Raw genomic sequence first — 65,565 nt, 5'->3', positions numbered from 1 at the left:
GGTAGTTCATTAGGGTCATGTTGCAGAAGAAAATGTTCCATAGCTTCAATACCGCCCTCGTGTGGATTATTAGTGTATAATGACTCAACATCAAAAGTAACGAACAAGGTATTCTCAGGGAGAGGATCAAGAGATTCAATGATAGAGATCATACTGCTGGTGTCCTTTACAAAGGAGGGGAGCTGTTCTGCGAGTGGTCTAATAAAAAAGTCAACAAAAGTAGATAAAGGGGCCGTTACTGCATCAATGCCCGCTACAATAGGGCGCCCTGGAGGTTGTGTAACATTCTTGTGTAATTTTGGCAAAGTATAGAAAGTGGCAATTTTAGGGTGTTGAATAGCCAAAAAGTCATGTTCTTTTTTGGTTATCTGACCAGAACTTAAATACCCATCTAGGACAGTAAAGATAGTATTCTGAAATTGGGAAGTGGGATCACCTCTGAGTTTCTTGTAAAAGGTGTTGTCAAGCAGCTGTCTATGACACTCATGTACATAAGCTGTCCTGTCCATGAGTACAACCGACCCATCCTTATCAGCAGGACGAATAAGGACTGACGTATCGGATTGTAAATCAAGCAAAGCTTGTTTTTCATTCTTGGGTAAATTATGGAAAGATTTGGATCCCTGTTTATTCTTAAGGAGATGTCCAACATCATTTTCCACAAGTCTGCAATATGTCTCGATAGAGTGATTGCGATTGGCTGGAGGTATAAAAAAAAATTTGCTTCTAAAAGGAGTCGGAGTATGTGCAGGAGAGCAACCTACTGGTTCAATAGAAGTGTCAGAATTAGGGGAGCTAAAGTATTCCCTTAAACGAATGTTTCTCAAAAAACTTAAACATGTCTACCTTAACATCAAAATCGTTGCACTGGGTTGTAGGCACAAAATATAACCCTTTATTAAGTCAAGAGACATGGGCAGGGCTCAATATCTTGCTTGATAAATTAAAGACACTCAGTCCCGTGGGTTCTGGGACCGTGTGAACGGTCTCCTCTGCCTCTGATAGTCGTTTCTTCTTACCGGGTCGGGTGCGACATCTCGTCGATGCGCGTGCCTGCAGTCTCCTCCGCGCTTCCATCGGTCCAGTCTCTCGTTGAAGACCACAGCACACCACAAGCACTGGGGGTAGAACATAATCAATGGTGTTGCTGTGGACACTGGATAATCAGACGAACACACACCTGTTTGATACCTGTGATACTGTAGGACTACTTATGTTACCTCTCTCAGTCAATTCAGGTAACATTCAATAGCCTGTATTTTTGTTAACCATGGCAGCCAGCATTGCACGTAGAGATGTGCAGAAACATAATCATCCTCTGTGTCTGTGGATTCTTTCCCATTAATGTATTTTTCATGTCAGCCAGGACAATATTTTTAAAGAAACAATCTCTAGTTGAGTAAAACATTTACGTTTTGTTCTGGTCACAAAATAATCCAGAAAATTGCAGTAAACAGCACCACACTCATGTTATATTCTGGCCAGTTATATTCTGGCCAGACATATATATGGAAACACCACTTCATCTCTATTTGATCCAAATAAGTGGTTTTGTTAATTTCCCTGTCTGTTAAATAGCTACTACTTAGAAATATTATAACAGTAAATTAATAGATTACATTTTTTGACATTTTTTATTTTAGTGTCCATCTCTTAAGGGACATAGTCCCCATATCGCAGGGGCAGTTTTATTTTAACCATTGTCCTAGTGATGCGCACCTGTAGCATATTGGGCACCTCTGGGATCCTCAGGGCCACTCCTCCACATCCTCCTGAAATTTTGGAGGCACGGTCGGCAAAGATAACTGCCCTGGTGGGGTCTTACCTGTCTCCTGCCCACACCATCCAGAGGATATTCAGTCTTCCCATGTGGCCCTCCTGTGCCCTATACTCTTCTGAACTGGGCGTATGTCCTACCAGTTCCTTCGGTACTTCCGGCCCCTTACTTCCACTTCATATGAGGTGACAGGAGCACTCTGACAGTTTGGTGTTGTTATATTGACTTGTCCTGACGTGCACGCTTGTGTGCCTGAACATCCCTAATGACCTTTGGTGCTTGTTGTTGTTATGTTGTTTGCTATTCTAAAGTCAATACTGATACTGAAAGAAAACACTTAATTTTAAAGTTGTTCACCATTTATCATCTGACTGTGGATATATTATATTTGACTGTATCCTTTTTAGACTGTGGTTTTGTCTCTTTCTTGTAGACTCTGATGTTGGTTTAAACTCCTCCAACAACTCTTCAAAAGACATGAGGTTTCTCTCTCACTAATCAAACAGGTGAATATCTTTCTGTGTGTCTTTGAAACACCAACGTCAACTTTCTCACCAATCCCCTATTGACGTGAATTCATGTCATGATGTACTCAGGTTTGACTTACTAGTGGATATCTCAAGTCAGGATTTGTCCCAAGACTTTTCAGTGGAATATTGTCACGGCGGAAATGACTGGACCAAAGCGCAGGGTGGTGAGCGTACATTTCTTTTTATTTATGTAAATTTCACCAACAAAGCAACTACTGTGATGCTTAACTTGGGCAACAATGCCACTAACAAAGTCAACTACCCACAATAACAAAAGAGAAAAAGGCTACCTAAGTATATTTCCCAATCAGAGACAACAATAGACAGCTGTCCCTGATTGAGAACCATACCTGGCCAAAACATAGAAACAGAAAAACATAGAAATAAAGAAACTAGAATGCCTACCCTAGTCAAACCCTGGCCTAACCAAAATAGAGAATAAAAGCCTCTCTATGGCCAGGGAGTGACAAATATGCTTTATTTAAAAAAAAATGTTTATTGCTTTTGTACTATTTTCACAAGTATGTGGTGAATTTTGAAAACTCATAGTACAAAACTCCAAACTGGTAACACTTGTAATGCTGCCAGTCTCACATAAACCTTTCATTGTATAATGAGTACATTGGTTTAATCACCAAAACATAACGATATCTTTGCAATTTAGTTATTTTAACAACCAGTTAATCCAATGGCAAAAAAATATAAGATACATGTTCCAAAATGACCTTTTAAATGTGGTATGCTACAGTACTGTAAATTACAGTACATTACACAGTTTCACATTAGGCAACACACTTGCCTACCCATAAAAATTGACTGAACATCACATTTCAATCATTTCTATCCCATGTGTGATCAAAGGTATGATCATTGAAGACATCATTCAAAATGTAATTAAATGAAAGAAATGAAAGAAACAATGTTTAGCAGGCACTTATTTGCATCAAGCCTTTCTTGAGCATTTGGCCACAGGTTCACATTGAAATCGTAGTAAATATCTTCGTTGTTGATGCATCTGGGCAATCACCTTTTGGCATGGCGAATCCAAGTATGATATAGGTCTGGACTGAAATCAATGCATGCCTCATCCATGGCCTGAAGGAGGGCGGTACGCTCATGGGAATGGCAGTCATACACCTTCCACTTGTATTGTGATGGTCTTGAGAGATTCTGTAAGAGCATGGCTCTAGCAACACTAGAGCTGTAGGTTCGATTCTCACTGGGGTCACATACCAAAATGTGTGGGCTATTGTTATTTTTGAAAAAAGTATCTGCTACATAAATGGCATTATATTACAAAATTACAGTACTGTATTGGCCAATGCAAATTTAGTCACATACCCCAAAAATGTTTTTGCTTTGTCATTATGGGGTACTGTGTGCAGGTTGATGAGGGGGAAAAAAACAATTTCATCCATTTTAGAATAAGGCTGTAATGTAACAAAATGTGGAAAAAGTCAAGGGGTCTGAATACTTTCCAAATTCACTGTATGTTATGTGATAAAGTAAATACACCCCCTGGAAATTTGATTTTGTTTTTTTTACATATTTGGACAGATTCATTTGTAATCTTGACTTCAACACTATTGACAGATAAATTAACATTGTTTAAAAAATGGCACTGAAAGATTATACTTTGCAATCATTTATACATACAAAATCAACAGAAATGCAATTTGATAGTGTCAAAAAAACAAGTACACCCCTAGCTGCAATAGCTGGTGTTGCCCCTTTCGGCTGAAATAACTTAACATTAGCCTTTTACATCTAGCTACATTATCAGGGCACAAGGCGAGACCCAAATGAAGACACGGGAAGCAGATGGTTTGAGTCTTGATATTTATTAAACTATCTTAAAAGGGTAGGAAAGAGAATGGTCGTGGACAGGCAAAAGGTCAAAACCAGTTCAGAGTCCAGGAGGTACAGAGTGGCAGGGAGGCTCGGGGTCAGGGCAGGCAGAATGGTCAGGCAGGCGGGTACAGAGTCCAGAAAACAGGCAGGTCAAAACCGGGAGGACTAGTAAAGGAGATTAGAAGCAGTAGTACGGGAAACGCGCTGGTTGACTTAAAAAGCAAACAAGACAAACTGGCACAGAGAGACAGGAAACACAGGGATATATACACAAGGGATAATAAGCGACACCTGGAGGGGCTGGAGACAATCACTAGGACAGATGAAACAGATCAGCGTGTGACATACATGTTGAACTTCCATCCTCTCAGGCCAGGAGCACAACAGTGTATAAATGAATGGTTGGATTAGAATCGTCATTATAGTCATTGGCCAGTACGGAGAATTAAGTAAAATCAAAAGTTCAAATCCCTATCTCCACCTGTTGCTAATTTAGGAAAGGGCCAATTTTAGCTAGCTGACTAGCTAGCCACCTGAGGACAACAACATAACAAGATGCAACAATTCAAGTTTTTCTGTCAATGACATATGCTCTAAATGGGATTTGATAGGAGTGACGCCAAATCCATGCTGGCTTCCCTTGACACTTTTGTTGTTGTCCCAGGACCATTCACTGTAGAGCTCAATGCTGATTGGCAAATGTTTTATACTTATTTCATCAAGGGAGGCGAGATGCTAGCTGGCTTCTCTTACCTTCAAGGCTACGGGCGGCAACAATGTCATACTTGTTTGAACCAAACAGCATCAGATAGATGGCCTACACGTAGAGAAACAGAGGGACGCTATTTTGCTCGCTCGGATGCTTTCTCCTGTGAGATAAATTTAGCTTCTTGCGAATTTAAGGAAAATTATGAAACACAAGAGAGACGAAAGATATATATTTTTAATTTTCTTGGTAAAAAACGTTGGGTAAATTGGCTTCCCTTGGCATCTATAAATATACGCCCCTGTTCCCATGTATGTTTATGCAGTCTCTTTCTGACAGTTGACTCATGCACTTCGACATTGATTGTGGCCAGAAAGGCCTGTATGATCCCTTGATGTTACCCTGGGTTTCTTAGAGACTTCTATGAGTATCTTACGGTCAGCTCTTGGGCGGAATTTGGTGGGACAACCTGTCCTAGGTAGATTGCCAGTGGTCTGGAATTTTCTCCATTTGTAGATGATCTGTCGGACAGTGGAATGGATTTGTAACCCCTCTCAGACTCACAGGCATCAATAATCCTTCTTCTGAGGGCCTCGGATAGGTCTTTTGAGGTTGTCATGATGTGTTACCACACACCCATATGGTTAAGACCAAACCAGACCAAGTTTCTAATCTTTATGGAAGGCTGGATCCCTCCCCCCAAGTTACTCTCTAATAATTTTCGAGTTGATTTTCTAGTTCCCCCCCCCCCCTAAGAACGGATTTCCATAGAATTTCTCAAATGTTCATTAAATTAAAATCTAACCGGTCATGTCGTCCGGCACCACATTTTCCTGAAGGACACTCTGAAGTGGCATATTGTTTTTATAAAGATTTTAGAATATTCACATGAAAATCTGTCACCAACTGGATGAAAACCTAGCTATAGACACCCAAAAGACTCTAGCAAGTGCGCTAGTCCAGTGTTACTTTGATTATGTCACGTTCTGACCTTAGTTCCTTTGTTTTTGTCTTTGTTTGAGTATGGTCAGGGCGCCAGTTGGGATGGGCAGTTTATGTTCCTTTTTCTATGTTTTGGGATTTCTGTGTTTGGCCTGGTATGGTTCTCTATCAGAGGCCGCTGTCTATCATTGTCCCTGATTGAGAACCATACTTAGGTAGCCTGTTTTCACCTTTTAGTTGTGGGTGATTGTTTTCTGTTGAGTGTTTGTATCTGCACCAGACAGAAATGTTTCGGTTTCGTTCACGTTGTTGTTTTTGTTCAGTGTTCTATTTCTTGATTAAAAATATGGACACTTACCACGCTGCGTATTGGTCCTCACCTTCTTCCATCCACGACGACCGTTACAGATTATGCCTGCACATCATGGTTCACCAGCAGTCCCACACATCTAAAGAATAAACTACCATCCTAACAAGCTCGTAAAAATTGCACTTAAACTCCCCCCTCATATTCATCTGGAGGTTGAACATTGTTTTGTCTCTATCTCTATAAAGGTACTTTATCTATGTAAATGTATATTTATTTATGTGAAAAATAGGGCTAACAATGGAAATAAGTACCCAACTTTATTGTGCAATCCCGGTCACTTAAAAAAAATATTTGTGTATATACAAAATTATTCAAAATAGCTACATTGTATAGTTATTTTTTTTAAACAAATTGCAACTGCAGTATTAAACTATAAACTTTGTGAGAAAACCATAAAATTGTTCCTCAGCTAGAAATGTTACACCCTCTCATGCAGCCATCTTGAGCGCCCGTCGGTGGCGGTAATGCACCTAATTTGTGAAAGTTGCCAATCGCAATATAAAGTCAAGAGAAGAAAAATCCTGGAAGGAGGAGAGATGACTAGAAACGGTTGACCGTTTTATGTGTGGATTAATTGTCGGAGTAGAGGACCTTGTGCATTTCTGGTAAAATAACAGCCACATGTTTATATCCCAGGACAAATTAGCTGGCAACAGCAAGCTAGCTAAATAGGACAAATTAGCTATTAAGTGCAAGCTAGCTAAATTGCCATAAATGTTTAATGTTTTTTGACCTGTCCTCAAATTAATGTAATTGGTTCAGAGTTTGTTTTGATTTTAACCTGCGTGTCGTGATCGCGTGTGGTGTGGGGGGACAAAATAAATGTATGCACAATGGAGCATGCGCGCAACTGGTTTTGGTTCCGTGTTAGATTAACACGAATTTAAGCTTTTAACGGATATAAGACACTTGTGTGTACCTACATATTTAATATACATAATTGTTATGATTATTTATTTGAATTGCCTGCCCTCCAATTTCACCGGAAATTGTAGCCCTAAGAAGTTGTCATTCTTTGCTTGAAACCTCAAAATCTTTCCATAAATTATCTCTACGATTCCCACTAATACTAACTAATTGGCTGACAGGGACAACATTTTTGAAAACCAGTTACAGTAAAATAACATCTTGTCTCTATGCAATATTGACCCATTATTCCATATAAAACATTTATGAGGTGAAAAGTTGTGTTTATACAGCAAAGCCCACCATATTAAAGCCTGCTTGTGAAAAGCTGCCAATTTCACTACAATTTCATTGTAGTTTCCCCTCACCTCTTTTCCAAATTAAAAAAAGTATCTACTGTTCTTTTCTACCCTTTTCAAGCCATTGTTTTCTGGATCTTGTGAAGGCTCCTCTAACCCTTTCCTCATAAAATGTATCTAGTTGATCTTGTAAATCATTCAATTTAGCTATCTCATTAAGATAAAGATGCTCCATCTCTGTGATATCCGCAATTTTCTTGGAGAGCTACCTCACATATCCTTCTTAAAGCAAGCCGTATCCCATAAGTAATATAGGCTGAGCGATTTTACATTTCAGCAGTTCCCAGTATTTACCATATTCTGCATTAGAGGTAGCTAAATTTCAGTAAACAGAAATTAGATTCTTAATCACATTTTTTAAATCATCATGCAATAACAATGAGTTATTTAATTCCACCAGCTCTCCCCTATGGGACTCACAATCAAGGCCGGATGTGATACAGCCTGGACTAGAACAGTATCCATATACATTAGTCTGCAATGTGTATGCCGAGGAACTTAAAACTTTCCACCTTCTCCACTACTGTCCCTTCGATGTGGATAGGGGGGGTGCTCCCTCTGCAGTTTGGACATTTTCACTTAGGGGTGTACTCACTTTTGTTGCCAGCGGTTTAGACATTAATGGCTGTGTGTTGAGTTATTTTGAGGGGACAGCAAATGTACACTGTTATACAAGCTGTACACTCACTACTTTACATTGTAGCAAAGTGTCATTTCTTCAGTGTTGTCACATGAAAATATATTCTCAAATATTTACAAAAATGTGAGGGGTGTACTCACTTTTGTGATATACTGTATATAAGGCATTTCTGTTTTTGATTTTTTTTATACATTTGCAAAAAAGTCTAAACTTTTTTTCGCTTTGAGTATTTTGATGAGGATTTTTTATTTATTTAATCAATTTTCGATGAAGGCAACATGTAACAAAATGTGGAAAAAGTCAAGGGGTCTGAATACTTTCCGAACACACATATTTGCTGTCCATTTCTTAAATTGAACTAGGCAGTTAAGAACAAATTCTTATTTACAATGACAGCCTAGGAACAGTAGGTGAACTGCCTTGTTCAGGGGCAGAACAACATATTTTTACCTTGCCAGCTCAGGGATTTGATCTCGCAATCTTTACAGTTATGAGCCCAACGTTCTAACCACTAGGCTACTTGCCACCCCAACTTGCCCTGGAATATTGTTGATTGCATAATTTCAGTCAAATCAAATTAAAACCATACTGTTTAATCAATAACACATATGCTATGACAAACTATATATATATATAGCCTAGTCAATGACAAATACCAAAGAAAAGGCTTACGTTGGTCAATTGTAGGCCTCCTATATCGGTAACTGAATGCACTCAACCCTGTAGGGACATACACTATCTAGTAGTGTTGCAATGACTAACACGTCCAAATTAGTTAGAATATCTCAACCCCCAGCTCCAGGCCCAATCAAAATGTATACCATTTATCCTTCCTTTAGTTTCAACCTCCGCTGCTTGGTTCCACCCATATTTTACTGACGCTTGGGCTGTCTAAATTCTCATTGGCTCAACAACGTTATTTTCAGGTCAGTTGATCAGGATACCCCAGACGGAAACATCGGTAATTGACAGACCAACGTCAAAATGAGGGGGTTTATGCTTATGTTCATGGGAATATGCCACATTTATGAAGCATTTGCTGGTAAGTGTAAAGTTTTGTTTTGTAGATTTAGGAAGATATATTTTTTTTCTTAGCTGGACTATTTAACGTTAGTTGTTATAAGGCCAAATAGGCCTATGCATTTACTTATTATCGTCAAATTCGGCTTATCTACTTTTACAAACTTTACAAGCTTTTTCTTCCGAATCAATGATGGATAAAACAATTATAATTTAAAGATGCACAATGCATAAATCGCTAACGTTACGCCATTTCCTGGTTTCAAAAATTCGAATAGTTCACCCAATTTTAGTTCGTGGCAAAACAAACAAGTAACGTTATAGTGTATAGAATCATTGTACCATCTAAACCGCTGTGAAATATATTTTCTATAATCAAAAAGAATGTACTTTGATCTGTTTGAAACTGGTGTACAACCAAAACCGAAAGTAAATGACGCAGAAACTAATATTGAAGCCGCAAAGCATAGAAATAGCGCACATGGAACATATCTACTGTTTCTTAGGGGGTTTTCACACCAGTATTTGGTGCGATTATTTTCCGAATTCTGGTGCGTTTAACAATTTAGTTCGGTTCTTTTGGACTGTTGTGAACACTCCGCGCTCGAGTGCTCACCAAACACCGTTTCGTGGTTCGCTCCAAAAGGGTGGTGTTTGTCATTTCCCAAGTGTGTCATGGGCGTTTTATTACTAATGTGAACACCGCTCGGCAGAGGTCCGGACCAATCACAGGAAATAAACTACACATGGGCAGTTGAATGAGGATAAACGCCTCTGAAATATTTACAGACAGTTATTTAAAAGAGCAGCTAGAGAATTGTTTTACCTTTTTATTTAACTAGGCAAGTCAGTTAAGAGAGATCTTATTTACAATGACAGTTTACAGTGCAGTGGGTTGACTGCCTTGTTCAGGGGCAGAATGACCGTTTTATTTTTTACCTTGTCAGCTCTGGGATTCAAACAAACAACCTTTCGGTCACTGACCAAAGTGCTATTTTACATGTGAAAAATGAATGCCATTTTCTATAGGCCTATTGTTTACCTTTTTTTGTTGGTGACACTTTGATAGCTTAATTGTTTGGTTGTGTTTAATTCAGGTGTTTTAGTGTCATGTAATATTTATATCTAATGTTGGAACAACCAATTAGACAACTTGCTGTGTTAACTATCCCATTAAGGCCTTTGTCCTAGGCAGTAATGTAACATTTTCCATGCTCTTATGAATAAAGTTCTCAACAAATTATCAATTGGTTATCATATGAATGTATGATAATCATTGGAGTTTTTTTGGACAAAAATGTCCTCCAGGGTATATGGACGTCATTGTACAATTTCATGGTCATGGCTAGAAGGGATCCAGCTTTGATCAAATTTACATCATATTTGACATTTAGTAGCAGATGAGTATTTAGGCAGCAGGTTAATAGAACTAGGTTAAGGATAGGATAAGGGTAAGTCTTAGCTAAAATGCAAAAAAAAAAACTTTTGATATTAAATTGACTAAAGCTGGATTCCTACTAAAGCTGGATCCCTTTTTGCCTGGGCTCATTTACATAGGCCTAGACTACATGGTCACATTCAAGACAATGTCGTTTTTGTTGTCAGTAGAGTCGGCCTCGGCTACCATCGTATTAAAGAATATTCTGCTAATGTCTCCAGTAATATAAAGTGTAGTAGAATTGCAGGAAATGTTTATCAAAGGACTGAGGTAAAGACAGTTTCAAGTAGGATATTTTACAGATATTCACGCTTTCAAACCTCAATAGCTTTCAAACTACTTGAGCCACAGACTCCAAATCAGTGTCATGTTGGAAAAATTGTGCACAACATTGCACAAGTTTTATTTTCACGATTTGGACAATAATTTGCTCTCCAAAGCTAATAAACATGTGGAAATGTGAAGCAGCATTTTGTATTCCTAGTTGAGTTAGTTAGGGAGCATAAACAAAGAACAAACTTTTTACATTTGAATTTCAATAACTCCTTGGTCATGTAACCTCCTGACTTCAAACAAGGTTCAGAATGTCCACTCAGTGGCTCTGCACATTGCACACCCTTTAGATTGTCCATTATCATCTCACATGTTTTTATATGAATTTTTCAAACTTTCTCATTTCAATAGCTCCTTGGTCATGTTACCTACTGGACTCAAACAAGATATATTGTGCATGCCTAGTAATGATCACTACTTTACATGTTGCGTTTCAATGTAGTTTGTATTCTGAGTAAATGATCCCTTTGGTATTTAAGATGGTATCATTTTCTTTAAAAAAAAATAATAATAAATAATATTTAACCTTTTATTTAACTAGGCAAATCGGTTAAGAACAAATTCTTATTTTACAATGACAGCCTACCCCAGCCAAACTGTCCACTAACCCGGACGACGCTGGGCAACTAGTGCAACTATGGGACTCTTGAACACAGCCGGTTGTGATACAGCCCGGAGCCCAAGTGGTATAGTGTGTGTGTGTTATTTATGCTAAGAATCCAATTTGGTGTTTGCAAATGGCTTTGAATTACTCTACAGTACATCAAATTAATTGCAGCTTTCTAGCTTTTCAGTGGCATGTTGAAAGATTCATACAGTAGTTGAGCATCTCAACTTATTTATATTTATTTTTATTTATACTTCTCTGTACAAAATATAATTGGTTAATTGGTTTGACTTGATTTGGGGCAACGGCCATTCAGGGGAATGGATATTTACAAAATGTTCAGGTAGAAATGCATTGTGTAGATCAAATATGACTGTCAGATTGGAATAGTATAGAATTAATTAGAGGTTGATTAATTCGGGCCAATTTCAAGTTTTCATAACAATCGGTAATCTGCATTTTTGGACACCGATCATGGCCGATTACATTGCACTCCACAGGGAGACTGCGTGGCAGGCTGACTACCTGTTATGCCAGTGCAGCAAGGAGCCAAGGTAAGGTGCTAGCTAGCATTAAACCTATCTTATAAAAAAACAATCAATCTTAACATAATCACTAGTTAACTACACATGGTTGACGGTATTACTAGTTTATTTAGCTTCTCCTGCATTGCATATAATCAGTGCGATTCCTGTTAATTTATCATGGAATCATAGCCTACTTCGCCAAACAGGTTATTTAACAAGCACATTTGTGAAAAAAGCACTGTTGTTGCACCAATGTCAACCTAACCATAAACATCAACGCCTTGCTTAAAATCAATACACAAGTATATATTTTTAAACCTGCATATTTAGTTAATTTTGTCTGATAACATGAATTTCTTTTAACTTGGGAAATTGTGTCACTTCCCTTGCGTTCTGTGCAACAGTGTCAGGGTATATGCAGCAGTTTGGGCTGCCTGGCTCGTTGCGAACTGTGTGGAGACTATTTCTTCCTAACAAAGACAGCCAACTTCGCCAAACGGGATGATTTAACAAAAGCGCATTTGTGAAAAAAGCACAATCGTACATAACCATAAATGCCTTTCTTAAAATCAATACACAGAAGTATATCTATGTTTTTAAACCTGGGAACAGTGGTTTAACTGCCTGTTCAGGGACAGAACGACAGATTTGTACCTTGTCAGCTCGGGGGTTTGAACTCGCAACCTTCCGGTTACTAGTCCAACACTCTAACCACTAGGCTACCCTGCCGCCCCGTTGAAGGTAGTGCAATGTAACAGCAATATTTAGACTTATGGATGCTACCTGTTTGATAAAATACAGAACGGTTCCGTATTTCACTGAAAGAATAAATGTTTTGTTTTCGAAATGATAGTTTCCGGATTTGCCCATATTAATGACCTAAGGCTCGTATTTCAGTGTGTTTATTATAATTAAGTCTATGATTTGGTAGAAGTCTGCCTGAGCAATGGTAGGCAGCAGCAGGCTCGTAAGCATTCATTCAAACAGCACTTTACTGTGTTTGCCAGCAACTCTTTGCAATGCTTCAAGCATTGCGCTGTTTGACTTCAAGCCTATCAACTCAAGAGATTAGGCTGGCAATACTAAAGTACCTATTAGAACATCCAATAGTCCAAAGGATATTTTCCACCATAATTTGCAAATAAATTCATTAAAAATCCTACAATGTGATTTTCTGGATTTTCTTTTTTTCTCATTTTGTCTGTCATAGTTGATGTGTACCTATGATGAAAATTACAGGCCTCATCTTTTTAAGTGGGAGAATTTGCACAATTGGTGGCTGACAATTATTTTTTTTTTGCCCCACTGTGTGTGTGTGTGTGTGTGTGTGTATATATATATATTATAATATAAAAATTGGCCGATTTTAATCGGTATCATCTTTTTTTGGTTCTCCAATAATCGGTATTGGCATTGAAAAATCATAATCGGTCAACCTCAAGAATGAATAGACCACACAATCTCCCATCTTCAACATGCATTTCCAGCTACAGCCCTGTCATTAGTTGAAGAGATTCCCTAAAAACTCAGCACTTTGACACAGCTATGACTTTTTCATAGTGTAACGGATGTGAAACGCCTAGCTTAGTTAGCGGTGGTACGCGCTAAATAGCGTTTCAATCGGTGACGTCACTTGCTCTGAGACCTTCAAGTAGTAGTTCCCCTTGCTCTGCATGGCCGCGGCTTTTGTGGAGCGATGGGTAACGAGGCTTCGAGGGTGACTTGTGGATGTGTGCAGAAGGTCCCTGGTTCGCGAGGGGACGGTCTAAAGTTATACTGTTACAATAGCATGTTAGGATAATTAATATAGCAGGTTAGAACCTGATTGGCAGGGAGCTCGGCCCCAGCGATGTACTGATGACCAGCCTTTCAAAGCAATTCATGATTACAGATGTGAGTGCTACGGGACGATAGTCATTTAGGCAGGTTGGGAACAAAAGCAATGGTCAGCTTAAGACATGTTGTGATTACAGACTGGGACATGCAGAGGTTGAAAATGTCAGTGAAGACACTTGCCAGCTGGCCTGCGCATGCTCTGAGAATGTACCTTTGTATTCCGTCTGGCCTAGCGGCCTTGCAAGTGTAAACCTGTTTAAAAGTCTTACTCACATCGGCCTATAGCTTTCTCAGTAACAACACTGTGGCGCTACTGACATTCATAAAAGAGGCTAAAAGTCTATTCTGCCACCTTTGAGAAACAGAATTGACCATTTGCCTTCCTCTCTGAATATGATGTCAGCAACACCCCAGAGGACTGTGAACAATGACAGGTTTTGCACATGGACTCTGCAGTGTTATTCCTACAAGAATCAAGAAAATAGGTTCTCCATGCCTGATACACAAAATGTGTAATAACGAAAAATGTGAAACTAAAAAGTGAATATAGAGAAAATGTAAACCTCTGTCTGGTCTACATGACTTTGAAAAACAATTATCTGTTCAGAATTCAACATTAACATGTACTTTTTCCCCTTAGTGACTCACTCCCTGAAGCATTTCTACACTGCATCTTCTGAATTTCATAACTTCCCAGAGTTTATGGTTGTGGGGAAGGTGGATGATGTTCAGATGGTTCACTATGACAGCAACTTCCAGAAAGCGGTGCCCGAACAGGACTGGGTGAAGCAGACCGACGCAGAGTTCTGGGAGAAGGAGAAAGAGAATTTCTTTTATTCCCAGCAGTCATTCAAAGCTGAAATCGCTACTCTAAAGCAGCATTTTAACCAAAGTGGAGGTAAGTCCTTCATCTTTACCTCATCTGATCAGTTGTGTTTGTATAAACTCTCAAAATCCCTTATTCTAGGAGACAATAATTAATCAGGATTAGAGAAGTGATCAGTAAAGTTACAGATCTAGAATATCAGGGATGTACAGATCTGCTCCTCCTTCCTGTTTCTGTTTCCTTCACACACTTACCACACAGCATCATTAGCTGACTTCAGTATTAGAAAGCATCTAGCATGGACTCCTTTGTTTCTCAGCTTATGTTTACTGTATGTATGGTCCCACTCCCGGACACCAGCACAGCATTCATTTGAAAAACTACTGTGTGCTGCTTTAAGTGTGTGAAGGACAGATGACTATGACCAAATCACTACTGTAAAAGGAATCAAACTATAAGCATCTTTATGCATTGGTACGGTCAATCTCCAATTACCCGAATGGCAGGTTGGTGAATGTCAGATCTCTGCTTGAGATGCATGTGCTAGTTTAATTTGTCAGTCAATACCTCAGTCAGTCCTTCTAGTCTGCTCCCTGGGGCTTGCATGCTGTGTGTGTGTGTGTGTGCCCAGCTGTCCCCCACAGTAGAGCTGTAGTCTCCTCAGTCTCTCTGAGTGTCTCTCTTATCTGATGGGACAGTGAGAGAAGCAGAGGAGCAGAACATGATGATGGTGATGTTAGTGATGATGATGATGTGTTTGGCTTCTCTGCTCTGTACCAAAGCTGCATGAGCTGATCAGGCCTCTCAGGAGAACTCTCTACTAGAGGTCGACCGATTATGATTTTTCAACGCCGATACCAATACCGATTATTGGAGGACCAAAATCGCAGATACCGATTAATCGACCGATTTTTAAATATATATTTGTAATAATGACAATTACAACAATACTGAATGAAGTTATTTTAGGAATTATAGGACTATTTCCCTCTATACCATTTGTATTTCATTAACCTTTGACTATTAGATGTTCTTATAGGCACTTTAGTATTGCCAGTGTAACAGTATAGCTTCTGTCTCTCTCCTCGCTCCTCCCTGGGCTCGAACCAGCAACACAACGACAGCTGCCACCATCGAAGCAGCGTTACCCATGCAGAGCAAGGGGAACAACTACTAGAAGGCTCAGAGTGAGTGACGTTTGCAACGCTATTAGCGCGCGCTAACTAGCTAGCCATTTCACTTCGGTTACACCAGCCTCATCTCGGGAGTTGATAGGCTTGAAGTCATAAACAGTGCAATGCTTGACGCACAACGAAGAGCTGCTGGCAAAACGCACGAAAGTGTTATTTGAATGAATGTTTACACGCCTGCTTCTGCCTACCACCGCTCAGTCAGATACTTGTATGCTCAGTCAGATTATATGCAACGCAGGACACGCTAGATAATATCTAGTAATATCATCAACCAAGTGTAGTTAACTAGTGATTATGATTGATTGTTTTTATAAGATAAGTTTAATGTTAGCTAGCAACTTACCTTGGCTTCCTGCATTCGCGTAACAGGCAGTCTCCTTGTGGAGTGCAACGAGAGAGAGGCAGGTCGTTATTGCGTTGGACTAGTTAACTGTAAGGTTGCAAGATTGGATCCCCCGAGCTGTCAAGGTGAAAATCTGTCGTCCTGCCCCTGAACGAGGCAGCTAACCCACCGTTCCTAGGCCGTCATTGAAAATAAGAATGTGTTCTTAACTGACTTGCCTAGTTAAATAAAGGTGTATATAAAATAATCAGCAAATCGACAGCCAAAAATACCGATTTCCGATTATGAAAACTTGAAATCGGCCCTAATTTAATGGCCATTCCGATTTTAAATCGGTCGACCTCTACTCTCTACAGACACACACACTCACTCACCTGTCACCCTCATGATCTGGGGATCACACACAGCTCCAGTAGTCTTATGTTATTGAGAGATAATCTTCCTCATGTTAGTCTCCATCTCTCTCCTGTTGTTCCTGACTGAACAGAGGATCCTCTCTCACGTCCTCTATTTATCTCTGACATCATCACTAGAGGACAGTCTTCATTTGTCAACAGTGTTTTATTAATTTACACACCTCACTGAACTACAGTTCTACACAACATCCATTTGTTCGAATAACACTACTGTACTGAACACAATGTTTATCAACACAGTAGATAGAACCAAGCCAACATCAGCTGGTGTAGAATAGAGCCAGACTCTGAGTCTCCTCATCACCTCTCTGTCTCTGTGGTGAAGGTGTGACATCATCACACTATAGAGTCTGAGCTGATCTGTTTTATTCCTGTCTGGTTGAACAACTAATAAATGTTGATGGAGATCCCACAGGCAGACTGAACCTGGAGAACAGATTGCACAGTGTCTTTCTCTCTTTCAGGAGTCCACATTCTCCAGTACATGTATGGCTGCTCACGGGATTATGAGACTGAACAGACAGAGGGGTTTGGACAGCTGGGTTATAATGGGGAGAACTTCCTTGAGTACGACATGAAGACATTAACTTGGAAATCTCGTAAACAGCAAGCTAATTTCATGCAGGATGAGTGGAACAGTGACATCAGTAGACTGGGCTTCTGGAAGATCTACTTCTCCCAGACCTGCATTGATTGCCTGAAGAAGCAGGTGGAGAATGGGAAGACCACTCCGAAGAGGACAGGTAAACATTCAGAAATGTCACTTATTTTTTTTATGCAACACTTGACATCAATCTTTTGATTTGTGAATTAAGTCCAATACTACATAATTGTAGATGTGTCGCTTAGGAACATTGAGTGGTTATGGAACAACAGTGAAATATGTCTGGTTAATGATCCAGAATGCACCATATTGTTGTGACATTCATCTATACCACCAACATCCTTTATCTTTACTGATTCTGTGTTATCTACAGAAATCAACATTTATGGTATCATTTGGATAAATGTAGATGCTTTTAGTCTGCGCTCATTTCAAAATATCACCACTGAAATGTCTGAACTCTCTCATTCCCTCCAGTCCCTCCCTCAGTGTCTCTGCTCCAGAAGACCCCCTCCTCTCCAGTGACCTGCCACGCTACAGGTTTCTACCCCAGTGGAGTCATGGTGTTCTGGCAGAAAGACGGACAAGATCACCATGAAGATGTGGAGCATGGAGAGATTCTCTTCAACGATGATGAAACCTTCCAGAAAAGCATCCACCTCACAGTGACGCCTGAGGAGTGGAAGAACAACAAGTATCAGTGTGTGGTTCAGGTCACTGGTATCAAGGAGGACTTCATCAAGGTTCTGACTGAGTCTGAGATTCAGACCAACTGGGGTAAGAGGGAAAAAGATTCAAATATACACTATACATAACCCTCCTACTGAATGTGCCCACTAATCCTAATTTCTAAATTCACTCATCTGCTCAGTAGCACTAGTTTTCTGATTGCATGTTCTAATTCACCTCTTGAGTTATTTATATTTTTTACATGAATATGAATGCTGCTTGGATTTCATTTGAGATGGAAATGTGTTATCTATCTCTACAGTCTGAATGCTCTGTTCTGATGATTACAGATGACCCAAGATCCAACATTGGAGTGGTGGTGACTCTCCTCCTGGTTGTTGTTGTTGTTGTTGTTGGGGTCGTCATTTGGAAGAAGAAGAGTAAGAAAGGTGTGAGGAGAGAAATACCTTTCAATTTTCATATCATCTTAAATATTAAAAGCAATAGTATAGTAGTGATGGTCGAAGTACATTATTTTTGATTTTAATCTGTTTCATATCAATCTTGTCACGTACTGTAGGCTTTATGTCAAGTCTGCAGAAGAAATACAGGATTCAGGATACTGTCAAATATGTTCTCTTGTTGTATTCCAATGAAGCAAGTTATCAGAGTCAATAATAACATCATGTTTATCTCTGTTTCAGGGTTTGTTCCAGCCAGCAGTAAGTGTCTCAGTTCATATTGTTCACTATTCTGAAAATATCACATTTTTGTTTTGTGTTTGACTGTATCCATTTTAGAATGTGGTTGTCTCTTTTCCATGTAGATTGTGATGCTGGTTCAAACTTAATGTGAATTGATGTATCTGCTTAATTAATATGGAAGGTTTTATTTACTGTGAACCATGCATTAGGAACTTGGTAATTGACCTGGACTCATTATCTTGCAATCAGTCTCTTTCTAACATTGATGTTTTATTTCTGTTTTAGCTTCTGACTCTGACAACTCTGGGAAAGTTCTCCTGTAGGCTTGATAAACCTCTGCACTTCTGTAACATCAGAGTAAGTCACTTAAGGTGTCCTTATATTAATGACTAACTAGAGATCCAACCACTACCACACTGGAACATACTGCTACTGTTTGGAATGTGTTTGTGTGTGTAACCTCTCTCTTCTCATGTGTGTTAGGAGCTGAAGAGGACAGCAACGGAAATAACAAACTTCCCAAAAACGTAACACATCTGTATACTTACACACACACGTCAGTCTGTCGTGGAAATTTCCTCTATTTACCAAATCATGGGAGAAAACCACACACACAAGTCAGTTAGTTATCAAAGTCCATCTTTAATTATATGAGCTCTATAGCATTTTCTGTGACTCTCAACAGTTCAGTATCTCTACTCAAAAGTTGAGAGCCCACAAAATGGAAAATGGGATCCTTTATAGCGAAGATCCACCCCCTCCTTGGCGACAAGACAAAACACAGGTCTTAGGAACTTACACAAAGAAAGACTTTACTTCAGAGAAGAGTATCCCCAAAGAAGAGAGTTGGCTATAAATTATCGTTCAGTTTGGTCTCCTAAACAAAGCTCTTATCTCGTCCTTGGTACAAAATGGTACCAAGACATTACCCCCACCCTATGATATATATCAAATTGTCATTTAGATAGAACCAATTCTAAATACAACCAATCCTGGACAAACTCACAGAGGCACACAGACATTGTGGAGCAAAAGATATGTTTACACATGATGACACTTTGACCTCTCCCCTCTCTGCGGCCCATGCAACTTAGTCTTGACATAGAACAGATAACTGCAACCTCGCCACAGAATTTTACAAAAATACCATTCTTGATGAGAAGTAACTTACAAACATATGATGAATATAAAACATCTTACATATGTTAAAAACAAATTCTGATTATTCCACAACATTCCCCTCTCAAGGGACTCAGTCCCTTCTGAAAAATCAGAATATTAATTACATACACAATATTTAAAAATTCAAATCCCCTCAAATTCAAATACCTTAGCTTATATGTAAGCTTTCTCCCTTCTGGAACTAAGTTTACAACCTTTATTCTACAAGACAAACTTTCACATGTTTAATAACACAGAATAATCCATTTGAGGAAAATAAAAACATAACATATAAATGCTCTTTAAGTTACATGAGAACCAGTGTTTCAACACAGGCCTCCTCACAACAAATAGGACAGACATCCCTCTAAGTCCTCATGCTCAGAAATATACTCAGGAATAGAGAATAGGGCAGTGAAATTATTCATATTCCAAATCCTAAGTAACAACCCAACTATTTATCAAACCAATATTTTAGAATAGCATTCCTCAGTGATTCAAATGTGTCTTATCACTCAACAGTAAAAACCTCAATTTAACACACATCAATATTAGCAGATTTACATACAGTATAATTATCCCATAATTCTACTATTAACTTTTTAAATCATGATTATAATACAGATCAGTATCTCAATGCATTCTTAATCTAAATTACTACAATTTACATGGTGTAGACCTCTTCAATCAACCTGATACCACAAAAGTATAAACAATTTTAATGGCACAGTTGACCAAACCCCCCTTACACAGGCACGGCATCTTCTGGCATCTTCGTTTATCTTCAGATAGCTTTACAGTTCAAAGTGGATGGCCCATGATAATGTCCCAATTTCAATGTCTCATCTTGTCCATTCGTCAACCAATATACCAGCATCGTAATAAAATGTTAGAACAGATCTTCCTCCATGATCACTCCAAGTGGACTCATCACAGTATGAGAGAACCATGAAAGAAAAGCAGTTGATAGCTTAGATCTGATACTGTGCACCAATTTCTGGCTTGGTTCTTTTCTCTCGGTAGAAATGGTTTGGAAAGCCTCCTTCAACGCCTTTGTCACCCTTCTTCAGCCAGTTAGAGGGGGTTTTGAGGTACACACACTATTCGGTCCAAATTATCTCTCCCATGCATTAAGATACCGTCTGACGTCACTTTTCATGATAACCTCGAAAGAACAGATCAGAACAACAGTTTAGTTCAGTTCATTAAATTCATGATAAATGATTACTTTTACCAATTATTCTTAACACACATATCTAAACATATTTCACAGAGAATATTAAAACATTCTATTGAAACTATTCTTTCAAATTGGTTTATACTCCCCATCTCACTGTCAACTCCATCGTAGAGCCAAGGATCAAGAAATTAGACCTATACCTCAGGAATAGAACAAAACAAACACAACAATACAATACACTCCTTCACTTATCACTTAAGTTGTATAACTTCAATTCAAACCCTCAAAAAACTAAATCCTCCCCCATGTTTTACACACATCTCTCTGTATGAGAGTAATGTGAAACAAAACTGAAAACAAATGTAAAACAACATTTCAGCTCACCTAATCAAATTAAAATCACTAAACTGAGAAAAAAAACTCCACAAAGAAAAATTATTTAACCCCTATGGTCATAGGAAAATAGACTTAAAGCAGCATACCTTTAGTTAAAAGCAATGCCCTTCATTCACAGTGGTCCAAATTACAAATATGGCTAAAGAACATATTTACCAATTACACAAATTATTTTGAAAGCAGTATTACAAATGACCATACATTTATTATCCAAATGGCTTTTAATGCGGGTGATCAAACCACAACGGAAAGTCATCAGAAGGTCATACAAAACCCCTCAAAGCAGTGTTTTTCCACTATATTATAAAACAATTTGCAAACAATAATCAACTAGTTCCAACATTTTTGTATTTCCATGTTCCCAGAACCTTCCTTTATCAAAAGAATTTGCGTGTGTAATGAAAACTCAGAAAATAAAACTCATTAAAATCCCATGTGGAGAGTGCCCCTTGAAAATACCTTTAATACCCTTGCACTGAAACAAAAAAACTTCCTCCAGGCCCCCTCCAATGTGGTAGTTTATGACCTCATTTTCACTCACTCTCCCCAAGAGTATAGTCCCTGGAAACATTCCAGAGAGAGACAGTGAAATATCAATTTTCCCGGAGAAAACACAAAAACACTTAGTATTCATTACACTACATTGATTCAGAAACTCAAACGTGAACTATAAACCAAACCTAATGATAATTCCACTGTACCTCATCATTAATCATAGGTTTTAATCAAATCAATCAATGTATATGTATGATACAATGTTTAACTAAGTTAAATCAACTCCTAAAAAACTTTAATCGGCAATCTAATAATTTCAACCTGTTGATATAAATTTAGTAAAAACCAATCCTGATTTTTTTTCTTTTTTTAAACAAATCTAAAATCCTTCAAAAGTCGGTGCTGTCTCATCATCGTAAAAATAAACTTAATTATTTTTTCCCCCACTGATATCCACAAAGGTCAATACTGTCCAGCACATCCATTAATGATCTTCCTTTAGTCTGTACAGGGTCTGAAGTTCCAATGTATGCAGATGATACAGTGATAAATTCTTGCAAATAACAAACTACACAAGAACTCACTACTATAATGATTCAGATGACAAAATTGCCCAGAGACTCATGTTTACATCTCAATAAAATAAAACACAGACTGCATGTTCCTCAAAAACAACCACTTATGGAAAAAGCTCCTGGTGGTATCTGATTTTAAGTGCCAAGGCATCATACTTGATTCCAACCTCTCTTTTAAAAAGCAAATAATAAAGGAACTCAAATACCAATATTCAACCTAGCTAATTTCCCAAAACATATGAAATTGCTTTGACTATTGCGGTAACAACACCATAATTAAAATCTATGATACTCCCCCACTTAACATACTAGTTTAGTCTTCTTCCAACGGGCTCTCACACTACTCAATCCAGGAATCACCTTTAATGACCTGACATTGTTCCACATAATGGAAACATACTATAATGTTAGACTACATGAACTTTCCTGCTCAAATTAACTGGTGTTACTTAAACAGTCAAACCAAGAATCAATAACCATCAGACTCTATTATCACGATGTTTCATGATTCAGACATCCAGTCTCCCTTTCCTCATAGCCTAATACAGTCCAAATAAACGCCACAAATCTATGACGCCCACCTAGTGAATCAGCTGCTAGAAATACAGAAAAAAATGTACCTGAACAACGGTCAAAACAATTAGAGTAAGGTTATTGTATATTCAAACTAATAACACAAATGTAAGTTATTCTACAACAATCTACCTGCCTCCAGCAACTTTCCCTGACAATTAGTAGCCAACATAGCAACTAACTCTCTTCTATACTTTCATCTCAACTTTCCTATTTCTTTTTCTCATTGGGCAAAAATATATAACCCCTCTCATTTCAACGTTTTTCCCTACCTCTATGTAAGATTAAAAACCCCAACTTTATAACTTCCTCTTCTCTTTGCTCTTCACACTTATGAAATGTATCCTATTTCTTTAAAAATAACACACGCAGCGCCAAAATTATAACATGTGTCAGTCAATCTATAAGAATGAAAAACATTTTGCCATTCTCTCCCCGCTATTATTTAGAATTTCTTTAACTTAGGTAACTGTCTTCTCTATTGATACAGTAATTTAAATACGACCCCATTCTCAATACATTATTCCAGCAGATAATTTAGTGAACAGACATCGTCTTGCATCAGAATTCGCTTCGTTATTATTTTAAGTTGAATTAGTCTATCAATTTAACCTAAACAATCTATTGAAAACGTTCAATTTATCTCTTATACAAACACTAGCGACCATAACTTTCCAGGCAAAACATTCAAATAGATTATTTATAATCAAAAACTGGGAACGGAACTCGGGCCTCCCGCGTGGCAGGTGAGAATTCTACCACTGAACCACCAATGCTATTGTGAAAAACTAAGATTCTCCGCATATAAACCCAATTTTTAAGTAAAATCAAAACACATCACTATCGTTTTTACTAGGCAAGTCAGTTAAGAACAAATTCTTATTTTCAATGACGGCCTAGGAACAGTGGGTTAACTGCCTGTTCAGGGGCAGAACGACAGATTTTGTACCTTGTCAGCTCGGGGATTTGAACAAGTCCAATGCTCTAACCACTAGGCTACAGAAGAATAATAGCCCAATTTTAATAGTACAAACGTTACTCCGGCTATGATTCTCAAATTCCAAATGAATATATTAGCAATCAAAGAATAAAATCGACAGTTATTAATCACGCAATGATAATTAGTTTGATGGAAAACCTTAGGCTTTGTACGACATTATAAATTACATCGAGCATCCCTCGAATTCTCTTTAACTTTATGGAAAACAGTTTATTCAATAAATCCCGCAACTTCTCTCATACTGGGAAGAAAAAGTATAACATGTTCAGACCTTAAGGGCAGTTAAATTTCAAATGTTTCACCCAGATGGAGATAATCCAATATGCGTTTTATAGTTACATCGTTAGGGTAAAACAACCAAAAGTGGACACATTCTAATCAGTTTCTAGAGCTCAATTTCCCAGATTTTGTAGATTATTTTAATAGTGCTTAAAAACATCATCTTTATCAAATTATCCATTTAAGATATCAACTCAAAACCTACGTACGTCTACGAATGGGTGGTTTAAATTGTATCTAATCATTCTCAGCATTACTTTATCAAACCTCTAGTAATTGATTATACACACACATAATTCATCATAATTTCAAATAATTCACAGAATCCATATAAAATTTAAGAAATCTTAGGTACTCACACAGAACTTTCAGGATCATCCACACAGGATTGGTCATATGTTCACACAGAACTGGTCCGAAAAAACGGTTTGCCCACACAGTCAACCCTACCCCGCTCACACAGAACGGTCCGACAACTATTACCTAGTGATCCCATAACAAAATACTCACACAGAGTAAACCCAGGGCATACCTGGCTAGCACATTTAAAATAATTGGAATTCACCACATCTGAGGGTCACTTAGACAAATCACACAGACGCACAGAATGAGGTCCTTCTTCCAATAGGGCTTCACCAAGTGCCGTGTTTCACCTAGAACACACAGTCCCCCTTGGCCCCTCACCTTTTTCTTTAAAAAAAACTCAGTTCGAGATGTGGTATCCACTCGGCTCGCTTCCTCTTAGATCAAAGGTTGGTCCATCTGCTTCGTTCCTGAAGTGTGGTTCTCCCTGAGATCCCAAGTTTAGGGGATCCCTCGTGCACAAATTATTTACCTAGATCGTAGGAACGGTCACCGAGTGAAGATTCACATCCCCTCCTCGTCGCCAAATGTCGTGGAAATTTCTTCTATTTACCAAATCATGGGAGCAAACCACACACACAAGTCAATTAGTTATCAAAGTCCATCTTTAATTATATGAGCTCTATAGCATTTTCTGTGACTCTCAACAGTTCAGTATCTGTACTCAAAAGTTGAGAGCCCCCACACAATGGCAAATGGGATCCTTTATAGCAAAGATCCACCCCCTCCTAGACGACATGACAAAACACAGGTCTTAGGAACTTACACAAAGAAAGACTTTACTGCAGAGAGGAGTATCCCCAAAGAAGACAATTTATAGCCAACTCTATCGTTCAATTCCACAACAAGTCTCACACACATCTTTCTCACGCACAAGCACACACACACACTGTAAACACAGAATCCATATATAAAAAATATCTGCTGTCAGAAATATTCTTTGGTGATTTCCTTGAAACAGTTGTACTTTATTTTATTCCTTTTGCTTTTGAAAGGATGTGCTGTAATTTTGTTGTATACAATGTAATATTGCCATGGTTTGTCTTTTTAAAAGTTGTGCTATAATTTTGTTAAATTAGAAAATGAGTGTTCCACTGTGTGATAGACATATCTCAATCTTACAGGTATATTAGAATCAATGGATGTAACAATTTGAATGTATATTATTATTAAAATGAAACATCAATTTGCTAGATTTTTTTTCCGCTACCTGAAGCCACCAAAACAATCACATTTAAGAGATATTGCTGTAAACTGGGAAAACATTTTTAAATTTTGTTTGAATGTGTAGTGTAGCAGCACATGTTTTGGTGGTATAAGATACAGTAATTGTGTGATGTTATAACTTTGCTAACACTAACTTGTTTAATTGTATAACTATAATCCAGACCGGGCCTGTCCACATGTTCCATTTGTACATTTTTCTCTTTTCTCGAATGTGGCTTTATTTTTCTAGCTTTTTTTGATTTAATGATCCGTTTTTATTTATGATGGGGCATAAACACTTTTTCACTACACATTCTGTAGAACTAAGTTGGTGAATAAGTGAACATGTATTTTATTGGAAGTGTAAATGTGATCCATTTAACAGACGCATAATCAACCAGCCAAACAAGACCAATTAGAGACCAAATTCATGCATTCTGTAATAATGTTCTTACACTTCACAAAGACCACAAAATTGAAATGAAAGTGTCATACTGGGCCTTTTAATAATGTTTGCAGTAAGATATGTTCTAAACAGTAAAGGCCTTGAAGTGGAACAAAATAATTGTGTATATGGTATATGGGCTTAAGAAGAAGTTATATTTTGATGACCTGTATGAAAAATGATGGGGTGACAGGTAGCCTGGAGGTTAAGAGCGTTGGGCCAGTAACCAAAAGTTTAGTTGCTGGTTAGAATCCCACAGCCGACAAGGAGACAAAATCTGTCAACGTGCCCTGGAGCAAAGGCACAACCATAATTTCTCATGTAAATCGTTCTGGATAAAAGTCTCTATGTAAATGTTTTAATAAAATGATTCTTAGAAAGGGGGTCATCTCTACACTGTTTGAGTACCGGCACCTATTTCAGTCCAAGTCAAGCAATGGCTGTAAACAACAACGGGCATAAATAAATAGGTGCCGATACTAGTTTGGGTGCGGTACTGTTGACGTTTAGGTGTAGGAGTTGTAAAATTATTTTGTAACAATATGATAGGCTTTTGAATAAAGGTAATTCTAGACGTTTTGTTGTCCTGTAAGAAAGATGTTTGAATAAAATGCTTCTTAAAAAAGGGTGATTGTCTATTTAGTCCTGAACATGATCGTATGATAGACACTAGAATAAAAACATGTTCAGTATCTTTACTTGTATGGAGGTCCACAGCACTGCTGGTTTTCATTCTCTTCTAATCAGGGACTGATTCAGACCTGGAAAACCAGGTGAGTGAACTCTGGCCTATGAATCAATTATATTTATTGATCAACTGCCAGGGAAAACAGAGAAGCTGTAGTAGTACTTCTGCCCTCTAGGGCTAAAATGTATCATGTGGTGTTCACCAAGACCTGTTGCACAGAATCCTGCCTGGCAACAGATTATATCAATGTTGGTAGACTATTTTATGGAATGTAGTTTCTGTAAGGGATGTAATTCTCTTTTGAGAAAATTAACATAATATGTATGGAGAAATAGGCTTCTTCAGGTTTTATGGCAAATTCATTGCATTCATTTAAAACTTCCTCTGATATCACAAACATTTCGGTTGTAGAATTTAATTTGTACAGTGAACTCCTATACTGAGGTGGACATTTACAGAATTATGCCAACCAAAAGATACCTGGGCAAACACATCCGACTGGTTTGTGACATGTATTTCTATTTCAGGAAACAGTTTGTTGGAAGCAATTACGCTAGACAAAACGATAAGGACTCTGAATTTTACTTCTTCCAACTGTCGGTTATGTTATTCGACTGTTTAGTAGGCTAAAACATTTGACTAAAATGCTTCAAGTCACAAAGTTTTCAAGTGTATTTCACAAGTCTCAACAGACTTTACAGAGAAAATTCAAATCAAGGTTTGTAGTATTGTATTAAACAATCCTACAAACCTTTTCCAATGACTGGGACTGGTACATAACTGGTAGGTTATAATACTGTACATTTGAATAGGACTGGTACATAGCTGGTAGATTATCATACTGTACATTTAAATAGGACTGGTAACAGTTGCAGCAAGTTGTGACTGCATGTAAGACCTTCAGGTTAAACAATCCAGAGGATGCAGTTTGAAAACGGTCTTTATTTGGAGCAGTGCTGGGATCAGTTGATAGAGAACACAGTGTGTCTGTGTGGGTGTAGAAACTGATCTGGGATCAGAACATGCCCTTCCTATAGCGGTGGATCAGTTCGGATACGTCCTCCTTACACACCTTTATCCAGCCGTCCTCCTGCATGTGGTACACTGGACAAACACAGACACACATAAATTAATTTAAAAGGTATTGTTTACATTTTATTTTCCTATGGATTCAGCATATGACTACTTTTTAATATGGATAAATCCCTATGAGATTAGATTATAATTGCATATTTAGATCTAACCTCTTGAATGGAATTACAACAAACAAACAATATCTCAACATACAGCAAACTCAATCCTGCACCTATCTATGCTTCACATGGTCTCACATGAACTGACTTAGTCAATTCATGTCAAATGAATCGTTATAGAATGAGTATAGGTTCAGAACAAGGTCACTCACGGTTGACCACTCCTCCAGAGTAGGCGTCTCTGTGCGTGGCGTGGGTGATGCCACGGCGGCCCAGCTCGTACGCCTCCTCTACCGTCATGTCCTCGCGGTAGCCGCTGTCCATCACTCCGTACGCATAGCTGCTACCACAACCAGTAGAGAACATACGACCAGAGAGACGTGTGGCGTTATCATCCACGTAGTACAAACCAGGGCCCTGGACAGCAAGACACAAATAAATCAATACTCATCAACAGACATGTCAACTGGAGACACTCCAATGCTACTCAAACATCTTGGGTAGCATCTGGATGAAAAGGTAATCTATAAAATAAGGCTTTCAAATAAACACATGCACGCACAGGCACGCACATACCACAGGCACACACAAACACACTCCCACCCTGTACCTTGTTGTCCCAGCCAACGATCATGCTGCCCATGGAGAGGCCCATGCCTCTGTAACCCAGCATCATGTTACACAGCAGCTTGGAGGCTGCAGACACTGAGATCCTCTGCTTGTTCCTCAGTTTGTACAGCCTGAGACACAAAGAGATGGTCAGTCACTGTATGAGACAAGGCAGTCAGAGTGCTAAAACACTAGTTTACTTCCAGATACATTTTAACACCCCAGAGACATGAAGGCATTAATGTGGCTTGGAAGCATATCATTAACACCAATACAGGAGAGGGCTAGTCTAGATAAACATTATGGCCAACCCGTTAAGTAGATGGTCACTACAGAGTTACTGGTTGATATTGATATGGTTGTGCGGTGCTTACTTTATGTCCCATGCATTTGTTTTGAGTGTATGGAAATTACATTGATTGGTACATTTTCTCTTCAACCAACCCTCACTGGCCCTCCCCTTGTGCATAAGCCTAACAGAGAGGCATCAATGATTGTGATATTAACACCATGTAACCGTATAGCGGGACTCAATACAACAGAGACAAGCTCTAACAGACCTGCACTCCTTAGCCAGCAGTCTCTCCCAGTACTGGCAGTCAGCAGCACTACCAGACATGGTCCCCAGCAGGTAAGGGTTGATCTCTATCACCTTGTTAGCCTCCTTCGACGCTGCAGGGAAAGACAAATGCACGGGAAAGGGGTTAGAGAATGATTGCTTTATGTTTGGTTATAGATCTCCGAGATCCATTCTGCATCTGACGTGTCGGATGTGTCTACGACTGCTGCTGGAACACAAATCTAATGGACTCAAGTCTGATCACATCAACTTTCCAAGGTAAATCACATCAACATGGAGGATCTTACAATTACCACTTGTAGATGTTTTAGTACTCACAATACAGTAGGCAGTTATAGTAGTAACAGTAGAATGCTATTACTTGTTTCTTACTGTGTATAGGCACTGTATTCTCGGATGAACACAAGTGTATGAGAGAAACGAGAGACTAAAAACGAATCCCTATGGAATGTGATGTTTACCAATGTAGCTGCCGGCTGAGGCCCTGGAGTCCACAGCCACAATGACGCCATGGCGAAATTTGAAAGCCAGTGTAGTTGTTCCGTGGTTCAGATCAATGGACACACCACCTTCACGGCTGCATGACTTCAGGAACCCTGAAGGCTGGAGAGAAAGAGCGCAATATAGAGGGGGACTGAGAAATAGATTGATCCAATTGTTTAAAAAATGTGAGACAGCAGCTCTGGTCAACATTTTGTCAGGTGGTATACATACGTGCGCGCGTATGTATGTGCGTGCGTAAAAGTGTGCTTGAGGTGAAGTGTGAGTTTCCATTGAACCATGCTTTAGTAAGGTATAGTTCACTTCACATTGGACACATTAGATCATTTAGATCACCATATCATTGTCACAGAAGAAACAGAAACGAACTTCAGATTGAAAGACGCGTAAAATACTCACATCCACTCCAACTGGGACAGCAAATTCCTGATTCGGTCGGTCAACAAGATGCCCTACTCCTTTTCCAAGAATCTGCCCACGAAGTCCCGCGTGCGATTTATAACCACTTACCTCGAAAAGTGCCATAATGATTAAATCAAATATAAGAATGTACTGTATCTTAATAAAATGTGAAAGCGAAAATACAGCTTGACTTCGTCTGACGCGTCAAGGAAATATATTTCCGAATCCAAACGAAACCGAAAGGGTCTTTAATATACATTTTCATTCCTAATTGAAAAAGTAACCCAACTGTTGCTTATAATATGCGTACTCATTCCGAGTATTATTTGACAATAGCCTAACCACCCCTAATCATACGGATAAACAACTGTGAATAGTCTTAAGTTTTGACGTGATTTTTCACAACAATATACAAGTAAACTGATTGAAAACGTATCACACATTTGGCCAATCGCAGAGCATCATTTGTGGGTCGTCATCAGTAAATATGAAGACTTACCTGGTAGAGGTTTACCGTGCTGAAGGAATCACTCACAAAGAGTCACAGGGAGAGAACTACAATGAACAACAATATAAATACAACATGTAAAGTGCTCGTCCCATGTTTCATGAGCTGAAATTAAAGATACCAGAAATGTTCCACACGCACAAAAAAAGCTTATTATTTCTCTCAAATGTTATGCACAAATTTGTTTACATCCCTGTTAGTGAACATTTTATATTTTGTCAAGATAATCCATCCATCTGACAAGTGTGTGATATCAAGCTGATTAAACAGCATGATCATTACACAGGTAGACCTTGTGCTGAGGACAATAATAGTCCGTCTAAAATGTGCAGTTTTGTCACACAACACAATGCCACAGATGTCACTAGTTTTGAGGGAGCGTGCAATTGGCACTCTGACTGCAGGAAGGTCCACCTGAGCTGTTTCCCACCCATGGCTGCGCCCCTGCTCAGTCATGTGAAATCTATAGATTAGGGCCTAATGCATGTATTTCAATTGACTGATTTCCTTATATGAACTGTAACTCAGCAAAATAATTAAAATTGTTGCATGTTGCGTTTATATTTTTGTTCCGTATAAATGTTATGCTGTATTACATTTGAAATATCTAAATCCCCTGGATTGTAGTAGCAGGCATTTCTTCATTGGTGCACCATGGAAATATATATATATTTTTAACATTAATATTCTGTGAGCTGAAACTGCTATAAGGAAAGTGGAAAGCTAAAAGTGAGGAGGGAAAACTCAAACACGTATTCATGAAACATAATGTAGACTTTTTATTCAATCAATCACTTTCCAATATTTCACCCAGTGCCTATAGACACAGCTATAGCCTAGACCTGCTATACCTGTTCAAAATGTATTGGTGACCACAGTTCATTGAACTAAGATCTTTATGTGACAATGTTTTTTTATGGCTTTGCATTGTAGTGTCACCTACCAGTCACATCTTGTCATTATTAGGTGTATTGTATTCACTGATTTTATGTCTGAATATTGTGATAAGCCTCTGTGTGGCTGTAACTTTGTCGTTTCTAAGTGGTCAGGTTCAGGCGGTATCCATCCGCTGGACTGTCTCCTGCACTACCTCCAGCTCCAGAGGGACTATTTTCTCTGTCAAAATAGATGTTGTACCTGGGCGATACTTGTATCTTCTCTGCCTGAGTAAGAGAAAGAGAGATAGAGAGAAGATAAGATAGTAATTAATCACTGTTCTGTCAACAACAACAAAAAATTCTCAAATATGCTGTTTAGAATAATAGTTGAAGCAGAGTCTGAGGATGGTGACACCATTTACCTCTTGTCTTTGTACTCTGACTCCTGGTACGGCCTGATGTAGTCCACCCCCTGTTTAGTGATGACACAGATATCTATGTTGTTGCCTGAGCCCAGGTCACTCATGATGCCAGAGTGGATGGCATCCCGGACCAACTCCTTAGCCTCTTCTAACTAGAAGGGCATAGGGATGAGGAGTGAGTGAAGGGATTGGAATGGGGGAGATAGGTCTGTAATACATCCAGCTTAATGTAAACAAACCTGATGCCTTCTTTATGGTGAGTCCAATAACTTAACTCTTGAGACTTGAAGTCTATCGATGTGATGGCATATGAACTACATGTATGACAACCCCTAGCCCGCCTAAGGAAAAGTCACTCACCTCCATATTAGGTTTGAATCTATCCTCCAGAATCCCCAGAGCGGCCAAGTCACCAGACCCTACACAAAACACAAATAGGAATCAATTAAATGTCATTATTTATAGATGATTCATGACTAGTCGATTAATCAACTAATAATGGCCCACACAATAACAGTATATGGATGTATGCTTATGTATGCTTGACACAGTAGCACTCCCTCACCCATTGCAAGGTATGGCACATTGTCTACGCTCCCATAGGGCCCCACTGTGTAGAGGTGATTACCGGTGCAGTCCACCCCTCCGAGGATTAGACTGGCCCCTATCTGGCCCCGGTACCTAAACATACACATATGAGATACATTATGAACAAACAAGAATGACTATTTTGAATCAAACCAATCTGACATGTAAGGCGGTTACATTGGAGCGGCTATAGTGGTGGATGAGGCGAGTTATTTCAACAGAATGTGATGTTTAAAGGGGCCATCTGCATTTGCTACATCCATTTTTGGACTTTTACATCAATGATATGTACCTGTTGATTCTTGAAGAACATCACTTATAAATGCCTCATGAGCTTAGTTAAACTGTCGTACCCGTATCAGAACCCAAAATAGAATACTTTTTTACTCCAATGTTTATAAACAATGTAATTCTAAATAAGCAATGTATAGCCTCAAAACATGGGCCTAAATTCCACTAGTTCAGCTTTAACCCGCAATAACCGACAACTGCATAGCATATCATTGTTTTTGTTTAGGCGATGTCAGAGGTGTAACTGCATTGGAGCTGTCAAACCCAGAAGCGGCGCCGGGTGTTATACTGTACATATCAGACATTGCCATAGGATGTATTGGTAGAAATACCATGCAGTCGTGTTCGATCACTGGAATGTGTGATGTAATCTATTCTACACCTTGATTAGGCTGATAAAAATCCTTATTATTTTGTTTTTTGATTTTCAATTTGACCACACGAGCAGTTGCTCACCGATTTGACAGCTCCAACGCAGTTACACTTCTGACATCGCCTGAATAAAAACAATTATAAACTGGGTGGTTCGAGCCCTGAATGTCGATTGGCTGACAGCCGTGGTATATCGTATACCACGGGTATGACAAAACATTTTTTTTTACAGCTCTAATCATGTTGGTAACCAGTTTATAATAGCAATAAGGCACCTTGGAGGTTGGTGGTATATGGCCAATATACTGTACCACGGCTAAGGGCTGTATCCAGGCACTCCATGTTGTGTCGTACATAAGAACTTAAGAACAGCCCTTAGCCGGGGTATATTGGCCATATAACACACCCCCTCCCCGGGACTTATTCCTTAATTATATGCTATGTGATTGTTGGTTATCGTGGGTTAATGCTGATTGAATCTAGGACATGGTAGTAAAAATATATATAATTTTGATCTCATGGATGGTCAGTCCTAACATCCATAGCTCTGTCGATGAATTTGAGAGTGGTAACATTTCTCCAGCCCCATCCCCTAACTGTTTACCAAATCAGTGGCTGGGTGCCCGCTTTTTCGTATTTTGAACTGCAGATTGCAGTTGTTCTAATGCAGTGGTTCTTAACTCCGTTTCTTGAGTACCCCCAACAGTACACATTTCTGTTGTGGCTCCGGACAAACACACCTGATTCTACTAATCATCAACCCCTTGACAAGGTGTGAATGAGGTGTGTTTGTCTGGGGCTTCAACAAAAATGTGTACTGTTGGGGTTACACTAGAACTGGAGTTGGGAACCACTGTTGTAATGGAGAGTGTTAAAGATACACACACACACACACACACACACACACACACACACACACACACACACACACACCTGAATAGCATGTCCTGTAATATGTTTACTGCCATCACGACACGTGGGTTCCTGCCACTGTTCATAGAAAAGATGGTGAGGTTGGAGGAGAGCAGGTCGGTGGTCTTCTCTGTATCCGCTGCAGTTCCTGCACCACAGCAGCTGAGAGAGGGAGTAGACAGGAGAGGTCAGGAGAACAAGGGATGTGTGGGCATGGATATCTCTACTCTTGGATATCTCTACTCACTACTCTCTTCCACACATGACAATCAATTCCATTGTAAACATGTCACACACGGACTATCCCTTAAACTGGTGTAGGTCTACTCACTACATATTGGGGGAGATGTAGTGGATCTTGGCACACATCTTATCAGCCACCACTTCACCTGAGGTGGCCCGCGTGTCTGCTCCCAGAACCACTCCATCCTGCACAAACAAGGACACAAAGAAAACTCCATTTTTACTATCAGTACACACAATTCATTTCCATCATTATTGTATTTTTTTTTTAAAGCCACATAAAGACAGGCAAGGATCATAATAATATATCACTATATAAAATGTACTGACATACTCCCACTATATGGAGTCTTCCACTTATTAGAGACGCCTGCCCTTTATCAGCGGACATCGCTCTCACCTTGCACACTACTCCAGCTATGGTGGTCCCTGTCTTCATAGGCTTAGGTGCCTTGGTATGTCCTCCCTCAAGCAGACCCTCCAGAGCAACATTTCTATTTGATAAAGATATAGACTAATCAAAAACACTTTAACACAATACCAATAGTGTACCACAAATTCTTACTAATGATGACCAGATCAATACATTTACAATCAGCTGATTAACACATTGAAGTATGACTTTCATTAAAAGAAAATGCAGAGAGAATCCAATTCAACCTTTACAATTATGTAGACTTGCTGGTCTTTTTAGAAAGAATATTTACACGATTATACAAGATACGTTACTTTCACTTTTGATATAGGCTTGGTATGAGAAGAGAGAAATAATTACGAAGTTCACTATTTACCCCAAAAAATACGAAATGCTATTATCCTTAAAGATAAAACGGGAAATCATACCTGGAGACGTTCTCAAAATTAAATCCCGAGGCAGGTGTTTCGACAACATTTGATAGCGCCATACCTGAAGAACTTTATTTTGCACTCAGTGCTTAGATATTGACTTCACTACAATCGCGCATTTCAAGTCCCTGAAGAGGTCGCTATTTTCTTGACATGGTGTGAACATATGTGACTGAGGGACGCAGTTTTATCCGTATTTTTCATCGGTGTTCGGGAAATACTGTAAATACACTTTATGGACTCTCAAATCAAAGGAGTTAGCACAGGCGTAAGTGAATTGTTTTTCATATTTTGTACATGATCATTTTATACATTTTCATAAATTGAAGCTGCGATTAACAGTGCATTTTGGGACGGATATAGCAGAATTTACACTGAGGGTTTTAATTCTAGGTTGCCTTGTTGATTTTAAAAATAAAAGAGAGCCGCACACTCTTGGAGCTCAGATGCAAAAATTTAATACCAACGTTTCGACAGCCAAGCTGTCTTCATCAGGGTATAATCACAAACACTGCGGGATGACTCGTTTATATAGTGTCAAAGGACACAGGTGTCTGTAATCATGGCCAGGAGTGGCCTAATATCATTGGTTAATAATCAAATATTAAAATGTCATACAAAGAACAGCATACAAACAAATGGATAGCATATGATCATAGATTAATTTGACTATACAAGTTTACACACAATTACAATGGCAAAATCACAATAATCACAAGAATGGCTTCAGATCAAAGTCTACGTTGAGACCGAAGGGCGCAAGGGTCTTTAAATTAAAGATCCAGGCAGCCTCTCGTTTTAACAATAAATTATCAAGGTCACCCCCTCTCCTAGGGAGGGTGACATGTTCGATGCCAATATAACGCAGTGACGAAATCGAGTGGCCTGCCTCCAAGAAGTGGGCCGCAACTGGATAAGTCAAGTTTTTACACCTAATGGTGCTACGGTGCTCTGAGATACGTACTTTTAATTCGCGCTTTGTTTTACCTACATAATTTTTACCACAAGGACAAGTTATAAGATAAATAACTGCCTTAGTGGAGCACGTAATAACACCTTTTATTGGGATCGATTTCCCTGTTTGTGGGTGTTTGAAGGATCTACATTTATAAGTGCCATTGCATTGAGCACAGCCATTACATTTGTAATTTCCATCCAGTAGGGGCGCAAATAGACGTTGCTCAGGAATATCTTGGGGTGGTAAATCAGAGTTTACCAATTGGTCTCTGAGATTTCTGCCCCGCGAGAATACGACCAAGGGAAGGTCCGAAAACACATTACCAAGACTATCATCGGATTTTAGGATGTGCCAATGTTTGTGAACAATTCCCTTAATTTGTTCAGAGCACTTTGAATAACGGGTAGTTAGAATGCAAGAATGCGTCTTTTTGCGAGATTTACCTTGAAAAAGGTCATGTCTCGTTTTGTTTTGAATTTTCTCAATGGCAATATTAATCTGATCTTTCTTGTAGCCCCTCTCCTTGAACTTTCTTTGCGTCTCAGCCATATTTCTGTCGAAATCGGACTGTTTTTTGCAAATTCTTTTGATTCGACAGAATTGGCTGTAGGGCAAACTGTTTTTCAAGGGAAGTGGGTGACAACTATCAGCCCTCAGCAAACTATTACGATCAGTAGGTTTCCTGTAAAGATCAGTGTATAAAACATTATCTTCACACAAGATCAGAAGATCAAGAAAACTGATTTGGCGTGTATCAGATTGCATAGTAAATCTCAGATGCTCAGAACAGGAGTTAAGAAAAGCATGGAAGGCCTGGAGCTGTTTAGCATCACCCTTCCAAAGTACAAAAATATCATCAATATACCGTTTCCAAATAATGATGTGAGGCAAGAAAACATTTTTGAGAGGATTGAAAATAGACTGTTTCTCCATGTAACCCACATACAAATTAGCATAGTTAGGAGCCATGGGGGATCCCATAGCAGTCCCTTTAATCTGAATAAAGAAGTCATTTAGAAACATGAAATAGTTATGCGTGAGTACTATTTCAGCCAATGTTACAATGCAGGGACTGGAAGGTAGTTCATTAGGGTCACGTTGTAAAAGAAAATGTTCCATAGCTTCAATACCGCCCTCGTGTGGAATATTAGTGTATAATGACTCAACATCAAAAGTAACTAACAAGGTATTCTCAGGGAGAGGATCAAGAGATTCAATGATAGAGATCATACTGCTGGTGTCCTTTACAAAGGAGGGTAGCTGTTCTGCGAGTGGTCTAATAAAAAAGTCAACAAAAGTAGATAGAGGGGCCGTTACTGCATCAATGCCCGCTACAATAGGGCGCCCTGGAGGTTGTGTAACATTCTTGTGTAATTTCGGCAAAGTATAGAAAGTGGCAATTTTAGGGTGTTGAATAGCCAAAAATGCATGTTCTTTTTTGGTTATCTGACCAGAACTTAAATACCCGTCTAGGACAGACAAGATAGTATTCTGAAATTGGGAAGTGGGATCACTTCTGAGTTTCTTGTAAAAGGTGTTGTCAAGCAGCTGTCTATGACACTCATGTACATAAGCTGTCCTATCCATGAGTACAACCGACCCACCCTTATCAGCAGGACGAATAAGGACTGACGTATCAGATTGTAAATCAAGCAAAGCTTGTTTTTCATTCTTGGGTAAATTAGGGAAAGATTTGGATCCCTGTTTATTCTTAAGGAGAAGTCCAACATCATGTTCCACAAGTCTGCAATATGTCTCGATAGAGTGATTGCGATTGGTTGGAGGTATAAAATAACTCTTGCTTCTAAAAGGAGTCGGAGTATGTGCAGGAGAGCAACCTACTGGTTCAATAGAAGTGTCAGAATTAGGGGAGCTAAAGTATTCCCTTAAACGGATGTTTCTGAAAAACTTAAACATATCTACCTTAACATCAAAATCGTTGCACTGAGTTGTAGGCACAAAAGATAACCCTTTATTAAGCAAAGAGACATGGGCAGGGCTCAATATCTTGCTTGATAAATTAAAGACACTCAATCCCGTGGGTTCTGGGACCGTGTGAACGGTCTCCTCTGCCTCTGATATTCGTTTCTTCTTACCCCGTCGGGTGCGACATCTCGTCGATGCGCGTGCCTGCGGCCTCCTCCGCCCTTCCGTCCGTCCAGTCTCTCGTTGGATAAAAAACTGCCGCTGGAAGCCGAGGAGGCGCTGGTTGTCGAGCGTTGATAATTTATTGTTAAAACGAGAGGCTGCCTGGATCTTTTATTTAAAGACCCTTGCGCCCTTCGGTCTCAACGTAGACTTTGATCTGAAGCCATTCTTGTGATTATTGTGATTTTGCCATTGTAATTGTGTGTAAACTTGTATAGTCAAATTAATCTATGATCATATGCTATCCATTTGTTTGTATGCTGTTCTTTGTATGACATTTTAATATTTGATTATTAACCAATGATATTAGGCCACTCCTGGCCATGATTACAGACACCTGTGTCCTTTGACACTATATAAACGAGTCATCCCGCAGTGTTTGTGATTATACCCTGATGAAGACAGCTTGGCTGTCGAAACGTTGGTATTAAATTTTTGCATCTGAGCTCCAAGAGTGTGCGGCTCTCTTTTATTTTTATTATCAAGTTTCTACTCCGCTAGCCAGCACCTCGTCTTTATAGGTGTGCGTTTCTTTTTCTTCTAGACCGTTCTGTTACCCAGTAAACAGCACCCTATTGATAAAAAAGCTCTTTAACGATGCCGAATGATAATTCCTTTCCTGACACTGGTCATAGACCCATACAAGATTACTTTGAATATAGCCAAAGGGAGCGTGATAATATCATTATTTCGGAGTCCCTTTTTGACATGCCGGGAGGTAATTCTGACCTCTCGAAAGAACTATTACATTTATCTAAGCGCCAGACGAGAACGCATCTACATATAGTCACTCTTAGTGATTATGTGCGTCAAGGCATTATTCCACGGGGACTCAGGTGGCAAAAAGAACCATCATTGGGACAGCGCACAGATGATTACTGTGAACGCTGGTGTGCCATCCTGAATAAATGCTCTATTGATTTAATGACATTAATTGTTGACCAGTTGAAAAAGGATTTTATTGAAATGGATAACACGATTAAAGACAAACGCACAGCTCTACAAACAGCTGTTAATGATGATGGCATATTCAATGAACTGATGAAAACTAACCAAGCGCTCCAGGACAAGTTGTCTACAGAAATAAAAGAACTTAAAATCAAGAAATTCAACCAAGACAAAAAGACAAGGCCGATGGTAAAGTCTACTTCTGGAGAAACCCTGACAAAAGAGGTCCTGCTCCCCATGACAGACGCAGGAGGGATGCCGCTTACTTCTATCCACCCTTGTCTGATCAACGCTCGACAACCAGCGCCTCCTCGGCTTCCAGCGGCAGTTTTTTATCCAACGAGAGACTGGACGGACGGAAGGGCGGAGGAGGCCGCAGGCACGCGCATCGACGAGATGTCGCACCCGACGGGGTAAGAAGAAACGAATATCAGAGGCAGAGGAGACCGTTCACACGGTCCCAGAACCCACGGGATTGAGTGTCTTTAATTTATCAAGCAAGATATTGAGCCCTGCCCATGTCTCTTTGCTTAATAAAGGGTTATCTTTTGTGCCTACAACTCAGTGCAACGATTTTGATGTTAAGGTAGATATGTTTAAGTTTTTCAGAAACATCCGTTTAAGGGAATACTTTAGCTCCCCTAATTCTGACACTTCTATTGAACCAGTAGGTTGCTCTCCTGCACATACTCCGACTCCTTTTAGAAGCAAGAGTTATTTTATACCTCCAACCAATCGCAATCACTCTATCGAGACATATTGCAGACTTGTGGAACATGATGTTGGACTTCTCCTTAAGAATAAACAGGGATCCAAATCTTTCCCTAATTTACCCAAGAATGAAAAACAAGCTTTGCTTGATTTAATGATACGTCAGTCCTTATTCGTCCTGCTGATAAGGGTGGGTCGGTTGTACTCATGGATAGGACAGCTTATGTACATGAGTGTCATAGACAGCTGCTTGACAACACCTTTTACAAGAAACTCAGAAGTGATCCCACTTCCCAATTTCAGAATACTATCTTGTCTGTCCTAGACGGGTATTTAAGTTCTGGTCAGATAACCAAAAAAGAACATGCATTTTTGGCTATTCAACACCCTAAAATTGCCACTTTCTATACTTTGCCGAAATTACACAAGAATGTTACACAACCTCCAGGGCGCCCTATTGTAGCGGGCATTGATGCAGTAACGGCCCCTCTATCTACTTTTGTTGACTTTTTTATTAGACCACTCGCAGAACAGCTACCCTCCTTTGTAAAGGACACCAGCAGTATGATCTCTATCATTGAATCTCTTGATCCTCTCCCTGAGAATACCTTGTTAGTTACTTTTGATGTTGAGTCATTATACACTAATATTCCACACGAGGGCGGTATTGAAGCTATGGAACATTTTCTTTTACAACGTGACCCTAATGAACTACCTTCCAGTCCCTGCATTGTAACATTGGCTGAAATAGTACTCACGCATAACTATTTCATGTTTCTAAATGACTTCTTTATTCAGATTAAAGGGACTGCTATGGGATCCCCCATGGCTCCTAACTATGCTAATTTGTATGTGGGTTACATGGAGAAACAGTCTATTTTCAATCCTCTCAAAAATGTTTTCTTGCCTCACATCATTATTTGGAAACGGTATATTGATGATATTTTTGTACTTTGGAAGGGTGATGCTAAACAGCTCCAGGCCTTCCATGCTTTTCTTAACTCCTGTTCTGAGCATCTGAGATTTACTATGCAATCTGATACACGCCAAATCAGTTTTCTTGATCTTCTGATCTTGTGTGAAGATAATGTTTTATACACTGATCTTTACAGGAAACCTACTGATCGTAATAGTTTGCTGAGGGCTGATAGTTGTCACCCACTTCCCTTGAAAAACAGTTTGCCCTACAGCCAATTCTGTCGAATCAAAAGAATTTGCAAAAAACAGTCCGATTTCGACAGAAATATGGCTGAGACGCAAAGAAAGTTCAAGGAGAGGGGCTCAAGAAAGATCAGATTAATATTGCCATTGAGAAAATTCAAAACAAAACGAGACATGACCTTTTTCAAGGTAAATCTCGCAAAAGACGCATTCTTGCATTCTAACTACCCGTTATTCAAAGTGCTCTGAACAAATTAAGGGAATTGTTCACAAACATTGGCACATCCTAAAATCCGATGATAGTCTTGGTAATGTGTTTTCGGACCTTCCCTTGGTCGTATTCTCGCGGGGCAGAAATCTCAGAGACCAATTGGTAAACTCTGATTTACCACCCCAAGATATTCCTGAGCAACGTCTATTTGCGCCCCTACTGGATGGAAATTACAAATGTAATGGCTGTGCTCAATGCAATGGCACTTATAAATGTAGATCCTTCAAACACCCACAAACAGGGAAATCGATCCCAATAAAAGGTGTTATTACGTGCTCCACTAAGGCAGTTATTTATCTTATAACTTGTCCTTGTGGTAAAAATTATGTAGGTAAAACAAAGCGCGAATTAAAAGTACGTATCTCAGAGCACCGTAGCACCATTAGGTGTAAAAACTTGACTTATCCAGTTGCGGCCCACTTCTTGGAGGCAGGCCACTCGATTTCGTCACTGCGTTATATTGGCATCGAACATGTCACCCTCCCTAGGAGAGGGGGTGACCTTGATAATTTATTGTTAAAACGAGAGGCTGCCTGGATCTTTAATTTAAAGACCCTTGCGCCCTTCGGTCTCAACGTAGACTTTGATCTGAAGCCATTCTTGTGATTATTGTGATTTTGCCATTGTAATTGTGTGTAAACTTGTATAGTCAAATTAATCTATGATCATATGCTATCCATTTGTTTGTATGCTGTTCTTTGTATGACATTTTAATATTTGATTATTAACCAATGATATTAGGCCACTCCTGGCCATGATTACAGACACCTGTGTCCTTTGACACTATATAAACGAGTCATCCCGCAGTGTTTGTGATTATACCCTGATGAAGACAGCTTGGCTGTCGAAACGTTGGTATTAAATTTTTGCATCTGAGCTCCAAGAGTGTGCGGCTCTCTTTTATTTTTATTATCAAGTTTCTACTCCGCTAGCCAGCACCTCGTCTTTATAGGTGTGCGTTTCTTTTTCTTCTAGACTGCCTTGTTGATTTTGTCATTAATTCATCCCAGTAGCCTAAAACTGAACCTTCAAGGAAAACGTTTATGCATTTAACCTGTTAATAATAGACGTATTTAATATTTTCCGACGAACAAAGTGCTGAATTTACTTTCGTTTTCGAGTCATTCATCTGCAACTCAAGCTCAATGTAGAAATTAACCTACACTTTACCACTGATCTAGGATCAGTTTAGCCTCCCCAAATCCCAACCATAGTTTATCCATTGACTGTAAACTTGATCATAAGGAAAACTAACCTTAAATCATATATTATAAATATGTCATAAATATATTATTATATATCATATTGTAATTGTATGCTCTCCCCATCTAACTGATTATTCATTTATTTATGATTTCTCCTACAGACCACTATCTTGGCAGTGACGTTCAATGGAGGGGTTATCATTGGCTCAGATTCCAGGGCGTCCATCGGAGGGTAAGGAGGATCTTCAACACCTATTAACACCTGGAACTAAATTAAAAATCTTGCCCCTCCTTTCCTCTATACACCTTTATGATCAAATACAAGTCTGTGACACGCAACATATTAAATAAATCAGCCATCACTTATAGCAGTATATACATTTAAACATGTCACCAGGAGTCTATCTAATGTGTCTCCAGGAGTCTATCTAATGTGTCTCCAGGAGTCTCTATCTAATGTGTCTTCAGGAGTCTATCTAATGTGTCTCCAGGAGTCTCTATCTAATGTGTCTCCAGGAGTCTATCTAATGTGTCTCCAGGAGTCTCTATCTAATGTGTCTCCAGGAGTCTCTATCTAATGTGTCTCCAGGAGTCTATCTAATGTGTCTCCAGGAGTCTCTATCTTATGTGTCTCCAGGAGTCTCTATCTAATGTGTCTCCAGGAGTCTCTATCTACGGTGTCACCAGGAGTCTCTATCTAATGTGTCTCCAGGAGTCTCTATCTAATGTGTCTTCAGGAGTCTCTATCTAATGTGTCTCCAGGAGTCTCTATCTAATGTGTCTCCAGGAGTCTCTATCTAATGTGTCTCCAGGAGTCTATCTAATGTGTCTCCAGGAGTCTCTATCTAATGTGTCTCCAGGAGTCTCTATCTAATGTGTCTCCAGGAGTCTATCTAATGTGTCTCCAGGAGTCTCTATCTTATGTGTCTCCAGGAGTCTCTATCTAATGTGTCTCCAGGAGTCTCTATCTACGGTGTCACCAGGAGTCTCTATCTAATGTGTCTCCAGGAGTCTCTATCTAATGTGTCTTCAGGAGTCTATCTAATGTGTCTCCAGGAGTCTCTATCTAATGTGTCTCCAGGAGTCTCTATCTAATGTGTCTCCAGGGTCTCTATCTAATGTGTCTCCAGGAGTCTCTATCTAATGTGTCTCCAGGAGTCTATCTAATGTGTCTCCAGGAGTCTATCTAATGTGTCTTCAGGAGTCTCTATCTAATGTGTCTCCAGGAGTCTATCTAATGTGTCTTCAGGAGTCTCTATCTAATGTGTCTCCAGGAGTCTCTATCTAATGTGTCTCCAGGAGTCTCTATCTAATATGTCTTCAGGAGTCTATCTAATGTGTCTTCAGGAGTCTATCTAATGTGTCTTCAGGAGTCTCTAACTAATGTGTCTTCAGGAGTCTCTATCTAATGTGTCTCCAGGAGTCTCTATCTAATGTGTCTTCAGGAGTCTCTATCTAATGTGTCTTCAGGAGTCTCTATCTAATGTGTCTCCAGGAGTCTCTATCTAATGTGTCTTCAGGAGTCTATCTAATGTGTCTTCAGGAGTCTATCTAATGTGTCTTCAGGAGTCTCTATCTAATGTGTCTTCAGGAGTCTCTATCTAATGTGTCTTCAGGAGTCTCTATCTAATGTGTCTTCAGGAGTCTCTATCTAATGTGTCTTCAGGAGTCTCTATCTAATGTGTCTCCAGGAGTCTCTATCTAATGTGTCTCCAGGGGTCTCTATCTAATGTGTCTCCAGGAGTCTCTATCTAATGTGTCTTCAGGAGTCTATCTAATGTGTCTTCAGGAGTCTCTATCTAATGTGTCTTCAGGAGTCTCTATCTAATGTGTCTTCAGGAGTCTCTATCTAATGTGTCTTCAGGAGTCTCTATCTAATGTGTCACCAGGAGTCTCTATCTAATGTGTCTTCAGGAGTCTATCTAATGTGTCTTCAGGAGTCTCTATCTAATGTGTCTCCAGGAGTCTCTATCAAATGTGTCTCCAGGAGTCTCTATCTAATGTGTCTCCAGGAGTCTCTATCTAATGTGTCTTCAGGAGTCTATCTAATATGTCTTCAGGAGTCTCTATCTAATGTGTCTCCAGGAGTCTCTATCAAATGTGTCGCCAGGAGTCTCTATCTAATGTGTCTCCAGGAGTCTCTATCTAATGTGTCTCCAGGAGTCTCTATCTAATGTGTCTCCAGGAGTCTCTATCTAATGTGTCTCCAGGAGTCTCTATCTAATGTGTCTCCAGGGGTCTCTATCTAATGTGTCTTTATGAGTCTATCTAATGTTTCTCCAGGAGTATCTATCTAATGTGTCTCTAGGAGTCTATCTAATGTGTCTCCAGGAGTCTCTATCTAATGTGTCTCCAGGAGTCTATCTAATGTGTCTCCAGGACTCTAACTAATGTGTCTCCAGGAGTCTATCTAATGTGTCTTCAGGAGTCTCTATCTAATGTGTCTTCAGGAGTCTCTATCTAATGTGTCTTCAGGAGTCTCTATCTAATGTGTCTTCAGGAGTCTCTATCTAATGTGTCTTCAGGAGTCTATCTAATGTGTCTTCAGGAGTCTCTATCTAATGTGTCTCAAGGAGTCTCTATCAAATGTGTCTCCAGGAGTCTCTATCTAATGTGTCTCCAGGAGTCTCTATCTAATGTGTCTCCAGGAGTCTCTATCTAATGTGTCTCCAGGGGTCTCTATCTAATGTGTCTTCAGGAGTCTCTATCTAATGTTTCTCCAGGAGTCTCTATCTAATGTGTCTCCAGGAGTCTATCTATCTCCAATGTGTCTTCAGGAGTCTATCTAATGTGTCTTCAGGAGTCTCTATCTAATGTGTCTCCAGGAGTCTCTATCAAATGTGTCGCCAGGAGTCTCTATCTAATGTGTCACCAGGAGTCTCTATCTAATGTGTCTTCAGGAGTCTATCTAATGTGTCTTCAGGAGTCTCTATCTAATGTGTCTCCAGGAGTCTCTATCAAATGTGTCTCCAGGAGTCTCTATCTAATGTGTCTCCAGGAGTCTCTATCTAATGTGTCTTCAGGAGTCTATCTAATATGTCTTCAGGAGTCTCTATCTAATGTGTCTCCAGGAGTCTCTATCTAATGTGTCTCCAGGAGTCTCTATCTAATGTGTCTCCAGGAGTCTCTAACTAATGTGTCTCCAGGAGTCTATCTAATGTGTCTTCAGGAGTCTCTATCTAATGTGTCTTCAGGAGTCTCTATCAAATGTGTCGCCAGGAGTCTCTATCTAATGTGTCTCCAGGAGTCTCTATCTAATGTGTCTTCAGGAGTCTATCTAATGTTTCACCAGGAGTATCTATCTAATGTGTCTCTAGGAGTCTATCTAATGTGTCACCAGGAGTCTCTATCTAATGTGTCTCCAGGGGTCTCTATCTAATGTGTCTCCAGGAGTCTCTATCTAATGTGTCTTCAGGAGTCTATCTAATGTGTCTTCAGGAGTCTCTATCTAATGTGTCTTCAGGAGTCTCTATCTAATGTGTCTTCAGGAGTCTCTATCTAATGTGTCTTCAGGAGTCTCTATCTAATGTGTCTTCAGGAGTCTCTATCTAATGTGTCACCAGGAGTCTATATCTAATGTGTCTTCAGGAGTCTCTATCTAATGTGTCTTCAGGAGTCTCTATCTAATGTGTCTTCAGGAGTCTCTATCTAATGTGTCAGTCTCTATCTAATGTGTCTTCAGGAGTCTATCTAATGTGTCTTCAGTCTCTATCTAATGTGTCTCCAGGAGTCTCTATCTAATGTGTCTTCAGGAGTCTATCTAATATGTCTTCAGGAGTCTCTATCTAATGTGTCTCCAGGAGTCTCTATCAAATGTGTCTCCAGGAGTCTCTATCTAATGTGTCTCCAGGAGTCTCTATCTAATGTGTCTCCAGGAGTCTCTATCTAATGTGTCTCCAGGAGTCTCTATCTAATGTGTCTCCAGGAGTCTCTATCTAATGTGTCTCCAGGGGTCTCTATCTAATGTGTCTTTAGGAGTCTATCTAATGTTTCTCCAGGAGTATCTATCTAATGTGTCTCTAGGAGTCTATCTAATGTGTCTCCAGGAGTCTCTATCTAATGTGTCTCCAGGAGTCTATCTATCTAATGTGTCTCCAGGAGTCTATCTAATGTGTCTTCAGGAGTCTCTATCTAATGTGTCTTCAGGAGTCTCTATCTAATGTGTCTTCAGGAGTCTCTATCTAATGTGTCTACAGGAGTCTCTATCTAATGTGTCTTCAGGAGTCTATCTAATGTGTCTTCAGGAGTCTCTATCTAATGTGTCACCAGGAGTCTCTATCTAATGTGTCTCCAGGAGTCTCTATCTAATGTGTCTCCAGGAGTCTCTATCTAATGTGTCTCCAGGAGTCTCTATCTAATGTGTCTTCAGGAGTCTATCTAATGTGTCTTCAGGAGTCTCTATCTAATGTGTCTCAAGGAGTCTCTATCAAATGTGTCTCCAGGAGTCTCTATCTAATGTGTCTCCAGGAGTCTCTAACTAATGTGTCTCCAGGAGTCTATCTAATGTGTCTTCAGGAGTCTCTATCTAATGTGTCTCCAGGAGTCTCTATCAAATGTGTCTCCAGGAGTCTCTATCTAATGTGTCTCCAGGAGTCTCTATCTAATGTGTCTTCAGGAGTCTATCTAATGTTTCACCAGGAGTATCTATCTAATGTGTCTCTAGGAGTCTATCTAATGTGTCACCAGGAGTCTCTATCTAATGTGTCTCCAGGGGTCTCTATCTAATGTGTCTCCAGGAGTCTCTATCTAATGTGTCTTCAGGAGTCTATCTAATGTGTCTTCAGGAGTCTCTATCTAATGTGTCTTCAGGAGTCTCTATCTAATGTGTCTTCTATCTAATGTGTCTTCAGGAGTCTCTATCTAATGTGTCTTCAGGAGTCTCTATCTAATGTGTCTCCAGGAGTCTCTATCTAATGTGTCTTCAGGAGTCTATCTAATGTGTGTCTTCAGGAGTCTCTATCTAATGTGTCTCCAGGAGTCTCTATCTAATGTGTCTCCAGGAGTCTATCTAATATGTCTTCAGGAGTCTCTATCTAATGTGTCTCCAGGAGTCTCTATCTAATGTTTCTCCAGGAGTCTCTATCTAATGTGTCTCCAGGAGTCTCTATCTAATGTGTCTCCAGGAGTCTCTATCTAATGTCTCCAGGAGTCTCTATCTAATGTGTCTCCAGGAGTCTCTATCTAATGTGTCTCCAGGGTCTCTATCTAATGTGTCTCCAGGAGTGTCTCTAGGAGTCTATCTAATGTGTCTCCAGGAGTCTATCTAATGTGTCTAGGTCTCCAGTCTCTAATGTGTCTTCAGGAGTCTATCTAATGTGTCTCCAGGAGTCTCTATCTAATGTGTCTCCAGGAGTCTCTATCTAATGTGTCTCCAGGAGTCTCTATCTAATGTGTCTTCAGGAGTCTCTATCTAATGTGTCTTCAGGAGTCTATCTAATGTGTCTTCAGGAGTCTCTATCTAATGTGTCTTCCTATCTAATGTGTCTTCAGGAGTCTCTATCTAATGTGTCTCTCAGTGTCTCCAGGAGTCTCTATCTAATGTGTCTCTCTCTAGGATCTAATGTCTCTATCTAATGTGTCTCCAGGAGTCTCTATCTAATGTGTCTCCAGGAGTCTCTATCTAATGTGTCTCCAGGAGTCTCTATCTAATGTGTCTCCAGGAGTCTCTATCTAATGTGTCTCCAGGGTCTCTATCTAATGTGTCTTCAGGAGTCTCTATCTAATGTTTCTCCAGGAGTCTCTATCTAATGTGTCTCTAGGAGTCTATCTAATGTGAGGAGTCTCTATCTAATGTGTCTCAGGAGTCTATCTAATGTGTCTCCAGGAGTCTCTATCTAATGTGTCTCCAGGAGTCTCTATCTAATGTGTCTCCATCTAATGTGTCTTCAGGAGTCTCTATCTAATGTGTCTTCAGGAGTCTCTATCTAATGTGTCTTCAGGAGTCTCTATCTAATGTGTCACCAGGAGTCTCTATCTAATGTGTCTTCAGGAGTCTATCTAATGTGTCTTCAGGAGTCTCTATCTAATGTGTCTCCAGGAGTCTCTATCAAATGTGTCTCCAGGAGTCTCTATCTAATGTGTCTCCAGGAGTCTCTATCTAATGTGTCTCTCTAGGAGTCTCTATCTAATGTGTCTCCAGGAGTCTCTATCAAATGTGTCTCCAGGAGTCTCTATCTAATGTGTCTCCAGGAGTCTCTATCTAATGTGTCTCCAGGAGTCTATCTAATGTGTCTCAGGAGTCTCTATCTAATGTGTCTCCAGGAGTCTCTATCAAATGTGTCTCCAGGAGTCTCTATCTAATGTGTCTCCAGGAGTCTCTATCTAATGTGTCTCCAGGAGTCTCTATCTAATGTGTCTCCAGGGGTCTCTATCTAATGTGTCTTCAGGAGTCTATCTAATGTTTCTAATGTGTCTCCAGGAGTCCTAGGAGTCTATCTAATGTGTCTCCAGGAATGTGTCTTCAGGAGTCTCTATCTAATGTGTCTCCAGGAGTCTCTATCTAATGTGTCTTCAGGAGTCTCTATCTAATGTTTCTCCAGGAGTCTCTATCTAATGTGTCTCCAGGAGTCTATCTAATGTGTCTCCAGGGGTCTCTATCTAATGTCTATCTAATGTGTCTCCAGGAGTCTATCTAATGTGTCTCCAGGAGTCTCTGTGTCTCCATCTATCTAATGTGTCTCCAGGAGTCTCTATCTAATGTGTCTCCAGGAGTCTATCTAATGTTTCTCTAGGAGTCTCTATCTAATGTGTCTCCAGGAGTCTATCTAATGTGTCTCCAGGAGTCTAATGTGTCTCCAGGAGTCTCTAAATGTGTCTCCAGGAGTCTCTATCTAATGTGTCTCCAGGAGTCTATCTAATGTGTCTCTAGGAGTCTCTATCTAATGTTTCTCCAGGAGTCTCTATCTAATGTGTCTCCAGGAGTCTCTATCTAATGTGTCTCTAGGAGTCTATCTAATGTGTCTCCAGGAGTCTATCTAATGTGTCTCCAGGAGTCTCTATCTAATTGTGTCTCCTGGAGTCTCTATCTAATGTGTCTCTATCTCCACTTCACCCACAGGTACTACGTGTCCTCTAAGACCATCAACAAGCTGATCCAGGTTCATGACAGGATATTCTGCTGCATCGCCGGCTCCTTGGCAGACGCTCAGGCCGTCACCAAGGCTGCCAAGTTTCAGATCTCCTTTCACAGGTATGGACCACCCTGTCCCTTTCCCTGTCCTTGTCTGGTTCAACATAGCTCATGAGTGTTGATATCAAGCTAATGAAGCTTGATTGATGTGTGATTGATTTGTATTATTATCAGCAATAGGGACACCTCCATTTTAGATCTGGTCTTAGTAGTAATGTGCAGCCTACATTTACCAGAAGCTCTTTTCCAGAAAGCAATTAGGGCTAAGTGCCTTGCTCAACGGCAGATTTGTTTTCACCTAGTCATGTCGGGGATTCGAACCAGCAACTTTTCAGTTACTGGCCCAAACCTCTTAACCACTAGGCTATTGCCTCTTGAACTACGATAGACGTAGAAACAAACTGTGGAATAAATCTGATCCTGAATGATGACATGTCTTCTCTGTGTCTATCCTGTGTGATAAGTATTCAGATGGAGTCCCCTCCTCTAGTGAAGGCAGCAGCGTCCGTGTTGAAGGAGCTGTGCTACAACAACAAGGAGGAGCTGCAGGCCGGCTTCATCACTGCAGGCTGGGACAGGAAGAAAGGGCCACAGGTGATGCCATGGGGCGTAACAAACAGACATAGAATAGAGCACGATAGAATAGAACACACACACACAATTTCTAACCATTATTTCACCTCTAGGTTTACACGGTGGCCTTGGGCGGTATGTTACTCAGTCAGCCGTTCACCATCGGAGGATCAGGGAGCACGTACATCTACGGTTACGCCGACGCCAAATACAAACCTGACATGAGCAAAGAGGAGTGCCTGCAGTTTGCTACAAATGGTAAAAGTAGATTTTTCCTGTAGAATCTCATAGGCTTCATTGTTTTAATAGAACGGCACTGTTTTCATATAGGATAAAAGATGCCAGATAAGACATTTTATTTTATTGAAAACATCTTCCGGTGGGACAGGAGAGTGATTGTAGGATGGGTTTGCTATGGGATTATTGGCACTGGAACACAAGAGAGCTGTTCCTGGAAAACGTGGACAGATATGGTCTCATACCCATCTCTACCTGCTTTCTGATCTATTTTCCTCTCTTTCCTCCCCTTTGTTTTTCTCCTGTTCACCCCACCCAGCTCTGGCCCTAGCTATGGGCAGAGACAATGTCAGCGGAGGCGTGGCACACCTGGTAGTGATCACCGAGGACCGGGTGGAACATGTGGTCATCCCTGGAGACAAGCTACCCAAGTTCCACGATGAGTAGAGTGACACTACAATCAACCAATCAGTGACACTCTGTGAGATGAATCTTCACTCAATCATTCACGGTTGTTCATACATGCAGAACTTGGTGTTCATATGCCTGACTATTCACATCAGTTTTGGGACTGCGGATTGAAAAACAATAATGATTTCCAAGAGACCAATGTGAAAATCTTCTCTGGTTCTGCCTATGTGTTTTATAATCTACACTGTGTTCATGTTGTTTATGTGCATTATATTTTGTTTTACTTAATGACCTCTGGGTGTGGAATCAATAAAATCTTAAGAAAAAATATGTGTACACAGCATGTAAGTGTGTTTGATTATAAATATGTAAATCTGACAGACCCCACTATAATTGAGTAGTCTATTTCTGAGGGAATACGCCCTATTTAATTTGAGGCATCATTAGCAATAGATAATTAGTAAATGTTATAAGCCTGTTATAACTAATGCATAACTGTCTGTATCTAAACCTATGTATTTACAAGACAGCAACATACAAATCATTACAATTAGTACATATTGGTACAACTTAACATTTTTCTATGATGAGTGAGAAAGTTACAGATGCACAAATAGCATACCCACAAAATATGCTAATCCCTCACCATTACAATAACAGGGGAGGTTGGCACTTTCTCACTCATCATTATTCACGATTCATCCGTAATCATGGTCATGTCCACATGAATGTGGAATGTTTAAAAACATTAAATTCTTATGTACAATGAAAGTGACTCCCAAATGGCACAACACATTATTTACCATTCATTTCTATTGGGCACAAAATATTCTGAAACACATCCGAAACAAACAGAAAATGCATCCAACACATTTAGAGTCACATGCTTGATGTAGCCATTGCGTGCTATACATATGAGCCCAAATACTTAACTTTTTAATAGTTTAATACACATATGAGTGAATTTGTCCCAATACTTCTGCTCCCCTAAAATGGGGGACTATGTCCAAAAAGTGCTGTAATTTCTATACGGTTCATCCGCTATGGATGAAAACACCCTCAAATGAAAGCTGACAGTCTACACTTTAACCTCGTAGACATTGTATCATTTCAAATCCAAATTGTTGGAGTACAGAGCCAAACCAAAAACGAAAACGTTTATTGAGAAATTATATCAGCCTCTCACCTGCCAGTCTGTGACTGACAATGTAACTTTCATTTTCAGTTTATGCCAGAAAATGGTGGACGAGACAGAAATTAATGACGGTTCCTTGCTCAAATATATTTAAGAGTTGATTCTTAATACAACAGTACAGTTGAATAGTAATCATTTGTGTAAGTCCTAAATGATGCGTCGTTTGGTGTTTTCATTTCATTTCGCGTTGAATCAATAGGCTTCTCACACACCATGCGCAGTGAACAGGTATCAGCGCGACCAGCCACAAAACTAAAGTGTTTCAATATGTTAGATGAATCATCAGAGCCAGGGTGGCTATCCGAAGAAGTCAAAACGGGTGAGTATAATTTAATGACATGTTTGGACCAGGAATTGATGTTAGCCTAGAGAAGTGTTCTCATTGTAAAATCTTGGGGTGTGCATTCTGTTTTTGTTTATTTTTATTAACGTATAAACACAGTCTATTGGTTCGTGTCAAAGTGAACGTAACTGTGTTGAGTCATTCAAATGAGTCATTTAATTATGCACTTAATCAAAATTGTGTCTGTGCTTTGCTTTCAGACCACTATCATTGCTATTGAGTTTGATGGAGGTGTGGTGCTGGGCTCTGACTCTCGAGTGTCTGCTGGGTAAGTCGCTGTTCCAAGTCTTAGAGAGACAATCATTTACAATGAACATTAAAAAAGTCCTCCCTCAAACCTCAGTTTTCCCTCCACCCATCCCCCCTCTTCCCTCCTTCCCTCATAGGGAGACTGTGGTGAACCGGGTGATGAACAAGCTCTCTCTCCTCCATGACAAGATCTACTGCGCCCTGTCAGGCTCGGCTGCAGACGCCCAGACCATTGCTGAGATGGTCAACTACCAGCTGGATGTGCACAGGTATTACCCACTGCATGGCTATGTATTGTGGTTGGCAAAGCTCTAGTGCTCTGTGTAACACATTTGGTTGAGTTAAATGTACGGAAAAGGTTTTCTAGACTGACACTGTGCATTTTCACGTGTTCTCATGGGTGGTTGCTTATATAGTCGCAGTTAAAGAATTCTGCTATTAAGCTGTGACTTGTGACCTCTTGAACTCAGCATTGAGGTTGGAGAGGATCCTCAAGTTCGTTCAGCTGCCACTCTGGTGAAAAACATCTCGTACAAGTACAAAGAAGAGCTGTCAGCACATCTCATTGTTGCCGGGTGGGACAAGAGAGGAGGGGGACAGGTTAGTCATTACATTGGTATTTTGTATTTATTAGGGATCCAGCAGCTACTCTTTCTGGGGTCCAAACACATTAAGGGGGGGTCCAAACACATCACACCTAAAACAAAACATAAAACAGTCCATCATATAACGTTATTACACCACTACATATTTACAATACAAAATGTAAAGTATTACAGTGTACATGTGTGTAGAGTGCGTGAGTTAGCGTCTGTGTGCGTGTGCCTGTACCTGTGTGTGTCTCTTCACGCTCCCCGCTGTTCCATAAAGTGCATTATTATTGTTTTTTAAAATCTGATTCTACTGCTTGCATCAGTTACCTGATGTGGAATAGAGTTCCATGTACTCAATACTCTATGTAGTACTGTCCGCCTCCCATAGACTTGGGGATTGTGAAGAGACCTCTGGTGGTATGTCTTGTGAGGTACGCATGGGTGTCTGAGCTGTGTGCTAGTAGTTTAAACAGACAGCTCGGCGCATTCAGCTTGTCAACACTCCTTACTAAAACAAGTAGTGATGAAGTCAATCTCACTTCCACTTTGAGCCATGAGAGATTGACATGCATATCGTTAATGTTAGCTCCCCGTGTACTTTTAAGGGCCAGCCGTGCTGCCCTGTTCTGAGCCAATTGTAATTTTCCTTTGTCCCTCTTTTTTGCACCTGACCACACTACTGAACAATAATCCAGGTGCGACAAAACTAGGGCCTGTAGGACCTGCCTTGTTGATAATGTTGTTAAGAAGCGCTTTATTATGGACAGACTTCTCCCCATCTTAGCTACTGTTGTATCAGTACATTTTGACCATTACAGTTTACTCTAAGCAGTTTAGTCACCTCAACTTGCTCATTATAGTTTTTTTTACACCCCCTTTTTCTCCCCAATTTTGTGGTATCCAATTGCTGGTAGTTACTGTCTTGTCTCATCGCTACAACTCCCTCATGGACTTGGGAGAGTCATGTGTCCTCCGAAACATAACCCAACCAAGCCGCACTGCTTCTTAACACAGCGTGCATCCAACCTGGAAGCCAGCCACACCAATGTGTCAGAGGAAACACTGTCCACTTAGCAACCTGGTCAGTGTGCACTGCAGCTGGCCCGCCACAGGAGTCGCTAGTGCATGATGAGACAAGGATGTCCCTGCCGGCCAAGCCCTCCCTAAGCTGGGCCAATTGTGCACTGCCCCATGGGCCTCCCGGTCGTGGCCGGCTGTGATGGAGCCTGGGCTCGAACCCAGAGTCACTGGTGGCACAGCCCTAGACCACTGCACCACCCGGGAGGCCCCAAGATTTTAGTTGAAGTTTTGTCCCAAAATGATTTGTCCCAAATTCAAAGCTGTATGTTTTTGAAATATTTAGGACTGACTTATTCCTTGCCACCCATTCTGAAACTAACTTCAGCTCTTTGTTAAGTGTTGCGGTAATTTCAGTCACTGTAGTAGCTGATGTGTATAGTGTTGAGTCATCCGCATACATAGACACACTTGCTTTACTCAAAGACAGAGGCATGTCGTTAGTAAAGTTTTTTTTTAAGTATGGGGCCTAAACAGCTGGATTATGTTGGAGAAGCTTCCATTAAAGAACACCCTCTGTGGTGGCAGGTAGCCTAGTGGTTAAAGCTTTGGACTAGTAACCAGAAGGTTGCAAGGTCAAAGCCCTGAGCTGACAATGTAAAAATCTGTTGTTTAGCCCCTGAACAAGGCAGTCAACCCACTGTTCCTAGGCTGTCATTGAAAATAAGAATTTCTTCTGAACTGACTTGCCTAGTTAAATAAAAGTAAATTATATATATATTTTTTAAAGACAGGTAACTCTTTATCCACAATATAGCAGGCGGTGTAAAGCCATAACGCGTATGTTTATCCAGCAGTAAACTATGATCGATAATGTCAAAAGCTGCACTGAAGTCTAGCAAAACAGCTCCCACAATCTTTTTATCATACATTTCTGTTCTGCCAATCATCAGTAATTTGTGTAGGTGTTGTGCTTGTTGAATGTCCTTCCCTATAAGTGTGCTGAAAGTCTGTTGCCAATTTGTTTGCTGTAAAATAGCATTGTATCTGGTCAAATACAATTAGTTCCAAAAGTTGACTAAGGGTTGGTAACATGCTGATTAAATAGAAATGCACATCTATAAACACTAGTCCAATCTGTATTAATTGATTTTTGTGTCCCTTTCAGGAAATGTTCTTGCATCTGGAACAGTTTAACTAATCCCTGAAGCTTAGAAGAGGTCATTTTAAATATATATTTTTTTGTAATAGTTTTGAGTGTTTGCTCAACAAAATGTACCATGAGTACAATTACAGAATCAAACTCAGCTGCCTCAAACTCACAGTTGTTCACTAGTCTGCATAATATTGAACTTTTACAGAGTTTGCTAGGTTGCTGTGCTCAAGCATTCCCCTCTCATTGACTCCTCCCAGGTGTATGTGACCCTGAATGGCCTGTTGTCCAGACAACCCTTTGCGGTCGGCGGCTCCGGAAGCTCCTACGTCTATGGGTTTGTTGATGCAGAGTACCGGAAGGCCATGAGCAAAGAGGACTGCCAACAGTTTGTTGTCAACAGTGAGTGACCAAAAGTGTACTTTTAAAATAAAATAAATGTGTTAATGTACAGGTATGACCTAAACAGCATGAATTAGAAGCTGTTAAGATGTGTCATTTGTCAATAATATGCTCTCACTCGCTCTCTTTCTTCACCTCTCCTCTCTCAGCACTTTCATTGGCTATGAGTCGAGATGGTTCCAGGGAGGTGTGGCCTACCTTGTCACTATTGATGAAAAAGGTGCAGAGGAGAAATGCATCCTGGGCAACGAGTTGCCCACATTTTATGATCAGTGAACACTGGCTTGTGGAAACAGTAACACTGAAGTTGTCGTAGTTATGAAACAGTGAGTGGACATATGGCCACTTTACGAACAAACAGTTCTATTAAATCTACACAGGATATAGAATGTTTGGATAAGGGTATGAATCATGCTGGCACAATGTCAAATATTCTCGCTACACATGCCATTTTCAAAATTATTCATAATTGTTATGCCCTCTGTTGAAGAAACTGATTTTATTTTGGGTAGCCAGGGACCTGAAGCTGGACTGTGTTTTTGGGTGATTCACAAGTAAATTCAACTTTCCCATGGATATTTCTTAGCATGTTTTTTTCAACCCCAAAACAACTATTCAATAAGTATTCTGCCACCATCAAAAGTAATGATAATTTTAGTTATTATGATTATGTCTACCATATATAATGACGCGTTCAAAGCAACTGGGAACTCGGATATCTCTGACTTCCGACTTCAGTATGTTCAAAACAACTGGGAACTCGGATATCTCTGACTTCTGACTTCAGTATGTTCAAAACAACTGGGAACTCGGATATCTCTGACTTCTGACTTCAGTATGTTCAAAACAACTGGGAACTCGGATATCTCTGACTTCTGACTTCAGTATGTTCAAAACAACTGGGAACTCGGATATCTCTGACTTCTGACTTCAGTATGTTCAAAACAACTGGGAACTCGGATATCTCTGACTTCTGACTTCAGTATGTTCAAAACAACTGGGAACTCGGATATCTCTGACTTCTGACTTCAGTATGTTCAAAACAACTGGGAACTCGGATATCTCTGACTTCTGACTTCAGTATGTTCAAAACAACTGGGAACTCGGATATCTCTGACTTCTGACTTCAGTATGTTCAAAACAACTGGGAACTCGGATATCTCTGACTTCTGACTTCAGTATGTTCAAAACAACTGGGAACTCGGAAATAAACTTGCTCCGACTGGGAAAAATCGTTTTGAATGTTCATCCAACTCAGGAACTCTGGCCTCTTTCTAGAGCTCCGAACTTTCTGACCTGAAGATCACTGACGTCATGATTTCACCTAGTTTTTTTCTGAGTTCCCAGTTGCACTGGTGAGGCCATGGGAATATTCATATCAAATTGTATTCATTTTAGGTGATTAGTCATCAGTTACAAAGTGGATATGAAGCCTGGCTTAAAATAATTATCCTAACCTGCTGCGTAAATTCTCCTGCTACGAAAAGTCAAATCTGACGGTAATTTGACAAAAGCTGGATTCCTTCAAACCATGACCGGTTCTTCGGCTGTCCCCATAGGAGTAACCTTTGTGGTTCCAGGTATAACTATAACTATTTTGGGATCCATGTAGAACCTTCTGTGGAAAGGGATCTACATGAAATCCAAAAGGCTTCTTCAAAAGGTTCTCCTCTGGAGAGAGCTGAAGAGCCCTTTTAGGTTCTAGACAGCACATTTTTTATAAGAGTGTAGGGTAAACCTGTTACCATAGAGTACCACAGTATGAGTCATAATACCCATAAGACCTAGTGGTCAAACAGTGAAATTGTTCCAATCGCTTTTCCACCATTCATATTTCCCATAGGGGATTTTTAGAAACACTTAAAATAAGGGCTGTGTTTCATTTTAGGCTTAACTGTGTAAATCTCTCTTGGACAAGGGGACTTTTATCAATATACTGTATTTGCGTGTATTTAACACTGTATTTGTGTGTATTTAACAAAGGTAAGAATCTTTGGATTATCTATCTAGTGTTAGTTAAATGTAGTAATGAATAAATGGGCTACATTTCTTTCAATGGACAATTCTGTAAACTGTCTTGTGCAAGTTTTAAATTGACATAATTGACATAATACCTGTTAGTTTTTTTTATATACTTATTGTTTCTTTCCTTGGGTCCAGCTCAGCCCCTTTTCCTGTTCCCCCCCATTACCGTGTGTTTTCAAATAAACCTTTAGTTTGACGGTAGATTTCAGTTGTCCTGGTTATTTCGTTCACACTTCTGCTTTGTCACTATTATAATTTGCATGAGTTATGTTACGGGTCTCATTACGATCCCCCCTAGACTGTCGGGCCAAAAGGGATTCGTAACAACAACTTTTTAACTACTTACTACATTTTTTGCTATTTAACAACTACTTAGTATGTTAGCTAACCCTAACCATTTTAGCTAACCCTTCCCCTAACCCTTTAACCTAACTTAACCCCTAGCCCAGCTAACATTAGCCAGCTAGCTAACGTTAGCCACCTAGCTAGAATTTGTAACATATTGTAATGAAACAGGCAGGGTGCAGGTCTCGGGGAACTACTACTTCAAGGTCTCAGAGCAAGTGACGTCACCGATTGAAACGCTGTTTAGCGCACACCGCTAACTAAGCCAGCCGTTTCACATCCGTTACACGCGCTTATAAACCCAGGGTCGTTAAACTATCATACGTTAAGTAAATTCGTAACACATAGTAGGAAATGGGTGATGGAAATCCACAAATGAATAGATACCATTTGAGTGTTGTGGATTTATGTACAGAATAATATGAAATGCTAAGAGATCAGATTGAATAAATGAATGGTGGAAAAACGATGCTAGGTTATATGGGTATTATGACACCTCCACTGTGGGGATCTATTAACCACTATGCTAAGTGTGCAAGCATTATTGTCTGGTATTTATTATGGCGCAGAATAAACGCTAAATGGAAAGGTGCTTGATATTGTGGAGAATGATGTCGCCTGAGTTTAAGGCATATGTGAAATTGAAACTAAAACGCAGACTGAAAACAGCTGAAACAATCCATTCCGTGGAAAGATCTCCGCGAATTCGCGGGTTTGACATCGCTCACCTTTTAATTAATATGTTATAGATTAAAAAACAATTATAGACGACAAAAATTATGCTTAGAACGTGCGTGTTCGCTATGGCTGTAGGTCTATGCATTGACATAACCACATTTTGCGCCACGGGTTTTGGCGCATCTATTTCCAAAACTGGACCACTAAGTTTTGACGTTTTCGGAAATCTGGTGCGTCTGTGGGTTGTAGCGGTGATTCGATTAGTTATACTATTTGGTGTATCGCTACTCACACTAGGATCGATTAAACCCGTATTGAAGCGCTGGTTAGCAGTGCACTGTTTCCTTGCCCCGGTCTACGAGACCGGGCAACTGATGCTGCATGGCAGTTCACCGGAGAGCACGTATGGATCGTTGGGGGGTCCAAGTTTGTGGCTATTGTGTACCGCGGCAGCAGCTGCAGCAGCTCTGTTTTGGGAGAAAACCTTCCCTGACAGCAACGAAGAAAGTAACGGGAAAGAGAAGACACAGAAGGCGCGAGTGCTGTTCATGAGAGTCCTCTACTTCTACAGACCTGACACCCTCCTTTTGGTTGGAGCGTTTATATTCCTGTCACTGGCTGTGCTCTGTAAGTATTTTATTGTTTTAACAAAATTACTGAGTATTATATGATGATGATCATTATGATGTTGATGGCGAGTATGATGAGGATGATGACGGCGGTGTGCGTTTTCAGGTGAAATGTTCATCCCATTCTATACAGGAAAAGTGATTGACATCTTGGCTTCCCAGTACAAGTGGAATGACTTTCTCACAGCTATCATCCTCATGGGGCTCTACTCTTTGGGAAGGTGAGCAGATACACAAGAGAGCTTCCTACCTGTTTTTCACCACTACGGCCTTCATCAGTTTCGCACATTACATATTGTAGTTTGTGTAATGTATGTATGTAACGGTTATCGAATACACTGATTTCACCGCTGCAAGTGAACATCAGCATCAGGTTGATTATTTCAACACTGCTACAGTTTATGGTGTCTGTTTCAGCTCTTTCAGTGCCGGCTGTCGTGGAGGCCTCTTCATGTGTGCCATCAACAGCTTCACCTCTCGAATGAAAGTAGAGCTGTTTGGGGCCCTGGTGAAGCAGGAGATCAGCTTCTTTGAGACCATCAAGACAGGTAGAGACACATTTATTGATTACCCCAAACAAGAACTAATGATCAGTATGCGATCTGTTGTCTTGCTGGAATGTGTGGCATTCTTGTTTGTTCATGAAATGACTGTAACTGGAATGCACTTCCTATTGAACTTCCTCTGTCTTCCGATGTGTGGCTGAATATCTGTTGAACACCCCATCAGTTGGTTCTTCTATGCTCCTTGGTTATTCGATGAAGTTGCAGCAATTTACTTTCACCTCTGAACTCTCGTAGGTGACATCACGTCCAGGCTGTCCACAGACACCACTAAGATGGCCCGGGCGGTGGCCCTGAATGTCAACGTCCTACTGAGGACCCTCATTAAGATTGTGGGTATGCTGTCGCTCATGATGAGCCTGTCCTGGAAGCTCACTCTGCTCATGCTGATGGAGACGCCCGTCACCGGCCTGCTGCAAGGCGTCTATGACAACTATTACCTGGTATAGTACAATCTATCTAGAACCTAAAAGGGTTCTTTGGCTGTCCCCATAGGAGAACCCTTTGAAGAACCCTTTTTGGTTCTAGGTAGAACACGTTCAACATAGGGTTCTACATGGAACCAAAAAGGGTTATCCTATGGGGACAGCTGTGGAACCTTTTTTCTAAGAGTATACTGTTTGTGTCCAGATCAGAAGGTCCTGAACTAATCTATTGGTCCCTGCGAACCCTGAAATAAATCCCTGAAATGATCTAATGCAGAAGGCCCTGACATGTTTGGTGTGAAAATACAGTACATTTTTATTTTACTAAGTCAGTTAAGAACAAATTCCTATTTTCAATGACGGCCTAGGAACAGTGGGTTAACTGCCTGTTCAGGGGCAGAACAACAGATTTGTACATTGTCAGCTCGGGGATTTGAACTTGCAACCTTTCGGTTACTAGTCCAACGCTCTAACCACTAGGCTACCCCGCCGCCAAATGACATGAGATGTCACCACATGAGATGGTGACTGCTAAATGTACTGGGTAACCTTATAAAATAAAGTCTAGTAAATGTTATTGTGTATTGACTGTTCCTCAGAGGCTCACTAAGGAGGTGCAGGACTCCATGGCCAGGGCGAACGAGGCAGCGGGGGAAACAGTAGCAGGAATCCGGACCGTGCGAAGCTTTAACACAGAGCGGAGTGAGGCTGGTCATTATGACCACAGGTTGATGGACACCCACAATCTCAAGACCAGGCGGGACACCGTCAGGGCAGTGTACGTGCTCCTGAGAAGAGTGAGTATGCAGGGATCACTCCCTGTCCCCTTAGGCTCAGAAGAGTTGAATGCTTCTGATGTGATCTTTATGTGATCTTCAGTGTATGTACTTATGTGTGTGTGTGTGTGTGTGTGTGTGTGTGTGTGTGTGTGTGTGTGTGTGTGTGTGTGTGTGTGTTAAAGCTAACAGCGCTGGTAATGCAGGTGGCCATGCTGTACTATGGCAGACTGTTTATCCAGCGAGGTCAGATGAGCACTGGGAACCTGGTCTCTTTCATCCTCTACCAGTCTAGCCTGGGAACCAACATCAGGGTAGGCAACTATCAGTGTGACTGTTTGAGCAAGGCGAGGCACAGGATCTCTAATCAAATATATTAACTCACCAATAGTAATATTGTCATTACATAGTACACAGTAATGGGAAAGTTTGATTGAAGAGGCAAGTAATACTAATGTTAGGGAATGAAAAAATAAACGTGTTTAATGTCTGAGATACTGTTGAAAATTTTGTCTAACTATTGTTTATTGATTTACGATTATACATCTGTATAATACATCTGCCCTCTCCAGACATTGATTTACATCTTTGGCGACATGCTGAACTCGGTGGGGGCGGCTGGTAAGGTGTTTGAGTATCTGGACAGAGAGCCCCAGGTCAGCACCAAGGGGACCCTCCAACCAGAGAACTTAACTGGACACGTCCACTTCCACAACCTCTCCTTCTCCTACCCCACCCGCCAGGAGCGCAAAGTACTGCAGGTAAAGCTCACCTGGGAGAAGGGTGGCACAATTCTGGAAACATGAGAAAACCCTAACTGGCAGTTTTGCCATCAAAACTTTTTTGACTTCACATGTACCCATTGCTAAGGTAGTGTGTCATTGGCTCTCTGCTTGTCTTAGGGCTTCTCTCTGGAGCTGAGGCCGGGTCAGCTGACTGCTCTGGTGGGGCCGTCAGGAGGGGGAAAGAGCACCTGTGTTAGTCTGCTGGAGAGGTTCTATCAGCCTCAGCAGGGAGAGATCTTATTGGATGGACAACCACTGCACAGCTACCAGCACCACTACCTACACAGGAAGGTAGTATAGAAAGCTACCAGCACCACCACCAGCACACCTGCACAGCAAAGTCATAAGACTATACCTACACAGATATTGACACATTTACATCTCTAGAGAAAGCATAGCAGTCAAGATAACCAACTTTACCATGCCTGTATGGCTACCAACATCATATACATTTTCGCTTGAGAAGAAACATAGCATTGGTTTTGATTGGCTGATTGGTGATTGGTTTTGCCCTATGATTGGTTTTGTCCTACCAGGTAGCCATGGTGGGCCAGGAACCTGTTCTGTTCTCTGGGTCCATCAAGGACAACATTGCCTACGGCCTGGCAGACTGCTCTTTGGAGAGGGTGCAGGAAGCTGCTCGCAGAGCCAACGCCCACAGCTTCATCAGCCAACTGGAGAAGGGTTATGACACAGGTACACTGGCAAATAGGAATATTATATATATTACTAGTGGATGACCACAAGGAGAGACTTGATAAATGTACTGTTTGTCCATCTATTAGATGTAGGAGAGCGCGGTGGTCAGATGTCCGGTGGTGAGAAGCAGCGTATTGCCATCGCCAGAGCTCTGATCAGAGAGCCACAGGTCCTCATCCTGGACGAGGTCACCAGCGCACTGGACACTGAGAGCGAACACATGGTACGGCATCCCTCCACACATAAACTAGAATGCTTTAGCCTTCCATCATTCATACGCTCAATACGGTTAGTGCTAGCGGTTTCACGTTCGTAGCTATAGCTAGCATTGACATTCTCAATAGGGTTAGCGCTAGCTAGCGGTTTCACTCAGATGTTCCCTCTGTCTCAGGTCCAGGAGGCCCTGGCTAGCTGCCCCTCCCAGACCCTGCTGGTGATTGCTCACAGGCTGAAGACCATCGAGAGGGCAGATCAGATCATTCTGATTGACCAGGGAACCGTCCTGGAGCAGGGCACTCACCAGGAGTTGATGGACAGGAAGGGGGGCTACTACAAACTAAGAGAGAGACTCTTCACAGAAGACGACACGTCACATTGACCAAAGAAATCCTACTGTTTGAACTGTAAATATTGATGTCATTTTCTCACTTTCACTCTGACCAATACTCACAACCTCCCAATATACTATAAATTACATGTACATCAAAAATGTATTTAAATATTGAATATAGTTAGGTATATATTTTTACTTCATAGGAGATGGACACTTCTGTTTGTGACATTTTATTATGTTGTATGACTCTAGGAGTGGTTTTTATTTTATTTTATTGTATTCTTACTATTCTTCTATTTCTTAATGTTTGATGAAGAAATAGAAGGGCAATGAGTGACCCACATTATAAAACCATTTATGATGTTCTGGAGCAAAGGTCTCTTATGTTGTCTAACCAAGGGAATAAATTATCTATTAAACATTTTAACCTCTCGCTAAACCACCTCTAATTTTATCTGACGTTTGTTTTACATTTCCTGTACACTTCCACACCTATTGTTGTGAATGCTTTTGTCGTATAGTATAGTCATTTTGTAGTATGTATCAGTGACAGACTTATCTACAGCCATTTTGTGACAAAGTGTAGCCTAAGCATTGGCTTAGAGATAAAATGTTTTCCCAGTATTTTTTATTGTGCATGAGTTTTTATGTACCTTTTGGTCCACATGAGTGTATACGTGAGCACATTTTGTTGTGTTACGGGATGAATGTTATTTTACCACACAGAGCACAAAGTCCCTGGAGGCCAGTCCCTTGTTCATTACCAATGTTTATGGTAGTTTGCCTGGCTGCACCACAACAAGATGTCAGCAATCCACCATCGGAGAACAATAACACATATATACACAGACCTCAGGTCAGATAATGGCAAACATTTGATCATCAGATATGCAACTAGTACACATCACCATGAAATGGCAGCAGCCAATTGTCATGCGAATCTTCACGTTTTGTGCACCTGCAGCACTATATATTTTACATTGAAGTTATTTAGCAGACACTCTTATCCAGATAGACTTATAGTAGTGAGTGCATACATTTTTTTTGTACTGGTCCCCCATGGGAATCAAACCCACAACCCGAGCTTTGCAAGCACCATGTCTTACCAACTGAGCCCCACAGGACCCCTGGTGCAGACGTTCATCATCGAGTGGCGCAGACGTTCATCATCGAGTGGCGCAGACGTTCATCATCGAGTGGCGCAGACGTTCATCATCGAGTGGCGCAGACGTTCATCATCGAGTGGCGCAGACGTTCATCATCAAGTCATCCGAATCGTCAAATTAATCAAAATATTGATAAGAATATGTTTTTTTTTTGTGTTTAGGGGCTGCTGCAATTTGAGCCCAGGACATTTGTGAGACAACAGTCATGTGGCAACATTCATCAACTCAATTATTTTCTTACAAGAAGAAGTTTGCATTGTCAGTGAGACATATACAGTATCCTCTCCTCTCCCGGTCCCTTTAGGTTTGTGACTTATCAACAACAATTCACCTACCCACCCTACAGATACCAACAAGGAGGGAGGGAAAGCACAAAGGGGAAATACCAGCGGCCATCTCATCTCAAGACCTGGCATCACAAAATGGCCGACAATAACTTGAGCTGTATCTGAGATGGGTGAAGCGAAAATTGTGTAACCAATCCGTGCCGAATCAGTTGACTTAAGTGGATAAGAGTCTGCTAAATAACTTACATTTAAAAATGTAGTGCTGCAGGTGCACAAAAAGACTGGTATGACAATCGACTTTTGCCATTTCATGGGGATGTGTACTAGTCGCAGATCTGGTGATAAAATGGTTGCAATTGCAATCACACCACATTGGAAAGTCCCTGTCCCTGACTGTTATTGAGGCTTTGATACGCTAAGCTGCTGTTTTATTTAACCTTTACTTAACTAGGCAAGTCAGTTAAGAACAAATTCTTATTTACAATGACAGCCTAGGAACAGTGGGTTAACTGCCTTGTTCAGGGGCAGAACGACAGATTTAATGTGGTGTAATAAGTACTCTACATGACCAAAAGTATGTGGACACCCGATCGTCGAACATCTCATTCCAAAATCATGGACATTAAT

At 40.2% G+C, this 65,565-nt stretch overlaps 5 protein-coding genes and 1 pseudogene across 5 annotated transcripts; 4 read left to right on the top strand and 2 right to left on the bottom strand.

Moving 5' to 3' along the window:
* The first annotated feature begins 8,990 nt into the window (after positions 1–8,990).
* On the top strand, positions 8,991–26,844 carry LOC135549970 (BOLA class I histocompatibility antigen, alpha chain BL3-7-like). Its single transcript, XM_064980383.1, has 8 exons — positions 8,991–9,123; positions 14,483–14,740; positions 17,085–17,363; positions 17,702–18,001; positions 18,244–18,342; positions 18,598–18,615; positions 18,883–18,954; positions 19,081–26,844. Exons 1-7 carry the CDS (start codon positions 9,066–9,068, stop codon positions 18,918–18,920), a joined length of 1,050 nt encoding a protein of 349 aa, XP_064836455.1. The 5' UTR covers positions 8,991–9,065; the 3' UTR covers positions 18,921–18,954; positions 19,081–26,844.
* Positions 26,845–27,880: 1,036 nt separating this feature from the next.
* Positions 27,881–30,645, bottom strand: LOC135549972 (proteasome subunit beta type-8-like). Its single transcript, XM_064980385.1, has 6 exons — positions 30,241–30,645; positions 29,802–29,943; positions 29,321–29,432; positions 28,762–28,891; positions 28,364–28,568; positions 27,881–28,062 (listed from the first exon to the last, which is right to left on the bottom strand). Exons 1-6 carry the CDS (start codon positions 30,364–30,366, stop codon positions 27,974–27,976), a joined length of 804 nt encoding a protein of 267 aa, XP_064836457.1. The 5' UTR covers positions 30,367–30,645; the 3' UTR covers positions 27,881–27,973.
* An 861-nt stretch (positions 30,646–31,506) lies between these two features.
* On the bottom strand, positions 31,507–35,420 carry LOC135549971 (proteasome subunit beta type-7-like). The gene is made up of 8 exons (XM_064980384.1): positions 35,301–35,420; positions 34,858–34,951; positions 34,546–34,643; positions 34,236–34,376; positions 32,617–32,732; positions 32,412–32,470; positions 32,052–32,203; positions 31,507–31,914 (listed from the first exon to the last, which is right to left on the bottom strand). The coding sequence occupies exons 1-8, from the start codon at positions 35,360–35,362 to the stop codon at positions 31,803–31,805; spliced, it is 834 nt and encodes a 277-aa protein (XP_064836456.1). The 5' UTR covers positions 35,363–35,420; the 3' UTR covers positions 31,507–31,802.
* A 16-nt stretch (positions 35,421–35,436) lies between these two features.
* Positions 35,437–51,391, top strand: LOC135549974 (proteasome subunit beta type-6-B like protein-like). Its single transcript, XM_064980386.1, has 6 exons — positions 35,437–35,571; positions 42,867–42,937; positions 49,763–49,894; positions 50,299–50,428; positions 50,521–50,665; positions 50,964–51,391. Exons 1-6 carry the CDS (start codon positions 35,539–35,541, stop codon positions 51,089–51,091), a joined length of 639 nt encoding a protein of 212 aa, XP_064836458.1. The 5' UTR covers positions 35,437–35,538; the 3' UTR covers positions 51,092–51,391.
* An 894-nt stretch (positions 51,392–52,285) lies between these two features.
* LOC135549973 (proteasome subunit beta type-9-like) lies at positions 52,286–58,233 on the top strand (annotated as a pseudogene).
* A 686-nt stretch (positions 58,234–58,919) lies between these two features.
* Positions 58,920–63,924, top strand: LOC135549969 (antigen peptide transporter 2-like). The gene is made up of 11 exons (XM_064980382.1): positions 58,920–59,682; positions 59,791–59,905; positions 60,102–60,232; positions 60,485–60,690; positions 61,272–61,469; positions 61,634–61,762; positions 62,021–62,209; positions 62,351–62,524; positions 62,770–62,929; positions 63,019–63,155; positions 63,324–63,924. The coding sequence occupies exons 1-11, from the start codon at positions 59,157–59,159 to the stop codon at positions 63,528–63,530; spliced, it is 2,172 nt and encodes a 723-aa protein (XP_064836454.1). The 5' UTR covers positions 58,920–59,156; the 3' UTR covers positions 63,531–63,924.
* Positions 63,925–65,565: the final 1,641 nt, after the last annotated feature.

Source organism: Oncorhynchus masou, chromosome 12 (assembly GCF_036934945.1).
Source record: "Oncorhynchus masou masou isolate Uvic2021 chromosome 12, UVic_Omas_1.1, whole genome shotgun sequence".
Lineage (NCBI taxonomy): Eukaryota > Metazoa > Chordata > Actinopteri > Salmoniformes > Salmonidae > Oncorhynchus > Oncorhynchus masou.
Note: the sequence above shows the minus strand (reverse complement) of the source record. Positions and strands in the feature narration are given on the sequence as shown.

Excerpts from the sequence above, each read along its gene's own strand:
- LOC135549970 (XM_064980383.1), top strand. The coding sequence starts at position 9,066 with ATGAGGGGGTTTATGCTTATGTTCATGGGAATATGCCACATTTATGAA. Across the intron at positions 9,124-14,482 it reads CATTTATGAAGCATTTGCTG|TGACTCACTCCCTGAAGCAT; the intron begins GTAAGTGTAAAG and ends TTTTCCCCTTAG. Across the intron at positions 18,002-18,243 it reads TGAGATTCAGACCAACTGGG|ATGACCCAAGATCCAACATT; the intron begins GTAAGAGGGAAA and ends TGATGATTACAG.
- LOC135549972 (XM_064980385.1), bottom strand. The coding sequence starts at position 30,366 with ATGGCACTTTTCGAGGTAAGTGGTTATAAATCGCACGCGGGACTTCGT. Across the intron at positions 29,944-30,240 it reads CTGTCCCAGTTGGAGTGGAT|CCTTCAGGGTTCCTGAAGTC; the intron begins GTGAGTATTTTA and ends CTTTCTCTCCAG. Across the intron at positions 29,433-29,801 it reads CTCAGCCGGCAGCTACATTG|CGTCGAAGGAGGCTAACAAG; the intron begins GTAAACATCACA and ends CTTTCCCTGCAG.
- LOC135549971 (XM_064980384.1), bottom strand. The coding sequence starts at position 35,362 with ATGGCGCTATCAAATGTTGTCGAAACACCTGCCTCGGGATTTAATTTT. Across the intron at positions 32,471-32,616 it reads TGTGCCATACCTTGCAATGG|GGTCTGGTGACTTGGCCGCT; the intron begins GTGAGGGAGTGC and ends TGTTTTGTGTAG. Across the intron at positions 32,204-32,411 it reads GATTCAAACCTAATATGGAG|TTAGAAGAGGCTAAGGAGTT; the intron begins GTGAGTGACTTT and ends ATGCCCTTCTAG.
- LOC135549974 (XM_064980386.1), top strand. The coding sequence starts at position 35,539 with ATGGACTCTCAAATCAAAGGAGTTAGCACAGGC. Across the intron at positions 35,572-42,866 it reads TCAAAGGAGTTAGCACAGGC|ACCACTATCTTGGCAGTGAC; the intron begins GTAAGTGAATTG and ends TTTCTCCTACAG. Across the intron at positions 50,666-50,963 it reads CCTGCAGTTTGCTACAAATG|CTCTGGCCCTAGCTATGGGC; the intron begins GTAAAAGTAGAT and ends CACCCCACCCAG.
- LOC135549969 (XM_064980382.1), top strand. The coding sequence starts at position 59,157 with ATGCTTAGAACGTGCGTGTTCGCTATGGCTGTAGGTCTATGCATTGAC. Across the intron at positions 61,763-62,020 it reads GCCTGGGAACCAACATCAGG|ACATTGATTTACATCTTTGG; the intron begins GTAGGCAACTAT and ends TGCCCTCTCCAG. Across the intron at positions 63,156-63,323 it reads ACACTGAGAGCGAACACATG|GTCCAGGAGGCCCTGGCTAG; the intron begins GTACGGCATCCC and ends CCTCTGTCTCAG.